We start from the raw sequence: 60,948 nt of genomic DNA, 5'->3' as shown, positions 1-60,948 counted from the left end.
CCCACGAGGGTTTTTAATGAGACACCCGGTTAAGTAGGACACCCGACCTAGTCAAAAGGGTAAACACTTTGTACATATTCCTCTTTTTAATACTAATCAAATTTCTTTATTTTCTCTTTCTCGTTATAAAGCATATCCTAAAAAGTACCCCACCAAGGCGCATTAATTTATGCTCGGCAAAACGCAAAAAATCATTTGCCAAAGGCCATACGAGGTCGGCAAAGATGAAGCGACGAGGTTCAAATTAATGTGAGAAGTTATAAAAGTAACTCTGAAATGGCTCAAAAAGCCAAGTAGAAAAGAAGTTACAAAAATAACTTAAAAAAGGCCGACCAAACAACGAAGTCGGACCTGACCAAAGGGGTACTCAAGGATCCCGATGTCCGAGAGTAAACTCGGACCCAAGAAAGAAGCTGGCAAAAGAACCAGGACTTCGAGAAAAAGCGCTAGCTAAAAAGTTGTTACCCAAAAACAACTAAAAAGCAAAAAGCGAGAAAGTCAAGGCGCTAGCTAAAAAGTTGAAAGTCAAGGCGCTAGCTAAAAAGTTGTTACCCAAAAACAACTAAAAAGCAAAAAGCGAGAAAGTCAAGGCGCTAGCTAAAAAGTTGTTACCCAAAAAACAACTAAAAAGCAAAAAGCGAGAAAGTCAAGGCGCTAGCTAAAAAGTTGTTACCCAAAAACAACTAAAAAGCAAAAAGCGAGAAAGTCAAGGCGCTAGCTAAAAAGTTGTCACCCAAAAACAACTAAAAAGCAAAAAGCGAGAAAGTCAAGGCGCTAGCTAAAAAGTTGTTACCCAAAAACAACTAAAAAGCAAAAAGCGAGAAAGTCAAGGCGCTAGCTAAAAAGTTGTTACCCAAAAACAACTAAAAAGCAAAAAGCGAGAAAGTCAAGGCGCTAGCTAAAAAGTTGTTACCCAAAAACAACTAAAAAGCAAAAAGCGAGGAAGTCAAAGCGCTAGCTAAAAAGTTGTTACCCAAAAACAACTAAAAAGCAAAAAGCGGAAGTCAAAACGCTAGCTAAAAAGTTGTTATCCGAGAACAACTAAAAAGCATAAAAGCGGAACAAGACAAATCGAAACACAAAGCATGGCATAATAAAGCTACAAGAGTAGCTAAAATAGCAGAATAGGTGTCCAAAATGTTTGCAGAAAACATCCAAAAAACAAAAAGCCCACAGGTCGGGCAAAAGCACAAAAAGTACAAAAAATTACAGAGGATCAAGGCCCTTTCCAGACTCCGCATCAACACCTGGCTGAAACATGGATATCGGGACTGCAGGAACAGCACCATCGCTTGGAACCTCCATACCAACTCTATCCTCGGCCAAAGGTGAAGTCGGGTTCACGACCGGAGCCTCGGGGTCGGACACCGGAGCCTTGGGGTCGGACATCGGAACCTCATCCTCAACAGGGGCAGGAACAATCTTCCCCTCCACAACCATGTTATCCGTACTGAACAAACTGAGATCCAATTCGGGAGCAAGAACCCGGACCTGATCCCTCAAATTCACAAACATAGCATCCATACCCTTGGCCACATTATCTTCCAGCTCATAAAAGTCATCCCGAGCAGATTGCAGCTTCTCCTTCGTCTCCACAAGCTCAGCATACAGCTTGGTATAGTTCTCCGTCGCCACCCTCGCCATCTCCTCAGACGTCTTCGCCACCGCCACAGCCGCGGTAGCCCTAGTCTTCTCTTCCTCCAAAGACTCCTCCAGCTCGGCAATCCTAGCATCCTTCAGCTGACTAACCTTATCAAGCTCGGACCGGGCCTTCTCAAGTCGGGAGCTGGTCGCCCCAAGGGGAGCTTTCTTAAACTCCCGAGCAATGGCGGCATGAAGGCTAGCCATCCGAACACAACTCCGCGCCATATACTGAAAGTGATGCTCCATGGACGCATCATCAGTAGAAATAAAAGTCTGAGGAAGAATGTGCTGCTCAACCCAACCGAGAGCATCGAAATCCTTGTCATTGAAACCAGCAGGCTCTTGGGAAGTCTTCTGTTTCTTGAGGGGAGGACCCGAGGTCGAGGTCGGGGAAAGCTGACCGGGTCCGGAGGTCGGAGGATCCTGAGTTATAGCTCGGAACTGAGGGACCGGAATGGTCTTCGACCGAGTCTGAACACCAATTGTAGTCTTCTGCGGAGAAGGTCGGGGAGAAGCTTCAGCCTCGATATTCCGAGATGCCGCAGATTTCTTCGCTCGATGGAGAAACTTCATAGAATCAGCCTGAGAAGACATCTCTGCAGAAACGAAACAAAGAGGTTATCAAACAGAAAGATCAAAACAAAGTCAAAATATGAAAATGAAATCTCAAAAAGAGGTCGGGAACTACCTAACTCGGAACGGAGAAGGCTTGGATCTCCCAACATTTTCTTCGTATCCAAGTGAGGTGCCCGACCCCATAGACTGCTCAACACACCAACGAAAGCCTGTTCCACCTCATCTAGACTCTCGAAAGTGTACTTAACCGACACCACACTCTCTTGCCAACAAAGAGGAAACGAAGGCTCCCCACTCTCATCTAAGAAAAAAGGTCGGACATCTCCAACAGCCCGGACTTTGAAGTAATAGTTTTGAAATCGTGAAACGACTCATCATACAAAGTGCAAAATTTCCTACCCTGGTTAGCCCTAAACGAAACCCAGGACACCTTCCCAGCACCCGACCCCGGCTTCGTCAGTACAAACAGATAAGAAAAAAGAGAAACAGAAGGGGAGACGCCTAAAATCTGACACAAAAGTTGGAAAAGCTTTAAAAACGCCCAAGAGTTCGGATGGAGTTGTGTAGGGGCAAGGTTACAAGACCAAAGGACCTCGGATTCCAGGTCGGTGAAAGGAAGACGGACACCTAGCTTGGAGAAGAAACAATCATAAACATAGAAGAAAAGTTTCTCGGAACTCTCTAACGGCGGAAAACATACCCTCTCCTCGGACTCCGGGGCTGCTAACTCGTAATCCCGCTCAGACTCCCTGTTCTCACAAATACTACACTCCCTACGGAACCTAATCAGATACTCAGAATCTACAACAGACGGGACCCTTAAAGGAGCAGGATCTACCCAACCTAGACCACTCGGAATCTTGGTCGACATTGCTTGAAACACCTTTCGAGACATAAAAAAAATCTTGCCTACAAAGAAAGAATACAACAGCAAGACAAAATCACACAAAGGCAGAAAAACCAAATTCAACAAAAACAAAAGAAAGCAAGTTCTTTACAAACAAGAAGGCAGCAACTCGAATAACAAAAATGGATCGGAGAAAAGAGTCCCCCCACACACATACAAAGCAATAGCGGCGCCTCTTTTCGGGGCAACCCGGGCATAGAAGATATCAGAAAAAAGAAGCGTACGAAGAATAAAAGCGAAAAAAGCAAACCTGGAAAAGAAGAAAGCGACGAGCTCCGACGAAAGGAAAAACGGCGGCGCAGAAAAGAACTCTGAAAAAACGCACAAAAAATGGAAGACGAAGAACAGAGAGAAAGAAGAGAAGATGCTCGAAAAGAAGTGATGAATAAACAAAGAAAAATGAAGAAAGGGGCAAATAAATAAAGCCTCCACAGAGCGCCGCACGGAAATCGAGGAAGAAAATGGTAACAAGCAATAAATGCTGAAACGACCGTTTTCAAATTCTGAAAAACTACTATGCCCGAGCTCGACCTTCCGAAAAAGACGAACTCGGGCAGGGGCACTGTTCATACCCTGACCGAGCTCTCCAAACTCGGTAATGCTGATAGAAGGCCCGACCTCGACCCAAGGCCCACGTTCGAGGTCGGACCTCGGACAAACAGGCCAAAGAAAGGCCCATCAGAAGGAACTAAGCCCAAAACCTAAAGGCCGAAAGGGCCTGGGAAAGGCGGTTCCGCAAAGATAGAGATGAATCTCCCAAAAGATAAGATAAGATAAGAATATCTTATCCAGGGATGATCGCAGCCAACTACTATAAATACACTGGAGCACCCAGGTATAACTCATACTCTAATTCTACTTGATATCTGCTTGGACCCATGCTAACTTAAGCATCGGAGTGTCATTGCAGGTACAACCCCCCGCCGTTCAGCACAACCAGCTCGGGTCACAGACCCCCCACCTCGGGCCTTGCCAGAAGACCGAGCTACACGTTTCAGGTAACCCTCGGAACAGGAAGACTGCAATATGGTCACTACAAATGACAAGGAGACTGAAGACAAGCCAAGCAAGCTGTCGGAACAACCTGAAAATACCTTAGTAGAGACGGAGAAGAAAGACCAACAAGAACCTGAAATCTCACAACAGGAGCTGCTGAGACTATATGCACCATTTCCTCAACTGCTAAAGGGTGCTGTGGGAAAGAGAATGTACTCAAGGTTCTTAGACTCGTTTGCATCTTTGAATGTGAACATACCATTCATCAAGATCATTCAGCAAATGCCAGCATTCATCAAGTATATGAAGGAACTACTTCCCAGAGAGCTCACTCAAGGGGGGCCAGACTGTAGTGATGAACAAGGATTGCAGCACCCTCATTCAAACACAATTGCCTACGAAAAGAAAAGACCCAGGGAGTTTTCATGTCCCTTGTGCTATAGGGGAAACAAATTTTGATAGAGCACTTTGCGATTTGGGAGCAAACATCAACTTAATACCCCTATCCCTGGTAAAAAGGCTGCAGATCAATGAGATACTACCTACAGATGTAGTCATAAGGCTGGCTGACAAGACTCAAAAGCAAGCAGTGGGAGTGGTGGAAAATGTGTTGCTCAAAGTTGGAAAATACTTTCTCCCAACAGACTTTGTCATCCTGGACATGGAAGAGAGTCACCTGCACCCAATCATATTGGGGAGACCATTTCTAGCTACTGCTAGAGCACTCATAGATGTGGAGAAAGGAGAGATAATATTAAGGATCCATGATGAACAACTGAGCTTCAGTGTTTTCGAACTCTCACTAGAAAAAGATGAAGAGGATAAAGAACCGAGCAAAAGGCATCATGAGATACTAAAGGAAGAAGCAAGCACTGAAGCACAACCAGCTCATCCTGAGATTCACTGGGTTGATGGACAAGGCCAGCAGCAAGTGCCACAGGTCAAGGAAAATTGGAGGAACCTAAGCCACCAGAAGTTTGTGAGGACATTAACAAAAGCTCATCAAAGAAGGAGGTCACCAGGAGTAAGAAAATAGCACCAGGGGCAAAGAAGAAGGTACCAAGGGGGTGGCGGAACAAGAAGATTCCTACGGAAGATTTCTCTCCAGGGGATAAAGTAATCTCAGCCTACTTCGCAGATATTCCCCCTAATCTCCCCACTGTACCATCTCAGCTACCTAAGGTCTTCACCATCAACAGAGTTCTCTTTTTGGAGCATGTAGAGATCATTGATACAACCAACGGATACAAGTCCACTGCCAGAGGAGAAGACTTCAAGCATTACCAACCACCATAATAAGGGGGTAACATCAAGCTAGTGACGCTAAAGAAGCGCTTCATGGGAGGCAACCCATATTTTACATGCTTTCAGAAGTTAGTGAATAAATCAATATTCATGAATTCCAACCAAAAATTGACAAACACATGTGAAATTTTTATATGCAGAATATAGTAAAGAACAAGTTTGGTGTTCAAAGCATTATTCTTAAAGCTTTGAACACAACTTTTCATCACAGTGCTCCAAACTAAGTTTGGTGTCACCCTATGGTGCCACCAATTTGCATATGAAGATACACAGTTAGTCAGTTAGTGGAATTCAGGAATAAACAAATTCTTTTATTATTCAAGCTGTAGATGTTAAAGCATTTTTGTTTCTTTTATAAAAGTAGTTCTTACTCTTCTTATTTCATCTTTATAGGGAAAAGAAAGGAGCATTGAGGAGATTGATAGGACAAGTGAAAAGAAATGGTTCAACACTTTATGAAGAGATACACACACACGTGACTCAAGGAAGAATGCATTGGAAAATGTTGCCATGCAACATGGAAGAAAGAGGAAACTTGATGACCGAACCAATAACCACAATCAAGTGATGATCCTTGTCCTTTCTTCGTATACAACCCCATCCGTCCATCAAGGAAACATTCGTGCAATCCACACCCTTCATGCACACATGATTTCTCCTATATAAGTGAACCTTAGTGCACGCTCACTCCTTACATTCAAACCCCCACTCTCTACACTTCTGTTGGCACACTAAACCCTTCATCACGCATTGTTTTAACCAACCCACTTTTTATCTATCCGAAGCCTCAACCCACCTCAAAACAACAACTCAAGTCATGGCATCATCAAGCTCAAAGAGGCAAAAGAGAAAGGAACCCATGGAGAGTGTTCCCTTTGACGAGAAGAGATTCAAAACTGCCTTTCATGAACGAGAATTCGAGCGGATAAGGGCCAGAAAGATATTGCCAGAGTTAATCTTCCAAATCAATGCCAATGAATCACCACAGATTTTGAGGAAAATCAAACAGAGAGGGTGGCAATTGCTCACCAGTCCAGAGGGTAAGATCAATGGCAACCTCATCAAAGAGTTTTATGCAAATGTAGTTAGAGAGGAGAAGACCAAAGCCCCAACTTACAAAAGTTATGTGAGAGGAAGGGAGGTCGACTTCAGCCCAAGTGCCATAATAAGAGCTCTTCAATTGAAATTCCCTCATTTTGACGAGGAGAATTATCAGTCAAGGATAAGTAGAAGCCCTGATAAGGATGAGCTCTCAGAGATAGCATCAGATATCTGTGTGATAGCAGCTGATTGGGAGAGGTACTCAGATGGGAGACCAAAATTCATAAAAAGGGGAGACCTTCATCCTGAGGCCAAGGGGTGGTTCGAGCTTGTAAGAAGGTCCATCCTACCGGCTGCTAATAATTCAGAAGTTAACATCAACCGAGCCACTATGGTGCAATGCTTAGTACTAGGTGGGAAAATCAATGTGCATGAGCTTATTGCCGAAGGGATTCAAGAATCGGCTGAGAAAGTTGATTCGGGTGCCAGGCTTTGGTACCCCAGCACAATTCTCCGCTTGTGCAACAAGGCTAAGGTAGTATTTGAGGACAACAGTCCAGACTGGGTGAACCCAGGGAAGCCGATCACACGTGAGCGCATGGTCTACACCTCACTTGCTCAACAACTAAGAAGGCCACATATAGGAAGGCACAGAGCCCAGGAAGAAATTCATCAAGAGGAGTATCATCAGGAAGATTACCAACAAGAAGAGCAACACAACCCAGCCAACCTCAATATGAGTCATATCTTACATGCCATTGAGGATTTGGAGATGAAACATATGGAGGGACAAGAGTAAATACTTGCCATGCAGTCCAAATGGATGAAACAACAAGAAGAGTGGTAGAAATAACACATGGAGCAGCAACAGGAGCAATATTCACAACTCACTCAAGCCCTACACCAAGTAACAGAGAGGCAAGAGCGTCAAGACAAACGCCTTCAAGAGCTCAACCAGCGGCAATTAGCTCAGATGAAATCATTTAATGAGTTTAGTGTGCTGAATGAAGGAAGGCAGTTGCATAGAGAGGAATTCAGTGTAAACACTCAAGCCAGATTGAGCTATATGTCTGATAATATGCACCACCTACATTATGCCATTCCCACATATGAGGAGGTCCAAAAAGAGTTTGTTGAACGAGAAGAAGGGAAGGTGAAACAGCAGAAGGAAACTCTGAAGAAAAAAATGGAAGATGCTGGCTTCTGGAAGAAACTACTTGAAAAAAGCAAAGGGAGTGGGAGCACAAGCACTCAAGAAAAGCACCAAGAGGACAAGCATGGAGGGGAGCATGAGCAACCACATGAGTAAAAAGTGGTGGAGCTCCTTTCTTATTTTTTTTAGTTTATATTATCAATAAGGAGGATCTTGTATGAAATAGGACATGCCTCCATATTAGCTAGACAACTTTCAATTATGCATTCCGAATTTTATGATTAAGAAGTCAATGCTTGCTAGCCTTTATGTTACTGCATTCGTATCTTTACTTATTGTATGTTTGTCCTTAGAATCAAATGAAGAGAGAATGTTTATGTTTTGAAAGACCAGAGTAGAGTTCATAATGTGGAAGTGCATTCATGAATCTTTGGGGGTAGTCATAAGTTAGCTAAGTTGGTTCAACCACAAGGTTAGGATGACAACTATCTATCTTGAATGCTTTACTTTTGATATACCCATGAGACTAAGATAACAACAAGATCCTAATAAGAGAAAAGGGAAAGAACAATGGAAGTGAAAAACAAAAGAAAAAGAGTAAGCAATAAGGCTAGGCACCAATGGTTTACCTTAAGACATGTGTCTGTGGTGCTCCTGTGTGGGGGATCTACTTGGATGAATAAGCTCATTGGGGTGCTTTATCACCTGGTAACTTGGGTTAACTAACTCGGGATTATCAGCTGAAAATCCACTATCAAGAGTAACCCTCACCACAGAGCATTTAGTAACCCAAAAAGGTGCTGGACACCAAGGTCTGAAGGAAAGAAAATAAATAAACTATATGCCTGTGGTATGTATGTATGGGGGAGAGACTTGAGCAAGTAAGTCCTTAGGGGTGCTTCAACACCTAGCACCTTGAACCAACTGGTTCGGGAGTGTTGGCTGAAAGCTTATCCTAAAGAGTTGCCCCCTTACAAAACACTTAGCCTAAATAACACAAACAGCCCTTGAAATAACAATAAAAGGATCAATAAATATAGGTCTCATGGGACATAACAAAGTGAGTATTTTAGGAGATGATAAAGGTCTGAAAGCCAGCAGTGGGATGAACCTAAGTTGCTATGCATGAAACCACCATAAAATCAGTAATATGACTTCCACAAGAATGACTCATTTCTCTGGAGATTCCATTCATCATTCTCTTGTTCCAGTACTTGCTTAGGGACAAGCAAGCTTTAAGTTTGGAGTTGTGATGCCAGGGCATTTTGGTCAGTTTCACTGACCTTTTCTTTACTGTTTTTAGGTAATTTCATGCATTTTCTTAGGAAATAAGTTAGTTTTGGGCAGATATTCACTCAGACCTTGATTCAAGCATACATTGTGCATTTTACATTGTTTCATGAGGATTTTGCATGATTTTAATGACAAAATTGTATATTGCATTACCCATGACTTGGACTAGAACTTTGATGCACTCTATTGCTTGATTTCAGGACCAAAGGAAGCAAGGAATGGGAGGTAACTTGCAAAGTTAAGGAGAAAAGTAATTGCCAAAAACACTCTCAAAAGCCATCAATGCCCACGTTAAAGAGTCACGTTAACTAAGTTAACGTAAACTCTAACGTGGAGAAGAGAAGTTGAGCCAACGTTAGTGACACTTAACATTGTCACTAACGTTGGCCTAAGGTGCAAAGAGCCACGTTAACTCCCACGTTAACTTGGTTAACGTGGGACCTAACGTAAAAGATGGAGAGTTATCGACAACGTTAGTGACACTCAACATTGTCACTAACGTTGGAGCAACTACACAACCCCCAAGAGCCACGTTAACCTCCACGTTAACTTGGTTAACGTGGAAGCTAACGATGAGGAATGAAGAATGAGCCAACGCTAGTGACACTCAACATTGTCACTAACGTTGGGATGGCTAAGAATGGCCACGTTAGAAGCCACGTTAACCTAGTTAACGTGGACTCTAACGTGAGACCTAGGGGCACACTTGAACGTTAGTGACAATGTTAAGTGTCACTAACGTTCTCGAAGGTTGGCAAAAGCCACGTTAGAAGCCACGTTAACCTAGTTAACGTGAGTTTTAACGTGAAGCAAGAAAGGGCACACTTGAACGTTAGTGACAATGTTGAGTGTCACTAACGTTCTCGAAGGCTAACAAGGCAACGTTAAAAGCCACGTTAACCCAGTTAACGTGGGCTTTAACGTGAGGCAAAGGTGTGCATGGCAACGTTAGTGACAATGTTAAGTGTCACTAACGTTCTCGAACTTGTATTTTCACTAAATGTTAAATACCCCTAACGTCTTGAGCTAAAGTCTATGCCCACTTCACATTTTCTCTCTGCAAGTAAGCCAAGCCCAATTGAAGAAAGGAACTGCTTCAAGCTCAAAGATCCAGAGGCCCAAGACTTGAAGAGCTAACTAGAAGCTGAGAAGAGTAGTATATATAGGAGTAGTTTTGAAAGAGAGAGGAGCTTTTTGGGGAAGGAGCTAGGACAGAGAACTACTCTTTGTATTTACTTTCTTTGTACTTATAGCTTTGTCATGTATTCTCCATCTTTGATTTTGATTTCTAGAGCTATGAACAACTAAACCCCTTTCATTGGGTTAGGGAGCTCTGTTGTAATTTGATGGATCAATACTAATTTTCTTATTCTTCTTCTATCTTTCCTTTTGATTTTACTTGAAAGCTTTCGATCTTCATCTAATTGGATAGTGATCTTGGAAAAGAAGCTATTCAAACATGGATCTCTTCGGATCCTTGAAAGTGGAATGAAGAGATTAGCTAGAAATGCTTTCTCATGCTGGACCAAATTGAGTGTGGATGGGTATGTGGCTATAACCCTCTAAGCATTTGATTTGGGAAGTGCATGTGGTATAATCAGTGACCACACTTCATCTCTTCTCATGAGCAATTAACCAAGGAATTGGCTATTGATCAAGATTTGAGAGATTGAATTGCAAGAAATTGTGATTCAATCACTTAAGATTGCCAAGGAGATCAATGAGTGCATTGATTGAGGAAGAGATGAAAATGAAATTGATCCGGAGAATGCAACATCTCCTAAGCCCAATGAACTCCCCATTTCTGATCTTACCCATTCTCTTTATTTTCTGCAATTTACTTTTATGAGCAATTCCCCCATTCCCATTTACAATTCTGCTATTTACTTTCAGTCATTTACTTTCCCGCCATTTTAATTTCTGCAATTATCAACTCTATTCATGGATTCGCTCAACTAGATCATTCCTCTAATTAAAGTTGCTTGATCAATCAATCCCTGTGGGATTCGACCTCACTCTATTGTGAGTTTTTACTTGACGACAAATTCGGTACACTTGCTGAATGGGAATTTGTTGAGAGACAAGTTTTACCCCGATCAAGTTTGATGAGCAGATAATTTATACCCTTTTTGGCATTGTTTTTAGTATGTTTTTAGTATATTTTAGTTAGTTTTTATTATATTTTTATTAGTTTTTATTTAAAATTCACTTTTCTGGACTTTACTATGAGTTTGTGTGTTTTTCTGTGATTTCAGGTATTTTCTGGCTGAAATTGAGGGACCTGAGCAAAAATCTGATTCAGAGGCTGAAAAAGGACTGCAGATGCTGTTGGATTCTGACCTCCCTGCATTCGAAGTGGATTTTCTGGAGCTACAGAAGCCCAATTGGCGCACTCTCAATTGCGTTGGAAAGTAGACATCATGGGCTTTCCAGAAATGTATAATAGTCCATACTTTGCCCGAGATTTGATGGCCCAAACCGGCGTTCCAAATCAGCTCAAGAACTCCCGGCGTTTAACGCCGGAACTGGCACAAGAATGGGAGTTAAACGCCCAAACTGGCACAAAAGCTGGCGTTTAACTCCAAGAAAAGTCTCTACACATGAAAGCTTCAATGCTCAGCCCAAGCACACACCAAGTGGGCCCGAAAGTGGATTTTTATGTCATTTACTCATCTTTGTAAACCCTAAGCTACTAGTTATCTACAAATAGGACCTTTTGCTATTGTATTTTCATCTTGGTTCTTCTGGTTCCCTCTCTGGGGCCGAAGCCAATGATCACCATTATCACTTATATATTTTCAACGGTGGAGTTTCTACACACCATAGATTAAGGTGTGGAGCTCTGCTGTACCTCGAGTATTAATGCAATTACTATTGTTCTTCTATTCAATTAAGCTTATTCTTGTTCTAAGATATCACTTGTTCCTCAGCTTGATGAATGTGATGATCCGTGACACTCATCATCATTCTCACTTATGAACGTGTGCCTGACAACCACCTCCGTTCTACCTTAGATTGAGTGGATATCTCTTGGATCCCTTAATCAGAATCTTCGTGGTATAAGCTAGAATTGATGGCGGCATTCAAGAGAATCCGGAAGGTCTAAACCTTGTCTGTGGTATTCTGAGTAGGATTCAAGGATTGAATGACTGTGATGAGCTTCAAACTCGCGATTGTGGGGCGTTAGTGACAGACGCAAAAGAATCAATGGATTCTATTCCGACATGATCGAGAACCGACAGATGAATAGCCGTGTTGTGACAGAGCACATTGAACATTTTCACTGAGAGGACGGGACTGTAGCCACTGACAACGGTGATGCCCAACATACAGCTTGCCATGGAAAGGAGTAAGAAGGATTGGATGAAGACAGTAGGAAAGCAGAGAGACGGAAGGGACAAAGCATTTCCAAACGCTTATCTGAAATTCTCACCAATGAATTACATAAGTATCTCTATCTTTATTTTATGTTTTATTCATCTTTTAATCATTAATCCTCCATAACCATTTGAATCCGCCTGACTGAGATTTACAAGATGACCATAGCTTGCTTCATACCAACAATCTCGGTGGGATCGACCATTACTCGCGTAAGGTTTATTACTTGGACGACCCAGTGCACTTGCTGGTTAGTTGTGTGAAGTTGTGATAAAGAGTTGAGATTGCAATTGAGCGTACCATGTTGATGGCGCCATTGATGATCACAATTTCGTGCACCAAGTTTTTGGCGCCGTTGCCGGGGATTGTTTGAGTTTGGACAACTGACGGTTCATCTTGTTGCTTAGATTAGGTATTTTTCTTCAGAATTTTTAAGAATGAATTCTAGAGTTTCAAGGTGATGTTTTTATCATCACCAAAGCTGATTGATTCTCATCAATTTAGCTCTTGAATGCAATGTCCTGCTGAAACTTGGCTAGCCATGTCTAATCTTATTAGACTACAGCTTTAGACTAACATTGCATGATTCCTGGAATTCTTATTAAAAGTTTTGATCCTCTTTATTTTCTTTTTCCACATAATTTTCAAAAAATCCAAAAAAAATTACAAAATCATAAAAACCAAAAATACTTCTTGTTTGAGTCTAGTGTCTCATTTTAAGTTTGGTGTCAATTGCATGTTTCTATTCTTCTTGCATTTTTCGAATTCAATCATGTGTCTTCATTGATCTTCAAGTTGTTCTTGATGATTTTCTTACTCTGATCTTTAAATTCTCTTGTCTTGAGTGTTTTGTTGTTTCTCATATGCATTCTCAATTTGTTAGTGTCAATAGTATACAAACTTCTAAGTTTGGTGTCTTGCATGCATTGTTTATTTGATCTTAGTTGCATTTTGATTATTCCTCATTATTAAAAATTCAAAAAATTTTTAATTTGTGTCTTTTCAAGTCAATAATACAGAGAATTGAAGATTCAGAACATACAGCAGAGGAATTACACAGAAAAAGCTGGGCGTTCAAAACGCCCAGTGAAGAAGGAAAACTGGCGTTTAAACGCCAGCCAGGGTACCTGGCTGGGCGTTTAACGCCCAAAAGGGTAGCATTTTGGGCGTTAAAGGCCAGAATGGATACCATTCTGGGCGTTTAATGCCAGGATGGCACAAGAGGGAAGATTTTGTTTTTAATGCAAATTTTTTTCAAGTTTTCAAAATTTTTCAAAATCAAATCTTTTTCAAATCATATCTTTTCAATAATATATTTTCAAAATCAATTTCTTTCCATTTTCAAAAATACTTGCTAACAATTAATGATTTGATTAAACATTTCAAGTATGTTGCCTTTTCTATTGAGAAAGGTTTAATGTCTGAATCATATCTTTTAAATTTCTTGTTAGCCAAGTCATTAATTTTCAAAATCAAATCTTTTTAAATTATTTTTCAAATCATATCTTCTAAATCATATCTTTTTAAAACTATATCTTTTCAATCATATCTTTTTTATTTCTAATTTCAATATCTTTTTCAAAAATCACTTTATTTCTTTCCCAATCTCAGTTTTCAAAAATCATATACCATTTTTCAAAATTTCTTTTAATTAATTCACTTTAATTTTCGAAAAATTTTTCCCCTCTTCTCACATTCTTCTATTTATGGACTAACACTCCTCCTCAATGCACAATTCGAACTCTATCTTTCTTGATAAGGTCGAATTCTTCTACCTCTTCCTTCTATTTTTCTTTTCCTCTGACACCTCAAGGAATCTCTATACTGTGACATAGAGGGTTCCATATTTTCTTGTTCTCTTCTCTTTCATATGAGCAGGAGCAAAGACAAAAGCATTCTTGTTGAGGTTGACCCTGAACATGAAAGGACCTTAAAGCGAAAGCTAAGAGAAGCTAAAGCACAACTCTCTGTAGAGGACCTAACAGAAATCTTCAAACAAGAAGAAGACATGGCAGCCGAAAACAACAACAATACCAACAATGCAAGAAAGGTGCTGGGTGACTTTACTGCACCTACTCCCGACTTCTATGGGAGAAGCATCTCTATCCCTGCCATTGGAGCAAACAACTTTGATCTTAAGCCTCAATTAGTTTCTCTAATGCAACAGAATTGCAAGTTCCATGGACTTCCATTGGAAGATCTTCATCAGTTTTTAGCTAAATTCTTGCAAATCTGTGACACTGTCAAGACCAATGGGGTTGACCCTGAGGTCTACAGACTTATGCTATTCCCTTTTGCTGTAAGAGACAGAGCTAGGATATGGTTGGACTCACAACCTAAAAAAAGCCTGAACTCTTGGGAAAAGCTAGTCAATGCCTTCTTGGCAAAGTTCTTTCCACCTCAAAAATTGAGTAAGCTTAGAGTGGAAGTCCAAACCTTCAGACAGAAGGAAGGTGAATCCCTCTATGAAGCTTGGGAAAGGTACAAACAATTGATCAGAAAGTGTCCTTCTGACATGCTTTCTGAATGGAGCATCATAGGTATCTTCTATGATGGTCTGTCTGAACTGTCCAAGATGTCATTAGACAGCTCTGCTGGAGGATCTCTTCATCTGAAGAAGACACCTGCAGAAGCTCAAGAACTCATTGAAATGGTTGCAAATAACCAATTCATATACACTTCTGAAAGGAATCCTGTGAACAATGGGACGAATCAGAAGAAATGAGTTCTTGAGATTGATACTCTGAATGCCATATTGGCTCAGAACAAAATATTGACTCAGCAAGTCAATATGATTTCTCAAAGTCTGTCTGGAATGCAAGCTGCACCAGGCAGTACTAAGGACGCTTCATCTGAAGAAGAAGCTTATGATTCTGAGAACCCATCAATGGAAGAGGTGAATTACATGGGAGAATCCTATGGAAACACCTATAATCCTTCATGGAGAAATCATCCAAATCTCTCATGGAAGGATCAACAGAGACCTCAACAAGGTTTCAACAACAATAATGGTGGAAGAAACAGGTTTAGCAATGGCAAGCCTTTTCCATCATCTTTTCAGCAACAGACAGAGAATTCTAAGCAGAGCCACTCTGACTTAGCAACTATGGTCTCTAATCTAATCAAAATCACTCAAAGTTTCATGACTGAGACAAAGTCCTCCATTAGAAACTTGGAGGCACAAGTGGGTCAGCTGAGTAAGAAAGTTACTGAACTCCCTCCTAGTACTCTTCCAAGCAATACAGAAGAGAATCCAAAAGGAGAGTGTAAGGCCATCAACATGGCCGAATTTGGAGAGGAGGAAGAGGTAGTGATCGCCACTGAGGAAGACCTCAATGGACGTCCACTGGCCTCCAATGAGTTCCCTAATGAGGAACCATGGGAATCTGAGGCTCACACTGAGACCATAGAGATTCCATTGGATTTACTTCTGTCATTCATGAGCTCTGATGAGTATTCTTCCTCTGAAGAGGACAAAGATGTCACTGAAGAGCAAGTTGCTAAGTACCTTGGAGCAATCATGAAGCTAAATGACAAGTTATTTGGTAATGAGACTTGGGAGGATAAACCCCCTTTGCTCACCAAAGAACTGGATGACTTGACTAGGCAGAGATTATCTCAAAAGAGACAGGACCCTGGGAAGTTCTCAATACCTTGTACCATAGGCACCATGACCTTTGAGAAGGCTTTGTGTGACCTAGGGTCAAGCATAAACCTCATGCCTCTCTCTGTAATGAAGAAGCTAAGGATCTTTGAGGTGCAAGCTGCAAGAATCTCACTAGAGATGGCAGACAATTCAAGGAAACAAGCTTATGGACTTGTAGAGGATGTTCTGGTAAAGATTGAAGACCATTACATCCCTGATGTTTTCATAGTCCTAGAGACTAGGAAGTGCATGGATGAATCCATCATCCTTGGCAAACCCTTCCTAGCCACAGCAAAGGCTGTGATTGATGTTGACAGAGGAGAATTGATCATTCAAGTGAATGAAGAATCCTTTGTGTTTAAGGCTCAAGGATATCCCTCTGTAACCATGGAGAGGAAGCATAAAGAGCTTCTCTCAAAACAGAGTCAAACAGAGCCCCCACAGTCAAACTCTAAGTTTGGTGTTGGGAGGCCACTACCAAATTCTAAGTTTGGTGTTGAACCCCCACATTCAAACTTTAAGTTTGGTGTTGGGAGGTTCCAATATTGCTCTGAACATCTGTAAGGCTCCATGAGGGCCCACTGTCAAGCAACTGACATTAAAGAAGCGCTGTTGGGAGGCAACCCAATGTTATATTTATCTATTTTCTTTTGTTATTTTATGTTTTCTATAGGTTGATGATCATGTGAAGTCACAAAATCAATTGAAAAAGCAAAAATAGAATGAAAAACAGAAAGAAAAATAGCACACCCTGGAGGAAAACTTGCTGGCATTTAAACGCCAGTGAAGATAGCAAAATGGGCGTTTAACGCCCAGTCTGGCACCATTCTGGGCGTTTAACGCCAGAAAGGGGCACCAGACTGGCGTTTAACGCCAGGAATGGGCAAGGAGCTGGCGTTAAACGCCAGAAATGGGCACCAGCCCGGTGTTTAACGCCAAGATTGGTAGAAAGAGCATTTTTGCTCGCCACTTGGTGCAGGGATGAGTTATCCTTGACACCTCAGGATCTGTGGACCCCACAGGATCCCCACCTACCCTACCATCCAAATTCAAACCAATTTCCCTCCCAAACCCACCCATAGTGGCCGAACCCTACCCCTCTCTCCACCCCTATATAAACCCATCTTCACTCCTTCATTTTCACACAACCTATACACTCTATCTCCCCCTTGGCCGAACCACAAAAGCCTCCTCTATCTCCTCCATTTTTCTTCTTCTTATACTCTTTTCTTTCTTCTTTTGCTCGAGGACAAGCAAAATTTTTATGTTTGGTGTGGTAAAAGCGTTGCTTTTTGTTTTTCCATAACCATTTATGGCACCTAAGGCCAGAGAAACCTCTAGAAAGAGAAAAGGAAAGGCAAAAGCTTCCACCTACGAGTCATGGGAAATGGAGAGATTCATCTCAAGGGTGCATCAAGACCACTTCTATGAAGTTGTGGCCAAGAAGAAGGTGATCCCCGAGGTCCCTTTCAAACTCAAAAAGGGTCAACTTTGATCAAAGGTTGGACCAAGTCCTCATGGATACCACTAAGAAAAGGATGGAGCAAACAAGAGATCCCACTCATGGACATGAGCATGAGGAAACTCCTCATCACGAAATCCCTGAGATACCTCAAGGGATGCACTTTCCTCCACAAAATTTTTGGGAGCAAATCAACACCTCCCTAGGAGAGTTAAGTTCCAACATGGGACAACTAAGGGTGGAGCACCAAGAACATTCCATCCTCCTCCATGGAATTAGAGAAGACCAAAGAGTCATGAGAGAGGAGCAACAAAGGCAAGGAAGAGACATTGAGGAGCTCAAGCACTCCATAAGATCTTCAAGAGGAAGAACAAGCCGCCATCACTAAGGTGGACCTATTCTTTAATCTCCTTGTTCTTTATTTTTCTGTTTTTCGAATTTTTATGCTCATGTTTATCTATGTTTGTGTCTTATTACATGATCATTAGTGTCTTAGTGTCTATGCCTTAAAGTTATGAATGTCCTATGAATCCATCACCTTTCTTAAATGAAAAATGTTTTTATTACAAAAGAACAAGAAGTACATGATTTCGAATTCATCCTTAAAACTAGCTTAATTATTTTGATGTGGTGACAATACTTTTTGTTTTCTGAATGTATGCTTGAACAGTGCATATGTCTTTTGAATTTGTTGTTCAAGAATGTTAAAATTGTTGGCTCTTGAAAGAATGATGAAATAGGAGAAATGTTACCGAGGATCTGAAAAATCATAAAAATGATTCTTGAAGCAAGAAAAAGCAGTGAATTCAAAAAAAAAAAAAAGCAGAGAAAGCCAATTGCCCTTTAAACCAAAAGGCAAGGGTAAAAATAAGAAGGATCCAAGGCTTTGAGCATCAATGGATAGGAGGACCCACAGGAATAAAATCCTGGCCTAAGCGGCTAAACCAAGCTGTCCCTAACCATGTGCTTGTGGCGTGAAGGTGTCAAGTGAAAACTTGAGACTGAGCGGTTAAAGTCATGATCCAAAGCAAAAAGAGTGTGCTTAAGAACCCTGGACACCTCTAATTGAGGACTCTAGCAAAGCTGAGTCACAATCTGAAAAGGTTCACCCAGTTATGTGTCTGTGGCATGTATGTATCCGGTGGTAATACTGAAAAATAGAGTGCTTTGGGCCACGGCCAAGACTCATAAAGTAGCTGTGTTCAAGAATCAACATACTTAACTAGGAGAATCAATAACACTATCTGAATTCTGAGTTCCTATAGATGCCAATCATTCTGAACCTCAAAGGATAAAGTGAGATGCCAAAACTGTTCAGAGGCAAAAAGCTACTAGTCCCGCTCATCTAATTGGAGCTAAGTTTCATTGATATTTTGGAGTCTATAGTATATTCTCTTCTTTTTATCCTATTTGATTTTCAATTGCTTGGGGACATGCAACAATTTAAGTTTGGTGTTGTGATGAGCGGATAATTTATACGTTTTTTGGCATTATTTTTAGTATGTTTTTAGTATATTTTAGTTAGTTTTTATCATATTTTTATTAGTTTTTATTTAAAATTCACTTTTCTGGACTTTACTATGAGTTTGTGTCTTTCTTTGATTTCAGGTATTTTCTGGCTGAAATTGAGGAACCTGAGCAAAAATTTGATTCAGAGGCTGAAAAAGGACTGCAGATGCTGTTGGATTCTGACCTCCCTGCATTCAAAGTGGATTTTCTAGAGCTACAGAAGTCCAACTGGTGCGTTCTTAATTGCGTAGGAAATTAGACATCCTGGGCTTTCCAGCAATGTATAATAGTCCATACTTTGCCCGAGATTTGATGGCCCAAACTAGCGTTCCAAATCAGCTCAAGAACTCCCGACGTTTAACGCCGGAACTGGCATAAGAATGGGAGTTAAACGCCCAAACTGGCACAAAAGCTGGCGTTTAACTCTAAGAAAAGTCTCTACACATGAAAGCTTCAATGCTCAGCCCAAGCACACACCAAGTGGGCCCGGAAGTGGATTTTTATGTCATTTACTCATATTTGTAAACCCTAAGCTACTAGTTATCTACAAATAGGACCTTTTGCTATTATATTTTCATCTTGGTTATTCTGGTTCCCTCTCTGGGGCCGAAGCCAATGATCACCATTATCATTTATGTATTTTCAACGGTGGAGTTTCTACACACCATAGATTAAGGTGTGGAGCTTTGCTGTACCTCGAGTATTAATGCAATTACTATTGTTCTTCTATTCAATTCAGCTTATTCTTGTTCTAAGATATCACTTGTTCCTCAACTTGATGAATGTGATGATCCGTGACACTCATCATCATTCTCACTTATGAACGTGTGACTGACAACCACCTCCGTTCTACCTTAGATTGAGTGGATATCTCTTGGATCCCTTAATCGGAATCTTCGTGGTATAAGCTAGAATTGATGGCGGTATTCAAGAGAATCCGGAAGGTCTAAACCTTGTCTGTGGTATTCTGAGTAGGATTCAAGGATTGAATGACTGTGACGAGCTTCAAACTCGTGATTGTGGGGCGTTAGTGACAGACGCAAAAGAATCAATGGATTCTATTCCGACATGATCGAGAACCGACAGATGAATAGCCGTGCTGTGACAGAGCGCGTTGAACATTTTCACTGAGAGGACGGGACTGTAGCCACTGACAATGGTGATGCCCAACATACAGCTTGCCATGGAAAGGAGTAAGAAGGATTGGATGAAGACAGTAGAAAAGCAGAGAGACGGAAGGGACAAAGCATCTCCATACGCTTATCTGAAATTCTCACCAATGAATTACATAAGTATCTCTATCTTTATTTTATGTTTTATTGATGCATGGAAACTTGTCTCTCAACAAATCTCCCTTCGGCAAGTATACCGAATTATCGTCAAGTAAAACTCACTATAGAGTGAGGTCGAATCCCACAAGGATTGATTGGTCAAGCAACTTTAGTTAGAAGAATATGCTAGTTGAACCAAATAGAATTTAGATTTAGATGCAGAAATTTAAATGACTAGAAAGTAAATAGCAGAAATTAAAGTGCAGAATCTGAAATGAGAAATTGGGGTAATGCTCATAAAAGTAAATTGCAGAAATTAAAGAGAATGGGTAAGATCAGAAATGGGGAGATCATTGGGTTTAGGAGATGTTGCAATTCTCCGGATTAAGTTCATTCTCATCTCTTCCTCAATCAATGCATTCATTGATCTCCTTGGCAATCTTAAGTGATTGAATCCCAATTCCTTGGTAATCCAATCTCTCAAATCTTGATCAATAGCCAATTCCTTGGTCAATTGCTCATGAGAAGAGATGAAGTATGGTCACTGATTATACCACATACATTTCCCAATTCAAGTATTGAGGGGATTATAGTCACATATCCATCCCAACCCAAATTGGTCCAGCATGAGAAAGCAATTCTAGCATGATCTCTTCATTCCTCTTCCAAGGTTCCGAAGAGATCCAATTATGGAGAGTTTCTTTTCCAAGATAACTAACCAATTGAATTAAGATTGAAATCTTTCTAGTAAAATCAAGAGAAAAGATAGAAGAAGAAGAATGAAAACTAATATTGATCCATCAAATTACAGCAGAGCTCCCTAACCCAATGAAAGGGGTTTAGTTGTTCATAGCTCTAGGAATCAAAAAATGGCAGAAAAGAAGAATCCATGCTAGAAGTATAGAAAAGTAAATATGTAGAGAGTAGTTCTCCCAAGTACAAAAAGTAAAAAGGTCCTCATCTAGTTCAAAACTACTCCTATATATACTACTCTTCATGATCTTCTAGTGAATTCTTCAAGTCTTGGATGTGGGCTTTGGACCTTGAGTTAAAGCAATTCTCATCTTTAGTGGGCCCAGCTTGCAGAGAAATATGAATTAGGCTCAGGCACTTAGTGAGATTAATCATGGAATACATTTCTGGGAGCGAGAACGTTAGTGGCATTCACCTTTTCTACTAACGTTCCACCCTTATATGCCCACGTTATTCTCAACGTTAGAAGTCTTAACGTGACTTCTAACGTTCCTTCTCAATTCTTGGCCAACGTTAATGGGACTCACTTTTCCCATTAACGTTGGCTTGTGCCCCTTTTTGCAAACGTTAATGGGAATCACTTTTCCCATTAACGTTGCTTGCCTTTTGTCCCTTACGTTAGGTCTCACGTTAGCTTAGCTAACGTAGCTCTTAACGTGGGCACCTATCACCTTCGAGAGCGTTAGTGACACTCACCTTTGTCACTAACGCTCTAATTGCCTTAAACCCCTACGTTAAAACCTACGTTAACTAAGTTAATGTGGCTCTTAACGTAGTAATGAAGCCTTCTTCCAACGTTAGTGACAAAAGTGAGTGTCACTAACGTTGGCTCTTTGAACCCCACTCCACGTTAACTTTCACGTTAACAATCTTAACGTGAGAGTTAACGTAGGCAATGCAATTGATCCAACGTTAGTGACAAAAGTGAGTGTCACTAACGTTGGCCTTGTTGATCCTCATCCACGTTAGAGTTTACGTTAACTTAGTTAATGTGACTCTTAACGTGGGGCGTTGCCTAGTTTCCCAACGTTAGTGGTGTTCACTTTTACCACTAACGTTGAGGAGAAACGTTATTGGAGTTCACGTTTTTCATTAACGTGGAGTCCCCTTTTTCTTCTACGTTAAGTACCACGTTAACTTAGTTAACGTGGCTCTTAACGTAGGCTATGAATGGCTTCGCAGGCGTTATTGGTGATCACTTTTCTCATTAACGTTGCAAGCCAATTGCCATCCCACGTTAGTAGTCACTTTAACTAAGTTAACGTGAATGCTAACGTGATTCTTCCATGCTTCATTTGTCCTGAAATCAAGCAATTAAAGTGCATCAAAGCTCTAGCCAAAATCATGAGATTATGCATCATTAAAATATCATGTAATTCTGGTAGAAATCTCATGAAATCATGCAAAATTCACAATAGTTGCTTGAATGAAGGTGTAAGTGTATTTTCACCCAAAACTTGCCTTGTTTACTAGGAAAATGCATGAAACTACCCTAAAACAGTAAAGAAAAGGTCAGTGAAAATGGCCTAGATGCCCTGGCATCATTTATTCATCTTTTAATCATTAATCCTCCATAACCATTTGAATCCGCCTAACTGAGATTTACAAGATGACCATAGCTTGCTTCATACCAATAATCTCCGTGGGATCGACCCTTACTCGCGTAAGGTTTATTACTTGGACGACCCAGTGCACTTGCTGGTTAGTTGTGCGAAGTTGTGATAAAGAGTTGAGATTGCAATTGAGCGTACCATGTTGATGGCGCCATTGATGATCAAAATTTCGTGCACCAGAGCTCTTTGTGATATTCAAAGCACTCATGCATGTGTTGAGCACTTAGTCCAATTCCTAGTTATAGTGCATACAATCAGGGTCAAGTCTCAATTCACCAAAAAGACCACTCACATTGATTTGCTTGGGACAAGAAAAACTTAAGTTTGGTGTTGTGATGACTTACATCATCTACCCTTTTTCTTGCATAAAAAGGACCATAAAAGAGGCATAATCTCATTTGATTAATGCAATTCATGCTTTAATTGATGAATATCATAGTACATTGCTTTAAAATGAGTTTGTGCTGGATTTCAGGTAGAGAAGACATCAAAAATGGGAAAGAAAACAACAAAACAAGTGGGGCGTGTGAAGCAAGCGTGCCACTTAGAAGAAACGCCACAAAAATGTGTTGGTGTGGCACGCCAGAAGCTGGGCGTGGCACGCTGGTACAACATTCCAGAGAGCAAAATTGAAGACCATCAAAGGGGCGTGGCACGCGAACTCGTTACTAGAAGAACCATCACTATGGTGTGCCACTTTGTGTTGAAGGCGTGGCACGCCAGCCCTAGAGTTCACTTGGGCGTGCCACTTGAGGACCAAGGCGTGGCACGCCAAGCTTATAAGACCCACAATTGAATGGGCGTGCCACTTGAGCAACAAGGCGTGGCACGCCAGTGAACAAGGAGACAATGCAAAAGCTGGGCGTGCCACTTGGTATCGAAGGCGTGGCACGCCACCTCAAGAAGTCCCACTAAGGCGTGCCATTTGAGCAATAAGGCGTGGCATGCCAGCACCTAAGGAGGCCAAATAAAGTTGGGCGTGCCACTTGGTATCAAAGGCGTGACACGCCAGCTTAATTATCTCACTTTGGCGTGCCACTTAAACATCCAGGCGTGGCACACCAACATCTGGGACCATGGCAAATGACGGGCGTCACACGCCAGTCTCATGGTGTGACACGATGGTAGTGTTTTCCAAAGGAGGAGTTAAAGGGCCAGTGAACTCAGGCGTGCCACTTGGGAGATGAGGCGTGGCACGCTAGCAAGAAGATGAAGCAAATGAAGGGCGTGACACGCCGGTCTCTTGGCATGGCATGCTGGTAGTATTTTTCAGAGCGGATGAAGAGGAGCCAATGAACTCAGGCGTACCACTTGGATGGCGAGGCCTGGCACGCCGGCAAGGGGGTGAAGCTTTAAGAAGGGTGTGGCACGCCAGACCCTGGGCGTGCCATGCTGGTACAAATCTCCAGAAGCATAGAGATAAGGGAAGTGACCTTGGGCTTGCCACTTTGGTTCGAAGGCCTGGCACGCCAGGTCGCTTTGCCCTTTAAAATTCCTTGGGCGTGCCACTTTGGTTCGAAGGCATGGCACGCCAGGATACTTTGCCCTTTAAAATGTCCTGGGTGTGCCACTTAGGCTCGAAGGCGTGGCACGCCAGGGGTGAAACAGAGGACGGCGTGCCACTTGAATGGAGACGCGTGGCACGCCAAATCAGAAACAGAAGGAGCGTGACACGCCAGAGAAGCGCCAGTCACACGCCAACTGGAAGATCACATTTGTTGAGTTTCTTTTCCCTCCAAATTGTAATTTTCTTTTCACTTTTGTAATTTTCTTTTATTTTCTAGATCTAGGAGTAGTATAAATACCCTTGGAAGTATTGGAAAAGAGGTTAGCAAGTCATAGAGTTTAGTTTTGGGGGATTTCACTTTTAGTTTTCACACTTCATCTCTTCCATTTTTTGTACTTTCTCTCTGAGCTATGAGTAGCTAAATTCCCTCTCATTGAGAGAGGGAGCTCTATTGTACTTGATGGATTAATGATAGTGAATTTCTTCTTCTCTTCATCTTCTCTTTGATTTGCTAGAAGGAATTTCGATTTTAATGCTTAGTGTTCAATTAACTTGGAAAAGAGATTGAATGCAAAATGGGTTTCATGGGAACCTTGGAAAAGGAAACATGAAACCATGCTAGAAATCCCTTGGCGCGTGCGCGTCCTGCGTGCGTGCGCGTCGATGCTGTCTTCTGCCTCAACCATGTATGCGCGTACCATGCGTGCGTCTGCGTCCTTGGTAGCGTTCGTTAAGTGAACGCTATGTTCACGCCATGAATGCTGTTCACGCGTGCGCATCAAGTACGCGTGCGTGTGGATGATGAAATCCCCCTTCTGCGTCCAGCGTCATGTACGCGTCTGCGCCCATCACCACTCTTGTCATATCGACGCGTGCGCGCCATGTTCGCGTGCGCGTCGATGCCCATCTTTGAATTGAAACTTGAAAGTATCGCAGGCGTTCATTCAGAGTGAACGCTGCGTTCTTGACTTGTGAACATTGATCTTCCATCCATGCGTGCGCGTGATGTACGCGTCCTCGTGGATGGTCAACATTGTTGTTCCGCGCAGAAGCGTCTTGTACGGGTGCGCGTCTCCTATGAACGTAGCGTTCATCAATTGAACGTAGGGTTCACTTGCACCATATATTTTTCAGCTTCTCTTTCTTCATCTTTCTACCTGCCATTAATCAAACAAGCAGTCAAAGTCTCACCAAAATCATAAGGTTCATAAAAATCAACTAAATTGTGCATAAACCTCATGATTTTGTATAAAATTAACCATGTTTGATTGAGCCATGATAACATACAATTTCACTCCAATTACTTACTTATCATGTAAGAAAGTGTAATAAACCTAATAAAAGCAAAGAAAAATGCTAGTAAAACTAGCATAAGATGACTTGTCATCACAACACCAAATTTAAACCTTGCTTGTCCCCAAGCAAGAAAAGAATTATGCACAAAGTTTTTTTTTAGTTGGAACAGATTGAGGAATAACTTGTAGTGCCTTGTGAGTGAAGTGATTAAGTGAGAGTGGGGTGAACTCTAGATTAAATGTTCATGGAAGGGCTTCAATGCTTATTTGTCCCTACATCTTGGAAGTTTTAGGTCCTAGGATTTTTATTCAAATGATATCATGGAGATCTCTTTATAAGTAATCACCTTGAAGCAGCTCATGATTTCTGTGTCTTGGCATTAACTCTAAGTGTCATGTCTCAAAGTGGCTCTTTAGATAAACATTCAATCAATACTCCCAAACTAGTTGGTCTTAGGGTATTAGCTGTTGAAGCACCCCTTAGGATTTACTTGCTCAAGTATCTCTCTTTGACACAATTCTACCACAAGCATTTAACTAGGATAGTAACTCTTTGAGTTCTTCTTTCTTTCTTTTCTTCCTAGCAATTGATGCTCAGAGCCTTTGCCATGTTATTTTTTTTTTCTATTTCTTTTATTTTCTTTTGTTGCTGCTTCTTGGATCAGTAAATATTTGAGTATCTCCACAACATTTCTCTGAATTCTATTTCCTGCCTATGAGCTCCCATACAAGTTTTCATAAACATGCAACCTCAATACACAATCATACAACTAGAACCACCACTTCTCTTAATCTTTTGCTTGCCTCAGAACAAATTGTTGATTCCTCAATCATTCTTTTCAAAGAATTGTTCCTTGATGTATTTTTGAGATATTGAGTGCAAGCAAGTTTTCAAGAGTATAGTGTCATGATATATCAAGCAATCATTATTGGACTACAGAGAAGCTATTCTAAACAGACAAATAGGGATACAGTATTACTTTCAATCAAACCAGTTTTCCATAATAAAATAAGCACTTGACAATACAACCTGTTGGAGTTCTCTTGCTTAGTCCTTCATCATTCTCCTCAACTTTTGTGCTTTTCTTGTTGATGATGTATAGTCCTTCAAAATGCTGACTAGTTCTCTGCAATGATAGTGGAAGTTCCTTGTTCCCAAGCACTTGAAAAATGGTTAATCATACATGAATGTTGGTAGGTTTTTGAACTTACTTTGGTGTGTTTCCATGACTATCTGTTGTGCATCTGGTGAAACCTTGTGCTTCTAAAGAAGATAAAATGAACTAGAAACTAAACGTTTTAAGTAGTCTCTCCGATTGTTTGGGGTTAGTGATCAATCTTGCAGAGGAGTGTAGTATGTTCTTAATGAACTCTTTGGTGGAACACCAAACTTAAAACCACACATTCACTCTAAGATTTGTTTTTGGTGTGCAACACCAAACTTAGCTCCTTGCAATACAGAGAAATCTACTTCACTCTTTATTTAAATAGCTACGAAAAGAAAACTACCTCTGATTGGGTTGCCTCCCAACAAGCACTCTTTTAATGTCACTAGCTTGACATTGGTTCCCTTTTAAGGTGGTTGATGATCATAGTGTCTCAGCTTGTCTCCTTTTACTGTAAACCTTCTTCCTGTGCCTTGATGAATAATTTCCACATGCTCCAATGAAAGTACTTTGCTTACTGCATAATAATCATTTGATTGTGGATAGGTATCCCACTGTTGGTAGATTAGCTTCACTTTGTTTCCCTATGAGAAACCTTCAGTTGGAATTTTTTGTTTTTCCACCCTTTTTGCGACCTTTTTCTTGCTTTTCTTTCCTTCTTTCTTGACATCCGGCTTCATGTTGGAAATTTTCTTCTCAACCATTAGTCTTATAGCCTCTGTATGTGACCCTTTTTCAGCCTTCTCATCTTCATTACCCTTCTGCTTTTCTCCACTGTCTGTCTTTTGCTTCAACGGTGGGTTGATGAGTGTTTCTTTGGGTTTTTCCTTTCAGTTCAAGTCTTGCTCTTCAATTTTCATGCAACTTTTCTCTTCAGCATGATGTTGCATCTCCTTAAAGACATTTAGAGTGAGCTGCTCATCATGTGCTCTCAAAGTCATTTCTCCTTTCTCCACATCAATGATGGCCCTTACTGTGGCCAAGAAAGGTCTTCCTAATATGATGGAATCATCTCCTTCTTCATTTAAGTCCAAGATCACAAAATCTGCTGGAAATATGAACATTTCCACCCTAACTAGGAGACTCTCAACCACTCCATTAGGGGTTACCATTGATCTATCAGCAAGTTGTAAGGTCATCCTTATAGGCTTTACTTCTTCTATAGACAACTTTCTCATCATAGATAAAGGCATCAGGTTGATGCTTTATCCTAAATCACATAATGCCTTATCAATGGACATATTGCCAATAGTGTAGGGTAAGAAAAAACTCCCAGGATCTTTAAGCTTTGGTGGTAAACCTCTCTGGATCACTGCACTGCATTCTTGGGTCAAGATCACTGTTTCCTTTTCATTCCAGCTTCTCTTCTTGTTAATGAGTCCCTTGAGAAACTTTGCATATAGAGGCATCTACTCCAATGCTTCAGCAAGTGGGATATTGATTCCAGCTTCTGAAAAACTTCTAGGAACTTGGGAAATTGTTGATCCTTAAGCTTTTTTCTGAATCTTTGAGGAAATGGAAGAGGGGAAGTATAAGGCTTCGCCTCTTTCTTCTTCTCTTGTGGATGTTCTTCCATGACTTGTTTTCCCTTCTTTGAGACTTGTGGTTCTTCCTCCTCCTTGTTGATCTTCTCCTGGTCTTTCTCCTCAGCCATCATTCCTTATTTATTGTTAACCTTGTCACCTTCTAATGTCCTTCCACTCCTGAGTTGGATTGCTTTGCATTCTTCTTTGGGATTTAGAATGGTATCACTTGGGAGAACGTTGGTTGGCCTTTCAGCTTGTCTGGCCAATTGTCCTATTTGTCTTTCAAGATTTTTCATGGTGACCTCTTATCTATCTTAACTCTTAATTAGATTTTCTTGCCCCTTTGCTAGATCCTGTGTGGTTTGAGCAAGTGCTTGTAAGGTTTCCTTAAGAGCTGAAATCCTGGTTTCATGGTTGTCAATGGATGGCATGTTGGGATATGATGGTTGTTGCTGGAAGTTATTTAGATTGTTAAAATGGTTGTTCTGGGAATTGAAATATGGTGTGGAGAAGTTATTTTGGTGGGTTTGTAAGTTGTTGTTGGGTCGCTGGTAAGCATTTTGTGGTTTTCTGTATTGGTTAGTATTAGTGGATGAATGAGGTTGATTGTTTGTGTTGCGGGAGTTATTGGAATTGTGATTCTTTTGCCATGAATTCTAATTGTCACCCCACCTCAAGTTTGGATGATTCTTCCATGATGGATTGTAAGTATCTCCATGAAATTCATTCTGAGAAGAGATTGAGGTGTTATGCATGTATTGGACTTGTTCTAGCTGCTGCTTGATGAGCGGATATTTTATACGCTTTTTGGGGGTAATTTCATGTAGATTTTAGCATGTTTTAATTATTTTTTTATAGAATTTTATTAGTTTTCAAGCAAAAATCATATTTCTGGACTTTACTATGAGTTTGTGTGTTTTTTGTTGATTTCAGGTATTTTCTGGCTGAAATTGAGGGAGCTGAGCAAAAATCTTATTTAGGCTGAAAAAAGGACTGCTGATGTTGTTGGATTCTGACCTCCTTGCACTCGGAATGGATTTTTTAGAGCTACAGAAGTCAATTTAGCGCGCTCTCAATTGGGTTGGAAAGTAGACCTCTAGGGCTTTCCAGCAATATATAAGAGTCCATACTTTGTGTGAAAGATAGACGACGTAAGCTGGCGTTCAATGCCAGTTCCATGTTGCAATCTGGCGTTCAGCGCCAGAAACACGTCACGAACTAGAGTTGAACGCCAAAAACACATTACAACTTGGCGTTCAACTCCAGAAACAGCCCAAGCACGTGAGAAGCTTAAGTCTCAGCCCCAGCACACACCAAGTGGGCCCCAGAAGTGGATTTCTACACTATCCATCCTAGTTTACTCATTTTCTGTAAACCTAGGTTACTAGTTTAGTATTTAAACAACTTTTAGAGACTTATTTTGTATCTCATAACATTTTTAGATCTGAAATTTGTACCTTTTGGCAGCATGAGTCTCTAAACCCTATTGTTGAGGGTGAGGAGCTCTGCAGCGTCTCGATGAATTAATGCAATTATTTCTGTTTTCCATTCAAACATGCTTGTTCCTATCTAAGATGTTCATTCACGCCTCACTATGAAGAAGGTGATGATCCGTGACACTCATCACCTTCCTCAATCCATGAACGAGTGCCTGATAACCACCTCCGTTCTACATCAAATTGAATGAGTATCTCTTAGATTCCTTAATCAGAATCTTTGTGGTATAAGCTAGAATTGATGGCGGCATTCATGAGAATCCGGAAAGTCTAAACCTTGTCTGTGGTATTCTGAGTAGGATTCTGGAATTGAATGACTGTGACGAGCTTCAAACTCGCGATTGTTGGGCGTGATGACAAACGCAAAAGAATAAATGGACTCTATTCCGACATGATCGAGAACCAATAGATGATTAGTCGTGCTGTGACAGAACATTTGGACCATTTTCATTGAGAGGATGGGAAGTAGCCATTGACAACGGTGACACCCTACATACAGCTTGCCATGGAAGGAACTTTGCACTTTTGCATGTAAGAAAGTATTATGTTGCAGGAATTCAGAGGACACAGCATCTCCAAAACTCCAACATATTCTCCATAATCGCGTACATTTATTTATTTTGTCCTCTTTTATTTTTCGTAATTCAAACTGATAATTATAATTGATATCCTGACTAAGAATTACAAGATAACCATAGCCTGCTTCAAGCCAACAATCTCCGTGGGATTCGACCCTTACTCACGTAAGGTATTACTTGGACGACCCAGTGCACTTGCTGGTCAGTTGTGCGGATTGCAAAAGTGTGATTGCAATTTCGTGCACCAAGTTTTTGGCGCCGTTGCCGGGGATTGTTTGAGTTTGAACAACTAAAGGTTTATTTTGTTGCTTAGATTAGGAATAGAGTATTGATGCTATAGAGTCATTTAATTTGAGTCCTTCAATTTCTCTTCAAAAAAATTTCAAAAATATTACTTTTCCTTATTAATTTTTTATTTTTCGTGAGTTAGTGTCTTGTTCTAAGTTTGGTGTCAATTGCATATTTTATATTTTCCTTTTAAATTTTCGAATTTGTGTTCTTTGATCTTCAAGTTGTTCTTGTTTATTTTTCTTGTTCGATTTTTAGTTTTTCTTGTTCTGTGTCTTTTCTTGTTTTTTTTGTTCTTTTCCAAAGTATTAGTCTTCCAAAAATATATAATATATATATATACCTCTTCAAAACAAGTGTTACATTTACAGCTCAATTGGCTAGAGAATTGGTTTATGTTCTTGGTAATTGGGTATCTTCATTTTAAAATCTTTTTCAAAAAAAAATTTTCTTTCATTGAATCTTGTGCCAAACTTTAAGTTTGGTGTGTTTATTGTTAATCTTTTTATAATTTTCGAAAATTTTATTGAAGTTTTCTAAAAATTTTAAGTTTGGTGTTCTTTCTTTTGTTCTTGTTGTTCTTGTGAATCTTCAAAGTGTTCTTGAGTCTTCTTTGTGTTTTGATCTTAAAATTTTAAGTTTGGTGCTCCTTGGTGTTTTCCCTCCAAAATTTTCGAAAACAAGGAGCATTAGATCTAAAAATTTTAAGTCTTGTGCCTTTTGTGTGTTTTTCTCTTTCATCATAAAATTTAAAATTAAAAAAAAATATCTTTTCTAACTATTTTTAAGCTACTTTTTCGAATTTTTTTTATAAAAATTCAGATTTCAATTTCAAAATTTTTCAAATCTTATCCTTTTAAGATTTAAAATATATATATATATATATATATATATATATATATATATATATATATATTTATCTTTTTCGAAAATATCCTAACCGCTTTCTCTCTCCTTACTTTTTCGAAAATCTTCATAAAATATTTTCTAATTTTTTTTTTAATTTTTAATTTTCTTTTTTTATTTATTTTATTTTATTTTTATTTCGGTTTTTATTTTATTTTATTTTACTCTTTCGAAAATCAATTTTTTTATAATAAATTAAATAAAATAAATCCAAGTCATCTCCCATTCTCCATCATGGACCTAAGTGGAAATGAACTGTCCAGAAGGACTCTGGGGTCGTATGCTAACCCCACTACTGCTTCATATGGGAGTAGTATATGTATACCCTCCATTGGAGTTAGTAATTTTGAGTTGAATCCTCAGCTCATTATCATGGTGCAGCAAAGTTGTCAGTATTTCGGTCTTCCACAGGAAGAACCTACAGAGTTTCTGGCACAGTTTTTACAAATTGCTGACACAGTACATGATAAGGAAGTAGATCAGGATGTCTACAAATTATTACTGTTTTCATTTGCTGTAAAAGACCAAGCTAAGAGGCGGTTAAATAACCAACCTAAGGACAGCATAAAGACATGGAAACAGCTATCAGAAAAATTCCTGAATCACTATTTTCCTCCAAAACGGATGACACAGCTAAGGCTGAGCATCCAAGGCTTCAAACAAGGAGATAATGAATCTCTTTATGATGCTTAGGAGAGATATAGAGAGATGCTAAGAAAATGCCCCTCTGAAATGTTTTCAGAGTGGGTGCAGTTAGACATCTTTTACTATGGGCTTACAGAAAGAGCTCAGATTTCTCTAGACCACTCAGCTGGTGGATCTATACACATGAGAAAGACAATAGAAGAAGCTCAAGAGCTCATTAATACAGTTGCCAGAAATCAGCATCTGTACCTAGGTAGTGAATCTTCCATGAAAGAAGAGGCTAAAAAAGTAACTGCTGAACTCAGTCCTGCAGATCAAGCTATTGAATTCAATCATCAATTAGACTTTCTAACAAAACAGTTAGCCGAATTCAAGGAGATATTACAAGAAACAAGAATGGCTAATATGAATATGAAAGTACAATTGAAGCAAACAGAACAGCAACTATCAAAACAAATAACAGAAGAGTGCCAAGCAGTTCAATTAAGAAGTGGGAAAACATTAAATACCTCACTTCAAGATAGCATGAAGCCAAGAAATGAGCAAACCACCCAAAATCCATCTGAGGACAGTAAGAGCCCAGAAAGGAATAATTCTGGCACTCAAACACCAGAAAATGGGTGGAAAGCTGGCGTTGAACGCCCAACCCATGCTCAGTCCTGGCGTTCAACGCCAGAAACAAGTAAGGAGTTGGTGTTGAACGCCCAAAGAAAGCACAGTTCTGGCGTTCAAACACCAGAAACAGGTAAGGAGTTGGCGTCTAACGCCACTCCATCTTCCACCCCTGGCATTCAAATGCCAGTGGGGGATCAGACACATACAAGTGCTGATAATAACCCTTCTAAAAAGGTGTCCCAACCCACATCTGTAGGCAATAAACCTGCAGCAACTAAGGTTGAGGAATACAAAGCCAAAATGCCTTATCCTCAGAAACTTCGCCAAGCGGAATAGGATAAGCAATTTGCTCGCTTTGCAGACTATCTCAAGACTCTTGAAATAAAGATTCCGTTTACAGAGGCACTTGAGCAAATACCCTCTTATGCTAAGTTCATGAAAGAGATCTTAAGTCATAAGAAGGATTGGAGGGAAACTGAAAAAGTTTACCTCACTGAAGAATGCAGTGCAGTCATTCTGAAAAGCTTACCTGAGAAGCTTAAAGATCCCGGAAGCTTTATGATACCATGCACATTAGAGGGTACTTGTACCAAGCAAGATCTATGTGATCTTGGGGCAAGTATCAACCTAATACCTGCATCTACTATAAAAAAGCTTGGGTTGACTGAAGAAGTCAAATCAACCCGGATATGTCTCCAACTTGCTGATGGCTCCATTAAATACCCATCAGGCGTGATTGAAGACATGATTGTCAAGGTTGGGCCATTCGCCTTTCCTACTGACTTTGTGGTGCTGGAAATGGAGGAGTACAAGAGTGCAACTCTCATTCTAGGAAGACCTTTCCTAGCAACTGGCCGAACCCTTATTGACGTCCAAAAAGGGGAAGTAACCCTGAGAGTCAATGAGGATGAGTTCAAGTTGAATGTTGTCAAAGCTATGCAGCATCCAGACACCCCAAATGACTGCATGAGCATTGATATTATTGACTCTCTGGTAAAAGAGGTCAATATGACTGGGAGTCTCGAATCAGAGCTAGAGGACATTTTTAAAGATGTTCAGCCTGATCTGGAGGAATCAGAGAGAATAATAGAACCTCTGAAAATACCTCAGGAAGAGGAGAAACCTCCTAAACCCGAACTCAAACCATTACCACCATCCCTGAAATATGCATTTCTGGGAGAAGGTGATACCTTCCCTGTGATCATAAGCTCTACCTTAGAGCCACAGGAAGAGGAAGCATTAATTCAAGTGCTAAGGACACACAAGACAGCTCTTGGGTGGTCCATCAGTGATCTTAAGGGCATTAGCCCAGCCAGATGCATGCACAAGATCCTATTGGAGGGTGACGCCAAGCCAGTGGTTCAACCACAAAGGCGGCTAAATCTAGCCATGAAGGAGGTGGTGCAGAAGGAGGTCACTAAATTACTAGAGGCTGGGATTATTTATCCTATTTCTGATAGCCCCTGGGTAAGCCCTGTCCAAGTCGTCCCTAAGAAGGGTGGTATGACAGTGGTCCATAATGAAAAAAAATGAACTAGTTCCCACAAGGACAGTTACGGGGTGGCGTATGTGTATTGATTATAGAAGGCTCAATACAGCTACCAGAAAGGTTCATTTTCCTTTACCATTCATAGACCAAATACTAGAAAGACTAGCAGGTCATGAATACTACTGCTTCATGGATGGATATTCAGGTTATAATCAAATTGCAGTAGATCCCCAGGATCAAGAAAAAATAGCATTCACATGTCCATCTGGAGTATTTGCATACAGAAGGATGCCATTTGGTCTGTGCAATGCACCTGCAACCTTTCAAAGGTGCATGCTCTCAATTTTCTCTGATATGGTGGAAACATTTCTGAAAGTCTTCATGGATGACTTTTCAGTATTTGGAGACTCATTCAGCTCCTGTCTTAACCATCTAGCACTTATTCTAAAGAGGTGCCAAGAGACTAACCTGGTTTTAAACTGGAAGAAATGTCACTTTATGGTGACTGAAGGAATTGTCCTTGGGCACAAAATTTTGAGCAAGGGAATAGAGGTGGATCAAGCTAAGGTAGAGGTAATTGAAAAATTACCACCACCTGCCAATGTTAAGGCAATCAGAAGCTTTCTGGGGCATGCAGGATTTTATAGGAGGTTTATAAAGGATTTCTCAAAAATTGCCAAACCTCTAAGTAATCTGCTAGCTGCTGACAGGCCATTTATCTTTAATAAGGAGTGTCTGCAGGTATTTGAGACTCTAAAAGCTAAATTGGTCACAGCACCAATCATCTCTGCACCAAACTGGACATTACCATTTTAACTGATGTGTGATGCCAATGACCATGCCATTGGTGCAGTGCTGGGACAAAGGCATGACAAGCTTCTGTATGTCATTTACTATGCCAGTCGTGTTTTAAATGACGCACAGAAAAACTACACAACCACAGAAAAAGAGCTACTTGCAGTGGTTTATGCCATTGACAAGTTCAGATCCTATTTAGTGGGATCAAAAGTGATTGTATACACTGACCATGCTGCTCTTAAATATCTACTCACAAAGCAGGATTTAAAACCCAGACTCATAAGATGGGTGTTGCTTCTGCAAGAGTTTGATATAGAAATAAGAGACAGAAAAGGGACAGAGAATCAAGTAGCAGATCACCTGTCCCGAATAGAACCAGTAGAAGGGGCGTCCCTCCCTCTTACTGATATCTTTGAAAACTTTCCGGATGAGCAACTCTTTGCCATCCAGGAAGTGCCATGGTTTGCAGACATTGCAAACTACAAGGCAGTGAGATTCATACCCAAAGAGTACAGTAGGCAGCAATCAAAAAAGTTGATCACGGATGCAAAGTACTATCTTTGGGATGAACCATATCTCTTCAAGAGATGTGCAGACGGAGTAATCCGTAGATGTATGCCTAAAGAAAAAGCACAGAAGATCCTCTGGCATTGCCATGGATCACAGTATGGAGGACATTTTGGAAGTGAGTGAACAGCCACAAGAGTCCTCCAATGTGGCTTCTACTGGCCTACTCTCTATAAAGACTCCCGAGTGTTTGTACTTAACTGTGACAGTTGCCAAAGATCTGGCAATCTACCTCACAGTTATGCCATGCCTCAACAAGGGATCTTGGAGATTGAGTTGTTTGATGTATGGGGTATTGACTTCATGGGGCCTTTCCCGCCATCATACTCAAACACTTACATTCTGGTGCAGTGGATTATGTATCCAAATGGGTGGAAGCTATTGCAACACCCACTAATGACACTAAGACAGTGCTAAAATTCCTCCAGAAACATATCTTCAGCAGACTTGGTACCCCTAGAGTATTAATCAGTGATGGGGGCACTTATTTCTGCAATAAACAGCTTTACTCTGCTTTGGTTTGTTATGGAGTTAGCCACAGGGTAGCCACTCCATATCATCCGCAGACAAATGGGCAAGCTGAAGTTTCTAACAGAGAACTTAAAAGAATCTTGGAACGGACTGTGATTAACCATAGAAGGGATTGGGCAAGAAGCTTGGATAATGCTCTGTGGGCATATAGAACAGCATTCAAGACCCCTATAGGGACCTCTCCATACCAGCTTGTGTATGGAAAGGCATGTCACTTGCCAGTGGAACTGGAACATAAGGCCTACTGGGCTACCAGATTCCTAAACCTTGATGCCAAGTTAGCTGGAGAAAAACGATTGCTTTAGTTAAATGAGCTAGAGGAATTTAGACTCAATGCTTTCGAGAATGCAAAAATTTACAAAGAGAAAACAAAAAGATGGCATGATAAGAAACTGTCATCCAGAGTCTTTGAGCCAAGGCAGAAAGTTCTGCTATTTAATTCTAGGCTCAGATTATTCCCCAGGAAATTGAAATCCCGGTGGAGAGGACCATATGTGATTACAAGTGTGTCACCATATGGATACGTAGAGCTTTAGGATAATGAGTCTAACAAAAAGTTCATTGTTAATGGACAGAGAGTTAAACATTATCTCGAAAGCAATTTTGAGCAAGAATGCTCAAAACTGAGACTTGATTAAAGCTCAGTAATAGTCCAGCTAAAGACAATAAAGAAGCGCTTGCTGGGAGGCAACCCAGCCATTTACAAAGTTTATTTGTTAATTAATTGATTTTTACAGGTATATGTCAAGTATCTTCAAGGTAAAATAGCAATTGCTTGAGTTCACAGAGTTATAGAAGGATTCCAAGGATAAAAACAGCAAATGGAAGCTCACTGGTGCGAAAACGCCAGTAAAAGCTGTTTTGGGCATTAAACGCCCAAAAGAAGCACCTTCTGGGCATTGAACGCCAGAAAGAAGCACATTTTGGGCGTTGAACGCCAAAAAGAAGTACCTTCTGGGTGGTCAACGCCAGATTTACAGCATCCTGGGCGTTCAGAAAAACGCCCAGTGACGAAGGAGTTCCTGGCGTTCAACGCCAGAAAGAAGCAACAGCTGGGTGTTGAACACCCAGGAGAAGCAGCGTTTGGGCGTTAAACGCCCAAAACATGCAGCGTTTGGGCGTTTAACGCCAGGATGGTGGGGAGGAGGTAAATTCATTTTTTTCTTCACAAATTTTTAATTTTTTTTGTGTTTCAATTCATGATTTCTTGCATAAACACGTTCCAAATTCTCATCCTTCAATTCCAAAAATTTTAATCCTAATTTCTAAAATCCCTTTTTCAAAAATATCAAATGTATTTTAGTTCATAAACACAAATTTTTTCCAATCCAATCCAACTCTTTTCTCAAAATTTTTCAAAACTCAATTATCTTTTAAAATTATTTTCAAAATAAAAATTCAGATTTATCTTTTTCAAATATCATTCATAACTTTTTATTTTTAAATTATATCTTTTTCGTATCATATTTATCTTTCATAAATCATATCTTCTATCTTATCTTTTTAAAATTTTTTTCGAAACCCACCCCCCTCCCTTTTAAATCCACATTCGGCCTCCGTCCTCTCATCCACCATTCGATATTAGCTCTCCTTCTATCCCTCTCCTTTCTTTTCTTTTGCTTGAGGACAAGCAAACCTCTAAGTTTGGTGTGTTTATCTGTGATCACAAAAACATACTCACTAAGATCATGGCTCCTAAAGGAAAACAATCCACTCCAAGAGGCAAGAAAGAGAATATTCCAAAACCACTTTAGAATCAAGGGAAGTTCTTAACCAAAGAATATTCAGACCACTACCACAAAATAATGGGTCTAAGGTCAGTGATCCCAGAAGTTAAGTTCGATCTGAAAGAAGATGAATATCCGGAGATCCAAGAGCAAATTCGAAACAGGAACTGGGAAATCCTAGCTAATCCTGAAACAAAAGTGGGAAGGAATATGGTTCAGGAGTTCTATGCTAATCTGTGGCAAACAGGCAGGCAGAGAATATCTGGAACTGCCCTCTATGACTATCGGACCCTTGTCAGAGGAAAGATTGTTCACATCCACCCTGACAAAATCAGGGAGATCTTTAAGCTGCCTCAGCTGAAAGATGACCCAGACTCCTTTAATAGGAGAATGATGAGAACAAACAAGGGCCTGGACATGATTCTAGAGGATATATGCATCCCTGGAGCCAGGTGGATCACCAGCACCACTGGCATCCCAATTCAACTCAAGAGAGAAGATCTCAAACAAGTCGCCAGAGGCTGGCTGGACTTCATTGGGTGTTCTATATTGCCCACTAGCAACCGTTCTGAAGTCACTGTTAAAAGAGCAGTGATGATTCACTACATCATGTTGGGAAGAGAAGTAGAAGTTCATCAACTAATCTCGTGTGAACTTTACAAAATAGCAAATAAGAACTCCAAAGATGCCAAATTGGCTTATCCAAGCTTAATTTCTATGCTTTACAAAGATGATGGAGTGAGGATGGGAATAACTGAGTATATCTCAGTTGAGCGGCCAATCACTAAAATATCAATGAAAAAACAACAGTTGCAGGATGACCCCATCAAGAGGAGAGCACAGGAATTCCTTCTAGAAATCCCTCAATTTGAACACTGGGAGCATCTTGAGGCATCTGTTTCCAAGTTGCAAGAAGCTTTGGACCAAATAAAGGAAGAACAGAATAATCAGAATAGCATGCTTTGCAAATTGCTTAGGGAACAAGAGGAGCAAGGGCGTGACTTGAGGGAACTGAAGCGTCAGAAATTAATTCTTGAAGGACCAAGCACCCCACAGACTAGAGGAACACCCACTTCCCAAAATACAGGTTGTTGAGTTCTAATTTTAGCTTTAACTCTGTGATAGTTGTTATTATAGGAATTTACCTTAGAAGTTATATAGGAGTAGTGGTAATTAGTATATCTATTTTGATTTTATTTTCAATTAAGTTATAATTTATTTTTCTCATCATCATCAAACATGAATAAAATAGTAGATTTTTAGAATAAAGAGGTAATTTATATTTTTTGAGTTCTTAATAAGAAAAATTATAATTAATTATATGTGGTGGCAATACTTTTTGTTTTTTGAATGAATGCTTGAACAGTGCATATTTTTTATCTTGAATTTTATGAATGTTAAAATTGTTGGCTCTTGAAAGAATGAGGAACACAAAAAATATTATTGCTGATCTGAAAAATCATGAATTTGATTCTTGAAGCAAGAAAAAGCAGTGAAAAAAATTTACAAGGAATCATTGGATCAAGAAAAAGAAAAAAGCCAATAGCCCTTAAAACCAAAAGGCAAGGGTGAAAAGGATCCAAGGCTTTGAGCATCAGTGGATAGGAGGGCCCAAGGAAGTAATTCCTATTCTAAGCGGCTAAATCAAGCTGTCCCTAACCATGTGCTTGTGGCATGTAGGTCCAAGTGAAAAGCTTGAGACTGAGTGGTTAAAGTCGTGATCCAAGGCAAAAGAGTGTGCTTAAGAACTCTGGACATCTCTAATTGGGGACTTTAGCAAAGCTAAGTCACAATCTGAAAAGGTTCACCCAATTATGTGTCTGTGGCATTTATGTATCTAGTGGTAATACTGGAAAACAAAGTGCTTAGGGCCACGTCCAAGACTCATAAAGTAACTGTGTTCAAGAATCAACATACTACACTAGGAGAATCAATAATACTATATGAATTCAGAGTTCCTATGGATGCCAAATATTCTGAATTTCAAAGGATAAAGTGAGATGCCAAAACTGTTCGGAAGCCAAAAAGCTACCAGCCCCGCTCATCTAATAAGAATCTGAGCTTCACTTAAAACTCTAAAATATTATTACTTCTTAATTTCTTTTCATCCTATTTTATTTATCTAGTTGCTTGAGGACAAGCAACAGTTTAAGTTTGGTGTTGTAATGAGCGGATATTTTATACGCTTTTTGGGGGTAATTTTATGTAGATTTTAGCAGGTTTTAATTATTTGTTTATAGAATTTTATTAGTTTTTAAGCAAAAATCATATTTCTAGACTTTACTATGAGTTTTTGTGTTTTTTGTTGATTTCAGGGATTTTCTGGCTGAAATTGAGGGAGCTGAGCAAAAATCTGATTTAGGCTAAAAAAAGGACTGCTGATACTGTTGGATTCTGACCTCCCTGCACTCGGAATGGATTTTTTGGAGCTACAGGAGTCCAATTGGTGCGCTCTCAATTGGGTTGGAAAGTAGACATCCAGGGATTTCCAGCAATATTTAATAGTCCATACTTTGTGCGAAGATAGACGACGTAAACCGGTGTTCAACGCCTGTTCCATGTTGCAATCTGGCGTTCAGCGCCAGAAACACGTCACGAACCAGAATTGAACACCAAAAACACGTTACAACTTGGCGTTCAACTCGAGAAACAGCTCAAGCACGTGAGAAGCTTAAGTCTCAGCCCCAGCACACACAAAGTGGGGCCCAAAAGTGGATTTCTGCACTATCCATCTTAGTTTACTTATTTTCTGTAAACCTAGGTTACTAGTTTAGTATTTAAACAACTTTTAGAGACTTATTTTGTATCTCATGACATTTTTAGATCTGAAATTTGTACCTTTTGGCAGCATGAGTCTCTAAACCCCATTGTTGAGGGTGAGGAGCTTTGCAGCGTCTCGATGAATTAATGCAATTATTTCTGATTTCTATTCAAACATGCTTGTTCTATCTAAGATGTTCATTCGCGCCTCACTATGAAGAAGGTGATGATCCGTGACACTCATCGTCACCTTCCTCAATCCATGAATGTGTGCCTGACAACCACCTCCGTTCTACATCAGATTGGATGAGTATCTCTTAGATTCCTTAATCAGAATCTTCGTGGTATAAGCTAGAATTGATGGCGGCATTCATGAGAATCCGAAAAGTCTAAACCTTGTCTGTGGTATTCCGAGTAGAATTCTGGGATTGAATTACTGTGACAAGCTTCAAACTCGCAATTGTTGGGCGTGATGACAAACGCAAAAGAATCAATGGACTCTATTCCGACATGATCGAGAACCAACAGATGATTAGCCGTGCTGTAACAGAGCATTTGGACCATTTTCACTGAGAGGATGGAAAGTAGCCATTGACAACGGTGACACCCTACATACAGCTTGCCATGGAAGGAACTTTGCACTTTTGCATGTAAGAAAGTATTATGTTGCAGGAATTCAGAGGACACAACATCTCCAAAACTCCAACATATTCTCTATAATCGCGTACAATTATTTATTTTGTGCTCTTTTATTTTTCGTAATTCAAACTGATAATTATAATTGATATTCTGACTAAGAATTACAAGATAACCATAGCCTGCTTCAAGCCAACAATCTCCGTGGGATTCGACCCTTACTCACGTAAGGTATTACTTGGACGACCCGGTGCACTTGCTGGTCAGTTGTGCGGATTGCAAAAGTGTGATTGCAATTTTGTGCACCACTACTCATAGTTGCTTTTCTCAGAGGCTTCATTACTTTGGCTCCATCCATTTGAGGGTTGGCTTGCTATGTTAACTGCAGCCACTTGGAGTCCATCAATTCTCTTTGTCATCAGCTCTATTTGTTGTTGGATTTGCTGGTGCATCAACTTGTTCTGTGCCAAGATGGTGTCTACTCCTTCTAGCTCCAACACACCCTTCTTTTGTACTTGTTGGCCTTGCCTTTGATGAGCATAGAAGTATTGATTGTTGGTCACAGTGTCTATGAGATTCTGGGCTTCCTCTACTGTCTTCATGAGTTGTAATGAACCTCCTACTGAGTAATCTAAAGACTCTTGAGCTCTTAAGGTCAATCCCTCATAGAAATTCTAAAGTCTGTCCCATTCACAAAACATCTCAGGAGGACACTTCCTGATTAGAGCTTTGTATCTTTCCTATGCCTCATAGAGTAATTCTCCATCCATTTGAGTGAATGTTTGCACTTCTGTCTTCAATCTTATGATCCTTTGAGGTGGGTAGAATTTGGATAAAAAATTTTTCACCAAATCATCCCAAGTGTTGATGTTTTCTTTAGGAAACGTCTCTAGCCACTGAGCTGCCTTATCTCTCAAGGAGAATGGAAATAGCAACAACTTATAGATGTTCGGATGCACACCATTTGTCTTGACAGTATCACAAATCCTTAGGAAGGTAGCTAAGTGCTGATCGGATCTTCAAGTGGTCCTCCTCCATAGGAACAATTATTCTGTACCAGAGTGATAAGTTGAGGTTTCAACTCAAAGTTATTTGCATGAACATTGGGAGTGAGTATACTGCTCCCACAATTTCTTGGATTAGGGAATGTGTAAGATGCTAGAACTCTCCTCTGAGGTTGACCATTATTGTTGGCCACCTCTTCTGGTGGATTGGGGAGGTTACCCTCCATTTTTTGGTTCTCCTCTTCTGATTCTTCGTCTCCAATAACTCCCTTCCCTCTTGCTTCTCTTCTCAGTCTCAAGAATATTCTCTCTGGCTCAGAGTCAAAAGATGTAGATGCACCTCTTCTTCCTCCTGCCATACAACATAAACAAACCAAAAACTAAAATAAAATGCTCTATTGCTTAGAGTAAGGTTAAGGTTAGTTCGAACAAAATCACAAATAGTTAATATGCTTAGTAAAAATAATAGAAAAATGCTTAATCTAGCTTATCATCTTACTTAATCATTGTCAATCTAATCAATCCCCGGCATAGGCACCAAAAAACTTGATGGGGGGAAATTGGATTTTCACACAATCAAACTAGCAAGTATACCGGGTCGCATCAAGTAATAATAACTCACAAGAGTGAGGTTGATCCCAGAGGGATTGAAGGATTGAGCAACTTTAGTTTGGTGATGAATTTAGTTAAGCGAAAATTGATGAATTGAGTAGAATTGATTCAACAGAAAGTAAATGATAAGAATATTTAAATTGCTGGGAGTAAATTGGCAGGAACTAAATGGCATAAAACTAAAGTTGACTGAAACTTAAGGTGCGAGAAATTAAAAGTGCTGAATCTTAAAGTGCAAGAAAAGAAAAGAGCTGAATCTTAAAATGCAGGATTTAAAAATGTAGGAATATTAAATGGCAAGAAAACTTAAATTTCATGAATCATTGGTGTGCGAAATTGTGATCACTACTTTTCACAACTCAAATAATCCCTAGTAATGGCCCCAAAAACTTGGTGCTCAATACCATGGCATAAACACAACTTTGCACAACTAACCAGCAAGTGCACTGGGTCGTCCAAGTAATAAACCTTATGCGAGTAAGGGTCGATCCCACGGAGATTGTTGGTATGAAGCAAGCTATGGTCACCTTGTAAATCTTAGTCAGGCAGACTCAAATGGGTATAGATGATGAATAAAATATAAAGATAAAGATAGGGATACTTATGCAATGCATTGGTGAGAACTTTAGATAAGCGAATGGAGATGCTTTGTCCCTTCCGTCTCTCTGCTTTCCTACTGTCTTCATCCAATCCTTCTTACTCCCTTCCATGGCAAGCTTATGCAAGGGTTTCACCGTTGTCAGTGGCTACCTCCCATCCTCTCAGTGGAAATGTTCAACGCACCCTGTCACGGCACGGCTATCCAGCTGTCGGTTCTCGATCATGTCGGAATAGAATCCAGTGATTCTTTTGTGTCTGTCACTAACGCCCCACAATCGCGAGTTTGAAGCACGTCACAGTCATTCAATCATTGAATCCTACTCAGAATACCATAGACAAGGTTAGACCTTCCGGATTCTCTTGAATGCCGCCATCAGTTCTAGCCTATACCACGAAGACTCTGATCTCACGGAATGGCTGGCTCGGTTGTCAGGCGAGCGTTCGGTTGTCAGGCGATCAACCATGCATCGTGTATCAGGAATCCAAGAGATATTCACCCAATCTAAGGTAGAACGGAGGTGGTTGTCAGTCACACGTTCATAGGTGAGAATGATGATGAGTGTCACGGATCATCACATTCATCAAGTTGAAGAACAAGTGATATCTTGGAACAAGAACAAGCGGAATTGAATAGAAGAATAATAGTAATTGCATTAATACTCGAGGTACAGCAGAGCTCCACACCTTAATCTATGGTGTGTAGAAACTCCACTGTTGAAAATACATAAGAACAAGGTCTAGGCATGGCCGTGAGGCCAGCCTCCCAAAGAGGGTTCAATCATAAAAACATGATCAAAAGATGAAAATACAATAGTAAAAGGTCCTATTTATAGGGAAATAGTAGCTTAAGAATTACAAAGATGAGTAAATGACATAAAAATCCACTTCCGGGCCCACTTGGTGTGTGCTTGGGCTGAGCATTGAAGCATTTTCGTGTAGAGACTCTTCTTGGAGTTAAACGCCAGCTTTTGTGCCAGTTTGGGCGTTTAACTCCCACTTTGGTGCCAGTTCCGGCGTTTAACGCTGGGAATTCTGAAGGTGACTTTGAACGCCGGTTTGAGCCATCAAATCTTGGGCAAAGTATGAACTATCATATATTGCTGGAAAGCCCAGGATGTGTTCTTTCCAACGCCGTTGAGAGCGCACCAATTGGGCTTCTGTAGCTCCAGAAAATCCACTTCGAGTGCAGGGAGGTCAGAATCCAACAGCATCTGCAGTCCTTTTCAGCCTCTGAATCAGATTTTTGCTCAGGTCCCTCAATTTCAGCTAGAAAATACCTGAAATCACAGAAAAACACACAAACTCATAGTAAAGTCCAGAAAAGTGAATTTTAACTAAAAACTAATAAAAATATACTAAAAACTAACTAAATCATACTAAAAACACAGTAAAAACAATGCCAAAAAGCGTACAAATTATCCGCTCATCACAACACCAAACTTAAATTGTTGCTTGTCCCCAAGCAACTGAAAATCAAATAAGATAAAAAGAAGAGAATATGCAATGAACTCCAAAAACATCTATGAAGATCAGTATTAATTAGATGAGCGGGGCTTTTAGCTTTTTGCCTCTGAATAGTTTTGGCATCTCACTTTATCCTTTGAAATTCAAAATGATTGGCTTCTTTAGGAACTCAGAATCCAGATAGTGTTATTGATTCTCCTAGTTGAGTATGATGATTCTTGAACACAGCTACTTATTAAGTCTTGGCTGTGGCCCAAAGCACTCTGTCTTCCAGTATTACCACCGGATACATACATGCCACAGACACATAATTGGGTGAACCTTTTCAGATTGTGACTCAGCTTTGCTAGAGTCCCCAATTAGAGGTGTCCAGGGTTCTTAAGCACACTCTTTTTTGCCTTGGATCATGACTTTAACCGCTCAGTCTCAAGTTTTCACTTGACACCTTCACGCCACAAGCACATGGTTAGGGACAGCTTGGTTTAGCCGCTTAGGCCAGGATGTTATTCCTGTAGGCCCTCCTATCCACTGATGCTCAAAGCCTTGGATCCTTTTTATTACCCTTGCCTTTTGGTTTAAAGGGCTATTGGCTTCTTCTGCTTGCTCTTTCTTTTTTTTCTTTTTTCTCCCTTCTTTTTTTTCGTTTTTTTTTTGTATTCACTGCTTTTTCTTGCTTCAAGAATCATTTTTATGATTTTTCAGATCCCCAGTAACATGTCTCCTTTTTCATCATTCTTTCAAGAGCCAACAACTTTAACATTCATGAAAAACAAATTCAAAAGACATATGCACTGTTTAAGCATACATTCAGAGAGCAAAAGCATTGCTGATGACAAGTCATCATATACCCATTTTTCAAACTAATTTCACTTGTTTTGTTAACATTTATGCACTTTCTTGCTTCCTAAGTAAGTGATTTGGAGTGAAAATGCACAACTTCTCTAAATCAAGCAACCACCATGAAATTAATGTTAAATCATGAGGATTAAGCTAATTTTAATTGAATTTTAATTGATTTATAAGCCTCTTGAATTTAGTGATACTTTGAGTGGTTGTTTGGTTTATTATAGGTGAAGAAAAGAAAAGAAAAGGAAAAGCGTGGCATAAAAAGTGTAGCCCAAGGAAGAAGAAGCATGGTTTAAGGGAGGAGAAGCGTGCCGCATTGCAAGGGGGAGACAACATTGCCCTCCACAAGGGCACACTGCCCTCTAGGAGGGCAACATTAGGTGACCAAGCAAAGGAAGGCAATTCTGCCCTGCCCACTCCAAGGGCAGAGCACAAAATGTGCCTTGGGACCAAGAGGAAGAGAACTTTGCCCTGCCCTCCACAAGGGCAGAATCGGGCTCTCCAAGGAAGAAATTCAAAGGAAAATTGTCACCCATGCATGCCACAAGGATCGAACAAGGGACCATGAGCAAGCTAAGCACTAAGGTTCACTACCGTGCCAACAAACCAAGAAAATAATTGTAGCGCATGCGTCTGCCCAGTTTCGAACACGGGCCGTGAAGGAAGGAACTTTGCCCTGCCCTTGGCGCGGGCAGGGCAGCATCGTGTGTGGCGCACCAAGAAGCACCAACGCGCGCACCAATTTTCTCCCATGGCAGCACCAAGCGCGCACCAACTCACGTCCTTGGCGCGGGCAGGGCAGCATCATACGCACCAAGGAAAATTCTGCCGCGCCAAGCTCGAACAAGGCTGCACCAACACGCACCAATTCTCGCACCAAGCTTCATTTTTCTGCCCTGCCCTCCACAAGGGCAAGGCAGCCTCCTGGGAGTGACTTTTAATGGGCCAAAAATTCAAATTAAATCCCCATTTTAATTCATTTCTTCACCAAATCAAAAGCCCATCCAAATCCCAATATCCAAGAATAGAAAGTGTATAAATAGGAGTTAGTTTGTTGTAATTAGGACCTTTACCTTTACTTTCACTTTTGACTTTTGAATTTTACTTTGAGCTTTGAATTTTTCACCTTTCTTTTGAGCTTTGGCAATTGTTCTTGGAACTTTACTGAGAATTCTGAGAATTGGGGAGGAGAATTGATCTCTCTTCTTCCTCATTCTTGCCTAAGCAATTCTACTCTTCTGTTTCTGAGTATTGGGTGTGTGAAATTGAGGAAATTTTGTCTCAATTCCCATTCAAACTCTTTTCAATTTGTTTTTTGCATAATTCAATTTCATTTCTGTTCTTCTACTGCTTCCTCTTTTAAATTTTCTGTCAATTGCTTTGATAACTCAGATCTGGGAAGGAAATTGAGTTTTAGGCTCTGCTACCTGATGAGCGGATAATTTGTACGCTTTTTGGCATTGTTTTTAGTATGTTTTTAGTATCTTTTAGTTAGTTTTTAGTATATTTTTATTAGTTTTTAGTTAAAATTCACTTTTCTGGACTTTACTATGAGTTTGTGTGTTTTTCTGTGATTTCAGGTATTTTCTGGCTGAAATTGAGGGATCTGAGCAAAAATCTGATCCAGAGACTAAAAAGGACTGCAGATGCTGTTGGATTCTGACCTCCCTGCACTCGAAGTGGATTTTCTGGAGCTACAGAAGCCCAATTGGCGCGCTCTCAACGGCGTTGGAAAGTAGACATCCTGGGCTTTCCAGCAATATATGATAGTCCATACTTTGCCCAAGATTTGATGGCCCAAACCGGCGTTCAAAGTCACCTCAAGAAATCCCAGCGTTAAACGCCGGAACTGGCACCTAATTGGGAGTTAAACGCCCAAACTGGCATAAAAGCTGGCGTTTAACTCCAAGAAGAGTCTCTACACGAAAATGCTTCATTGCTCAGCCCAAGCACACACCAAGTGGGCCCGGAAGTGGATTTTTATGTCATCTACTCATCTTTGTAAACCTTAGGCTACTAGTTTTCTATAAGTAGGACCTTTTACTATTGTATTTTAAAATCTTTTGATCATGTTTTGATGATTGAACCCTCATTGGGAGGCTGGCCTCACGGCCATGCCTAGACCTTGTTCTTATGTATTTTCAACGGTGGAGTTTCTACACACCATAGATTAAGGTGTGGAGCTCTGCTGTACCTCGAGTATTAATGCAATTACTATTGTTCTTCTATTCAATTCCGCTTGTTCTTTGTCCAAGATATCACTTGTTCTTCAACTTGATGAATGTGATGATCCGTGACACTCATCATCATTCTCACTCATGAACAAGGTGACTGACAACCATTCTTGTTCTACAAGCAATCAAAGCTCTAGTGAATATCTCTTGGATTCCTGATAACACGATGCATGGTTGATCGCCTGACAACCGAGTGCTCGCCTGACAAACGAGCCAGCCATTCCGTGAGATCAGAGTCTTCGTGGTATAGGCAGGACCTGATGGCGGCATTCAAGAGAATCCGGAAGGTCTAACCTTGTCTGTGGTATTCTGAGTAGGATTCAATGATTGAATGACTGTGACGTGCTTCAAACTCCTAGCAGGCAGGGCGTTAGTGACAGACGCAAAAGTATCAATGGATATTATTCCGGCCTGACCGAGAACCGACAGCTGAATTCCGCTATGCCGTGACAGGGCATATGCCAATCGCTTTCACTGAGAGGATGGGAGGTAGCCACTGACAATGGTGAAACCCTACACGAGCTTGCCATGGAAAGGAGTAAGAAGGATTGGATGAAGACAGTAGGAAAGCAGAGAGACGGAAGGGAAGGCATCTTCATGCGCTTATCTGAAGTTCCTACCAATGAATTACATAAGTATCTCTATCTTTACCTTTTATGTTATTTTCGTTCATCACCATCATACATTTGAGTCTGCCTGACTAAGATTTACAAGATGACCATAGCTTGCTTCATAGCAACAATCTCCGTGGGATCGAACCTTACTCACGTAAGGTATTACTTGGACGACCCAGTGCACTTGCTGGTTAGTTGTGCGAAGTTGTGTTTATGCCATGGTATTGAGCACCAAGTCTTTGGAGTTCATTCCCGGGGATTATTTGAATATGGACAAAGTAGTGATCACAATTTCGTGCACCACTACCTAAGCTCTTGAATCCTGAGATCACAATTCACTTTGGGTTCTTCTGTGAACCTTGCTGCACTTTACTTTACTTTCTGTTTAAGCTTTCATTGCTTCTAATTCAATTCCTGCTCAATTAATTGTTGCAATTTACTTGCTCTTTGTTTAGATTCTGCAACCCCAGTCCTCAAATCCCCTTTACATTCAAGCAATTTATATTTCTTGCCATTTAAGTTACTACAATTTACATTTCTTGCACTTTAAGTTTCAGTCATTTAATTTCTTGTTCTTTAAGATTCAGTCCATTTTACCTTTCTGTTCTTTAATTTACTGCAAATTCCCCTCTCCCTTTACATTTACTGTCATTTACTTCTTGTTAAACACAAATCACTCAACCAAAACTTGATTCGCTTGACTAAATCACCCACTAAACTAAAATTGCTCAATCCTTCAATCCCTGTGGGATCGACCTCACTCATGTGAGTTATTATTACTTGATGCGACCCGGTACACTTGCCGGTGAGTTTTGTGTTGGATCGTTTTCCACACATCAAGTTTTTGGCGCCGTTGCCGGGGATTGAAATAGATTGACAATGATTAAGTGAAGTGGAGGTCTAGATTAAGCATTTTTTTTCTTTTCTGTTATTCTAATTCCTACTAACACACTAACTGTTTGAATTTTTGCTTAAACTAACTAAAACCTCATTCTAGCAATAGATTGAAGTTTTATTAATTTTCTGGGTCTGTGTGTTTATTGTTGTATGTTTGTATGTCAGGTATAGGAAGATCTTCCCCTATCCTCTCTGAAATTGATCAAAGAACTCTTCGGAGAATAAGAAGAGCTGAAAGAGGGAAGAACGTTGTTGGAGAAGAAGAATCTGAGGAGGAATTCCAAGAAATGGAAGGAGACACCAATCAACCAGGAGAAGGAGCCAACAATAATCAACAACAGAGAAGAGTCTTGGCTTCATACACATGTGCAAATGCTAGGCATTGTGGGAGTAGCATTCTTCCTCCCAATGTCAATGCAAACAATTTTGAACTCAAGCCACAACTCATCACTCTGGTTCAAAACAATTGTTCTTTTGGAGGAGGGCCTTTGGAGGATCCAAATCAACATTTGTCTACTTTCTTGAGAATCTGTGACACAGTAAAAACAAATGGTGTACCTCCTGATAGCTATAAGTTGCTGCTCTTCCCATTCTCTCTCAGAGATAAAGCCACTCAATGGCTAGAGACCTTTCCAAAAGAAAGCATCAACAATTGGGATGACTTGGTGAGCATGTTCCTTGCTAAATTTTATCCCCCTCAAAGAATCCTAAGGTTGAAGACTGAGGTTCAAACGTTCACTCAATTAGAAGCTGAGAACTTATATGAAGCATGGGAAAGATATAAGGCTCTATTGAGGAAGTGTCCACCAGAGATGTTCACTGAATGGGATAAGTTACAAAACTTCTATGAGGGACTCACTCTTAAAGCTCAAGAAGCTCTTGATCACTCTGCCGGAGGTTCACTACAACTCATGAAGACCACAGAGGAAGCTCGAAACCTCATTGACATGGTGGCCAACAACCAATATTTCTTTGCTCATCAAAGACAACGCCAACCATCACAAAGAAGAGGAGTAATGGAGTTGGAAGGAGTTGATTCTATTCTGGCTCAGAACAAGATGATGTAGCAGCAGATTCAACAACAATTTGAGCAAATGGCCAAAAGGATTGATGGCTTGCAAGTGGCAGCAGTGAGCACCACAAGCCAACCTCCAACCACTTGGGTGCAAAGTGAAGAAACTCAAGAAGAGCAACAACAAGAGCAAGTCCAATACATGCACAACCAAAATCCTGGAACAAATGAAGTTTATGGAGATACTTACAATCCATCTTGGAAGAACCATCCCAACCTCAGATGGGGAGACAACCATAATCAAAACCAACAACCATGGCAAAGAAACACAGGCCAGAACAATTGGAAAAACACAAACCACAACCCCCAGCCAAACACTAACCAAAACTCATACAGAAAACCACAAAACAACTACCCAAATTCTAACCAATATCCACCCAATAACCACCCAACCAACCAAAACACTTATCTTCATCCATCAACACCCCAAAATCAACCCATCTCACAAGACTCACAGAGAATCACTAATCTAGAGATGCTCATGGAGAAACTAATGAAGAGCCAAGAATTGACAACCAAGAATCAAGAAGCTACCATGAAGAACCTAGAGAGGCAGATTGGACAAATCTCCAAGAAGATTTCTGTTGAAAAACCATCAAGTTCACTACCTAGTGACACCATTCCCAACCCAAAGGAAGAATGCAAGGTCGTGCAACTAAGAAGTGGAAAAGTGTTAACAGATGGTAACCAAGGAGCAACCAAGCATAATGACACTGAGCCAACAAAGATTAATGAAACCATCAACAAGGACATGATGACCAAGAATATCCCAGAAAAACTCAAAGAGGAAGACAACAAGCCACAGAATTTGAAGAAAGGAAAGAAGATCTTGGAGGAACCAATTCCGAAACAACACCAAGTGGAGAAGAGCTCAACACCACCACTGCCTTATCCACAGAGATTTCACAAGGAAACAAAGGATCAGCATTTCCACAAATTTCTTGAGACTTTTAAGAAGTTGGAGATCAACATACCTTTAGCTGAAGCATTGGAACAAATGCCTTTGTATGCCAAGTTCTTAAAGGAGCTCATTAACAAGAAGAGACAGTGGAATGAGAAAGAGACTGTAATGCTCAGTGAAGAATGCAGTGCACTCATTAAAAAGGGACTACCTCCCAAGCTTGAAGACCCTGGAGGTTTCTTCTTACCATGCACTATTGGAAACTTGTTCATTAACAAAGGAATGTGCGATCTAGGAGCAAGCATAAATCTAATCCCATATTCTCTAGTGAAAAAGCTTGGCATAGAGGAGGTAAAACCAACACAGATGTCCTTGGAGTTGGTGGACCAATCAGTGGTATATCCTAAAGGACTAATTGAGAACCTTTTAGTTAAGGTTGGCAAGTTCATCTATCCGGCAGACTTTGTGATCCTGGATTCTTCAGAAAATGGAAGTGATTCCATAATACTTGGTCGACCATTTCTAGCCACTGCTAGAGCCATTGTGGATATAGAGCAGGGAGAGTTAACCCTCAGGATGCATGAGGAGAGCATCATCCTGAAAGTCTTCCCAGAATTACAAAGGATGAAGAAACAAGCAAAATGAGTGATGATCTCCCTCCAAAGCAATCAACTGAAAAGGAAGTGGAACAGAAAAACAAACAGATGCAAGAAGAAAAAGGGATTCACAAAGAAGCAGAGGATAGAACTAGAGAAAAGCAAAAATTCCTCACTGGAGAGTTTTCACTAGGGGATCGAGTGATGATCAATATTCAACCCTTGAAGGTGTCCCCACAGTTACTTGAGCACTACATTGTGACTAAGATCCTTCCACAAGAATCTATAGAGGTCATCAAAGAGGAAACCGGAAGGAAGTTCACAGTAAAGAAAGACAAGCTAAGACACTGTGATTTTCAACCTCCATGATCAGTAGAACAGAAGATGTCAAGCTAGTGACAATAAAAGAGCGCTTGTTGGGAGGCAACCCAACCTGAGGTAGTTGACTTTTTCATAGCTTTTCAATAAAAATGTTGAATAATTTGTATGCATTGCAAGGAGCTAAGTTTGGTGTTGCACACCAAAACAATTTGAGGGAGAATGAAAACTTCTAAGTTTGGTGTTCCACCAAAAATATCAGTTAAAAACACATTCTCACCTCTTGCATGATTCTAGCTCCAAGCAATCAACCACATTATTCAACTGTTGAATTATTTTCTAGCTCTAATTTCATTAACCTTTAGCAAGGATACATGGTTTCAAATATGGTTAACTTTTTGCATCTGAGACAGTGGCAAAACAATTAAGTTTGGTGTTCACACACCAAAACAAATCCTGAAACCACACTCAGTTCATGCACACTAACCATATAATTAAGGGCTTGAGAAGCAAGCAACTTTGAGGATTATGCAGGACATGAGTCAACAATTGAAGACATTATGCATCTTAACTCAAAGAGAACACAACAGAAGGAAAAATCAAAGGGCTGCAACTTCAAAGGTTGTATCTAAACTTAACCCTTGCTGCTGTGAAATGTTTTGAATCTGGAAGCCATTGTTTGTCTTGCTAAAGTGTTTAGTTGCAAGTGAAATTGTTTGTTAAAAATGCTAAACCTGCATATTGCTTGTTATCCATCACTTAGCTTTAAATATTGTTTTGTTTCCCATATGCTTAAATAAAAGAGTTTGGTTTGAATTGAAAAATGAAATATCCAATGTTGCATAAGTATGAATGGAAGTTGGTGGTGGTACATGTGTTTGATTAAATGTATAACTCATGAAATAATTGTTGCATAATATCATTCTCATTCAATTGTAAGTTAGCTTGCTGTTACAAAGACTCTTATCAAGAATGAAACAGCCCTTGGTAACAAAAACAGAAAGAAAAGGGAAAGAAAAAGCCAAAATGGCAAAAAAAACAAAGAATAAAGGTTGGACACCAATAGCTTGGACCCTAGGACATATGCCTGTGGTGTTCCTGTACTAAGATCTGCTTGGATGAGTAAATTCTAAGGGGTATTTTAAAACCCGGTCACTTAGATCAACTGATTTGGGATGGCCAATTGAAAATCCACAATAAAGAGCAACTTAGATACAAAACACTTAGTTATCCAAAGAGATGCTGGGCATCAATGATCCTAGGAAGAATTAATGAGCCATGTGTCTATGGTGGAAAGATGTTGAGCAAAAGAAAAGAAAATAAAGCCAAAGGCTATGCTGCAGCATTTGACACCCAACCTCTAAAAGAATAATAAGCTTGTTAAGCATTGGAAGCCAAGAAGAGTTAGCAAGGGAGTAATTAAAAAGTGAGTCTTATAACAGCAAGTTTAGCAAGCCTTTGAGGAAAGATATGTATTATGCAGCAGCAACAATAAATGAGTTGTCATTGTCTGCATAAATGCCCCATAGATCAAGTTCTGCTATCTGCATAATAAGGATATGCAGTCTTTTCTTATTCATTTCATTTACTCTTAGTTTTGATGCTTGCTTGGGGACAAGCAAGATTTAAGTTTGGTGTTGTGATGACAAGTCATCATATACCCATTTTTCAAACTAATTTCACTTGTTTTGTTAACATTTATGCACTTTCTTGCTTCCTAAGTAAGTGATTTGGAGTGAAAATGCACAACTTCTCTAAATCAAGCAACCACCATGAAATTAATGTTAAATCATGAGGATTAAGCTAATTTTAATTGAATTTTAATTGATTTATAAGCCTCTTGAATTTAGTGATACTTTGAGTGGTTGTTTGGTTTATTATAGGTGAAGAAAAGGAAAGAAAAGGAAAAGCGTGGCATAAAAAGTGTAGCCCAAGGAAGAAGAAGCATGGTTTAAGGGAGGAGAAGCGTGCCGCATTGCATGGGGGAGACAACATTGCCCTCCACAAGGGCACACTGCCCTCTAGGAGGGCAACATTAGGTGACCAAGCAAAGGAAGGCAATTCTGCCCTGCCCACTCCAAGGGCAGAGCACAAAATGTGCCTTGGGACCAAGAGGAAGAGAACTTTGCCCTGCCCTCTACAAGGGCAGAATCGGGCTCTCCAAGGAAGAAATTCAAAGGAAAATTGTCACCCATGCATGCCACAAGGATCGAACAAGGGACCATGAGCAAGCTAAGCACTAAGGTTCACTACCGTGCCAAGAAACCAAGAAAATAATTGTAGCGCATGCGTCTGCCCAGTTTCGAACACGGGCCGTGAAGGAAGGAACTTTGCCCTGCCCTTGGCGCGGGCAGGGCAGCATCGTGTGTGGCGCACCAAGAAGCACCAACGCGCGCACCAATTTTCTCCCATGGCAGCACCAAGCGCGCACCAACTCACGTCCTTGGCGCGGGCAGGGCAGCATCATACGCACCAAGGAAATTCTGCCGCGCCAAGCTCACACAAGGCTGCACCAACACGCACCAATTCTCGCACCAAGCTTCATTTTTCTGCCCTGCCCTCCACAAGGGCAGGGCAGCCTCCTGGGAGTGACTTTTAATGGGCCAAAAATTCAAATTAAATCCCCATTTTAATTCATTTCTTCACCAAATCAAAAGCCCATCCAAATCCCAATATCCAAGAATAGAAAGTGTATAAATAGGAGTTAGTTTGTTGTAATTAGGACCTTTACCTTTACTTTCACTTTTGACTTTTGAATTTTACTTTGAGCTTTGAATTTTTCACCTTTCTTTTGAGCTTTGGCAATTGTTCTTGGAACTTTACTGAGAATTCTGAGAATTGGGGAGGAGAATTGATCTCTCTTCTTCCTCATTCTTGCCTAAGCAATTCTACTCTTCTGTTTCTGAGTATTGGGTGTGTGAAATTGAGGAAATTCTGTCTCAATTCCCATTCAAACTCTTTTCAATTTGTTTTCTGCATAATTCAATTTCATTTCTGTTCTTCTACTGCTTCCTCTTTTAAATTTTCTGTCAATTGCTTTGATAACTCATATCTGGGAAGGAAATTGAGTTTTAGGCTCTGCTACCTAAGCTCTTGAATCCTGAGATCACAATTCACTTTGGGTTCTTCTGTGAACCTTGCTGCACTTTACTTTACTTTCTGTTTAAGCTTTCATTGCTTCTAATTCAATTCCTGCTCAATTAATTGTTGCAATTTACTTGCTCTTTGTTTAGATTCTGCAACCCCAGTCCTCAAATCCCCTTTACATTCAAGCAATTTATATTTCTTGCCATTTAAGTTACTACAATTTACATTTCTTGCACTTTAAGTTTCAGTCATTTAATTTCTTGTTCTTTAAGATTCAGTCTATTTTACCTTTCTGTTCTTTAATTTACTGCAAATTCCCCTCTCCCTTTACATTTACTGTCATTTACTTCTTGTTAAACACAAATCACTCAACCAAAACTTGATTCGCTTGACTAAATCACCCACTAAACTAAAATTGCTCAATCCTTCAATCCCTGTGGGATCGACCTCACTCATGTGAGTTATTATTACTTGATGCGACCCGGTACACTTGCCGGTGAGTTTTGTGTTGGATCGTTTTCCACACATCAATTGCCACCACATCAAACTAATTAATCTATTATAAAATCTGAAATTCATGCAATTCTTCTCTTTTTCAATTAAGAACTTTTTTTTCATTTTAAGAAAGGTGATGGATTCATAGGACATTCATAACTTTAAGGCATAGACACTAATGATCATAAGACACAAACATAGATAAACATAAGCATAAGAAGAACTTTTTTCATTTTAAGAAAGGTGATGGATTCATAGGACATTCATAACTTTAAGTGCTTGAGCTCCTCAATGTCTCTTCCTTGCCTTTGTTGCTCCTCTCTCATGATTCTTTGATCTTCTCTAATTTCATGGAGGAGGATGGAATGTTCTTGGTGCTCCACCCTTAGTTGTCCCATGTTGGAACTCAGTTCTCCTAGGGAGGTGTTCAGTTGCTCCCAATAGTTTTGTGGAGGAAAGTGCATCCCTTGAGGTATCTCAGGGACTTCATGATGAGTGGGGTCTCTTGTTTGCTCCATCCTTTTCTTAGTGATGGGCTTGTCCTCATCAATGAGGATGTCTCCTTCTATGTCAACTCCTACTGAATAACAGAGGTGACAAATGAGATGAGGAAAGGCTAACCTTGCCAAGGTAGAGGACTTGTCCGCCACCTTATAGAGTTCTTGGGCTATAACCTCATGAACTTCTATTTCTTCTCCAATCATGATGCTATGAATCATGATGGCCCGATCTAGAGTAACTTCGTACCGGTTGCTAGTGGAATGATTGAGCGTTGGATAAACTCCAACCATCCTCTAGCCACGGGCTTGAGGTCATGCCTTCTTAATTAAACCGGCTTCCCTCTTGAATCTCTCTTCCATTGGGCGCCCTCTTCATAAATGACTGTGAGGACTTGGTCCAACCTTTGATCAAAGTTGACCCTTCTAGTATAAGGGTGTTCATCTCCTTGCATCATGGGCAAGTTGAATGCCAACCTTACATTTTTCGGACTAAAATCTAAGTATTTCCCCCGAACCATAGTAAGCCAATTCTTTGGGTCCGGGTTCACACTTTGATCATGGTTCTTGGTGATCCATGCATTGGCATAGAACTCTTGAACCATTAAGATTCCGACTTGTTGAATGGGGTTGGTAAGAACTTCCCAACCTCTTCTTCTAATCTCATGTCGGATCTCCGGATATTCACTCTTTTTGAGTTTGAAAGGGACCTCGGGGATCACTTTCTTCAAGGCCACAACTTCATAGAAGTGGTCTTGATGCACCCTTGAGATGAATCTCTCCATCTCCCATGACTCGGAGGTGGAAGCTTTTGCCTTCCCTTTCCTCTTTCTAGAGGTTTCTCCGGCCTTGGATGCCATAAATGGTTATGGAAAAACAAAAAGCAATGCTTTTACCACACCAAACTTAAAAGGTTTGCTCGTCCTCGAGCAAAAGAAGAAAGAAGAGAGTAGAAGAAGAAGAAAATGGAGGAGATGGAGGATGCTTATGTTTCGGCCAAAGGGGGAAGAAGTAGTGTTTAGGGTGTGTGAAAATGAAGGAGTGAAGATGGGTTATATAGGGGTGAGGGGAGGGGTAGGGTTCGGCCATTATGGGTGGGTTGGGCGGGAAAGTGGTTTGAATTTGAATGGTGAGGTAGGTGGGGTTTTATGAAGGATGGATGTGAGTGGTGAAGAGAATAGTGGGATTTGATAGGTGAAGGGTTTTTGGGGAAGAGTGGTTGAGGTGATTGGTGAATGGGTGAAGAAGAAAGAGGGTGGTGGGGGTTGGTGGGGATCCTGTGGGGTCCACAGATCCTGAGGTGTCAAGGAAAAGTCATCCCTGCACCAAATGGCATGCAGAAATGCCTTCTGAGCCAATTCTGGCGTTAAACGCCGGGCTGGTGCCCATTTCTGGCATTTAACGCCAGGTTCTTGCCCTTTCCTGGCGTTTAACGCCAGTCTGGTGCTCCTTTCTGGCGTTAAACGCCCATAATGGTGCCAGACTGGGCGTTAAACGCCCCTGCTAGCCTTACTGGCGTTTAAACGCCAGTAGGTTCTTCCTCCAGAGTGTGCTATTTTTCTTCCCGTTTTTCATTCTGTTTTTGCTTTTTCAATTGATTTTGTGACTTCTCATGATCATCAACCTACAGAAAACATAAAATAGCAAAAGAAAATAGATAAAATATAACATTGGGTTGCCTCCCAACAAGCGCTTCTTTAATGTCAGTAGCTTGACAGAGGGCTCTCATGGAGCCTCACAAATGCTCAGAGCAAAGTTGGAACCTCCCAACACCCAAACTTAGAGTTTGAATGTGGGGGTTCAACACCAAACTTAGAAGTTGGCTGTGGCCTCCCAACACCAAACTTAGAGTTTGACTGTGGGGGCTCTGTTTTACTCTGCTTTGAGAGAAGCTCTTCATGCTTCCTCTCCATGGTGACAGAGGGGTATCCTTGAGCCTTAAACACAAAGGATTCTTCATTCACTTGAATGATCAATTCACCTCTATCAACATCAATCACAGCCTTAGCTGTGGCTAGGAAGGGTCTGCCAAGGATGATGGATTCATCCATGCACTTCCCAGTCTCTAGGACTATGAAATCAGCAGGGATGTAATGATCTTCAACCTTTACCAGAACATCCTCTACAAGTCCATAAGCTTGTTTCTTTGAATTATCTGCCATCTCTAGTGAGATTCTTGCAGCTTGCACCTCAAAGATCCCTAGCTTCTCCATTACAGAGAGAGGCATGAGGTTTACACTTGACCCTAAGTCACACAGAGCCTTCTTGAAGGTCATGGTGCCTATGGTACAAGGTATTGAAAACTTCCCAGGATCTTGTCTCTTTTGAGGTAATCTCTGCCTAGACAAGTCATCCAATTCTTTGGTGAGCAAAGGAGGTTCATTCTCCCAAGTCTCATTACCAAATAACTTGTCATTTAGCTTCATGATTGCTCCAAGGTATTTAGCAACTTTCTCTTCAGTGACATACTCATCCTCTTCAGAGGAAGAATACTCATCAGGGCTCATGAATGGCAGAAGTAAATCCAATGGAATCTCTATGGTCTCATTTTGAGCCTCATATTCCCATGGTTCCTCAATGGGGAACTCATTGGAGGCCAGTGGACGTCCATTGAGGTCTTCCTCAGTGGCGTTCACTGATGACAAGTCATCATATACCCATTTTTCAAGCTAATTTTACTTGTTTTGTTAGCATTTATGCACTTTCTTGTATCCTAAGTAAGTGATTTGGAGTGAAAATGCATAACTTCTTTAAATCAAGCAACCACCATGAAATTACTGTTAATCCATGAGGTTTGAGCTAATTTTATTTGAATTTTAATTGATTTATAAGCCTCTTGAATTTAGTGATACTTGGAGTGGTTGTTTGGTTTATTGTAGGTGAAGAAAAGAAAAGAAAAGGAAAAGCGTGGCCTAAGAAGTGTAGCCCAAGGAAAGGAAAGTGTGGCAAAAGAGAGAAGAAGCGTGCCGCATGCAAAGGGGGAGGCAACATTGCCCTCCACAAGGGCACACTGCCCTCTAGGAGGGCAACATAAGATGACCAAGCAAGGAAGGCAACTCTGCCCTGCCCACTACAAGGGCAGAGCACAAAATGTGCCTTGAGATCAAGAGGAAGAGAACCTTGCCCTGCCCTTGTGGAGGGCAGAATCGGGCTCTCCAAGGAAGAAATTCAAAGAAAAAATGTCAACCATGCATGCTACAAGGATCGAACAAGGAACCATGAGGAAGCCAAGACTTAAGGTTGAGTGCCGTGCCAAGAAACCAAGGAAATTATTGTAGCGTGTGCTTCCTCCGTGATTCGAACACGGGACGGGAAAGAAGGAACATTGCCCTGCCCTCTGCGCGGGCAGGGCAGAATCTTGTGGTTGGCGCACCAATTTTCGTCCCTGGCGCACCAAGTCTCGTTCCTGGCAGCATCAGCGTGCGCTACGCTCGTCCCTGGCAGCACCAACTTTTCCTGCCCTGCCCTTGGCGCGGGCAGGGCAGCACCTTGCGCACCAAGAAGCAAATTCTGCGCACATCGCCGCACCAATCTCATGCACCAAGCATCAATTTTCTGCCCTGCCCTCCACAAGGGCAGGGCAGCCTCCTGGAGCAACATTTTGGGTCAAAAATTCAAATTAAAAATCCATTTGAATTCATTTCTTCACCAATTCAAAAGCCATCCAAATCCCAATATCCAAGAATAGAAAGTGTATAAATAGGAGTTAGTTTGATGTAATTAGGACTTTTGCACACAGACTTTTACTTTTGCACTTTTACCTTCACTTTTGAATTTTACCTTTCTTTTGAGCTTTGGCACTTGTTCTTGGTGACTTCACTGAGAGTTCTGAGAATTGGGAAGGAGAATTGATCTCTTCTTCCTCATTCTTGCCTAAGCATTTCTAATCTTCTGTTTTTTGAGTTTGGGTGTGAGAAATTGAGGAAATTCTGTCTCAATTCCCATTCAAACTCTCTTTAAATCTTCTCTGCATAATTCAATTCAATTTCAATTTTCTTTACTGCTTCTTCTAATTCTTGTCAATTGCTTTGTTAACTTGGATCTAGGAAGGCAAATAGAGATCTAGGCTCTGCTACCTAGTCTCTTGAGACCTGAGACCCAATTTTGCTTTCGGTTCATCTGTGAACCTTGCTGCACTTTAATTTCCTATTCTGTTTGAATTTTTGTTTGATCCAAATTCATCCTCTACTTAATTGATTGCTGCAATTTACTTCTTCTTTGTTTAGATCCTGCAATCCCATTCCTCAAATCCCTTTTACATTCAAGCAATTTACATTTCTTGCCATTTAAGTTACTGCAATTTACCTTTCTTGCACTTTAAGTTTCAGTCATTTAGTTTCTTGTTCTTTAAGATTCAGTTCATTTTACCTTCCTGTTCTTTAATTTACTGCAAATTCCCTTCTCCCTTTACATTTACTGTCATTTACTTCCTGCTAAACACAAATCACTCAACCAATACTTGATTCGCTTGACTAAATCAACCACTAAACTAAAATTGCTCAATCCTTCAATCTCTGTGGGATCGACCTCACTCATGTGAGTTATTATTACTTGATGCGACCCGGTACACTTGCCGGTGAGTTTTGTGTTGGATCGTTTTCCACACATCAAGTTTTTGGCGCCGTTGTCGGGGA

The 60,948-nt window shown here is 40.5% G+C and overlaps 1 protein-coding gene and 1 non-coding gene across 2 annotated transcripts; one reads left to right on the top strand and one right to left on the bottom strand.

The window, feature by feature from the left end:
* The first annotated feature begins 4,153 nt into the window (after positions 1 to 4,153).
* LOC130981045 (uncharacterized) lies at positions 4,154 to 5,159 on the top strand. Its single transcript, XM_057904684.1, has 2 exons — positions 4,154 to 4,472; positions 4,567 to 5,159. Exons 1-2 carry the CDS (start codon positions 4,154 to 4,156, stop codon positions 5,157 to 5,159), a joined length of 912 nt encoding a protein of 303 aa, XP_057760667.1.
* A 9,547-nt stretch (positions 5,160 to 14,706) lies between these two features.
* Positions 14,707 to 14,814, bottom strand: LOC130983864 (small nucleolar RNA R71). Its single transcript, XR_009087835.1, has one exon. It is a non-coding gene; the product is annotated as a small nucleolar RNA R71 (small nucleolar RNA).
* Between the last annotated feature and the right edge of the window lie 46,134 nt (positions 14,815 to 60,948).

The sequence above is a fragment of the Arachis stenosperma genome, chromosome 5 (genome assembly GCF_014773155.1).
Source record: "Arachis stenosperma cultivar V10309 chromosome 5, arast.V10309.gnm1.PFL2, whole genome shotgun sequence".
Taxonomy (NCBI): Eukaryota; Viridiplantae; Streptophyta; class Magnoliopsida; order Fabales; family Fabaceae; genus Arachis; species Arachis stenosperma.
The sequence above is the reverse complement of the archived record's forward strand: the minus strand, read 5'-3'. Positions and strand labels throughout refer to the sequence as shown.

Excerpts from the sequence above, each read along its gene's own strand:
- LOC130981045 (XM_057904684.1), top strand. The coding sequence starts at position 4,154 with ATGGTCACTACAAATGACAAGGAGACTGAAGACAAGCCAAGCAAGCTG. Across the intron at positions 4,473-4,566 it reads CACTCAAGGGGGGCCAGACT|GGGAAACAAATTTTGATAGA; the intron begins GTAGTGATGAAC and ends CTTGTGCTATAG.